The sequence below is a fragment of the Setaria viridis genome, chromosome 3 (assembly GCF_005286985.2).
Source record: "Setaria viridis chromosome 3, Setaria_viridis_v4.0, whole genome shotgun sequence".
NCBI classification, from domain to species: Eukaryota; Viridiplantae; Streptophyta; class Magnoliopsida; order Poales; family Poaceae; genus Setaria; species Setaria viridis.
In genome coordinates this window covers 37,763,463-37,835,551 of record NC_048265.2, presented here as the reverse complement: position 1 = coordinate 37,835,551, position 72,089 = coordinate 37,763,463, and the positions used below count along the sequence as shown (strand labels likewise).

Genomic DNA, 72,089 nt, shown 5'->3' with positions numbered 1-72,089 from the left:
GTACAAAAGGCCTGACCCCCTCAGCTTGCGCTGATTCGAGGCACTTCAGTATAGAGTAGTAGATCTGTAGATATGTTGCGGGCTCAAGGCCCCTGCTGCTTGCTAGGCCTGAGGCGGCCAGTTTCTTTTTTTTTTGAACAGGAGGGGCAAGCTCCTATTGGTTATATATTAATAAAAATAGGAAAATGTACAAAGAGAAAAGGAAGAAAAGAAATTACAACAAAGATAGCCAGATATCTATACTAGGGTGGTATTTCTTCTTTGCTCCATGGATAACCATAGGAAATTCTTTCTTGAAAATGTCTTTGCATCTCTGAACTGTAGGCATCTGGTTGTCGAAGATGAGATTATTTCTGGATGTCCATATGTATACTCCACGTCATAATAACCATTACCTTCATAAAGAAATACTGGTAGAGAACTCGGTATTAGTCCCAGTTGGTAGGGTGCAAATCTCCTAAAAATCCATCCGGGATAAACCAATCGAGACAAAAGAGAGGTCTTTTGTCCCGGGTCACTCAACCGGGACTAAAGACCACATTTTATCCCGGTTGGTATTACCAACCAATACCAACCGGGATAAAACGGGTCACCACTCCAGGTGCTGCAAAAAAAACTATAAGAAATCCTGGGAGGCCCCCCACACGCGCACGTCGCATGTCACAAGTCACACGATTTTTCATGCGAAATATGCGCGTGCGCGCTGCGTGGGATTCGAACCCACGACCTCCAGCCTCGCGCGTAGCTTCCTTACCATCCCACCTACACAGCACATCTAACTATATAGGGGATGCAATCCTTTTGTATTAACTCGTGGGGGACCCTTTTATCCCGGTTGGAAACACCAACCGGGATAAAAGACCCCCTTTTATCCCGGTTGGTATTACAAATCGGGATAAAAGGGTTCGAGGGATTTAGTCCCCTTTCAGCCACCCCGTTGGGGACCCTTTTATCCCGGTTTGAAACACCAACCGGGATAAAAGAAAGACCCCCTTTTATCCCGGTTGGTATTACAAGCCGGGATAAAAGGCCCTCGACCCTTTTATCCCGGTTGGTGCCCGATTGGTAACACCAACCGGGATAAAAGGTCCCGGTTGGTGAGCGCCCCGCCAGTGACCAAGCTTTAGTCCTGGTTAGTGAACCTTTTATCCCGGATCAACTTTAAACCTGAATAAAATGGGGCGCATGGAAGGTGAGTTCTGGCCTTTCAATTTTCCCTTTGAGAGAATGCACGTTATCATACTCTGAGAGACTGTCAAAGAAATGTAAGCTCCCAACATAGTTTGCAAAGGGGAAACATAAGAAGAGATGGAGAATGGTTTCGAGACTATTGTCATTGCAGAGCACACAATTGTTAATTTGAAGTTCCATATTCTTTCTTTGTAAAATATCTCTTGTGTTGAGCCTATCTTTGAGCAAAAGTCAGAAGAAAACCTTGTGTTTCGTCTGGCAGCAGCTATTCCATAACTATTTATATGCTGGATGGATGTTTGAGTGCCCCTTCATTATTCTGTAAGCTTTGTTTGAACTATAAATATTTGATCCCCAGATGTATGTCAAAGAAGCATGGTTTTCCTGCTGTTGAAGAGCATCAATATTATTCTGCATTCTAAGAATTGCTCATGTGCCTCCATAGATGAGGGTAGATGAAATAGTGAGTGTAGTTCTTCAGTGGCAACTGCTTTCATTAGGTTGATGCTCTTGTATTTTGTGAAAGAGAACAACTCTGGAAAACTGATACTAGGCACTAGGCCACACCACAGATCATTCCACAAATATACTGATCTCCCATTTTGAGGGATAGGATGGCCATACCTTTGTAGAGGTGTAACATTTTGAGGATATCTCTCCACTAGAATGAGTCTTTCTTAACTGAACTTGGGAGCTTATCATTAGTGTAGTAATTATCCTATACAAGGTGGACCCATGGCAGGTCTGCATGATTGAAGAATTTATGAAGATTTTTCATTAGGAGGGCATCATTCTGCATCTTAATATCTAGAACCCCTAGGCCTCCTTCTTCCTTGGGCAAACACACCATTTCCAATGCAGCTTTTGGAGGCTTTAATTTTAGCATTTAAATTAGAGCCTCTCCATAGAAGATGCTTTCTATACTTATCAATTTATTTATGACAGTTGCATGTACTTTCATGGTACACATGATGAAAGTTGGGAGAGAGGTTAAAACTGAGTTGACTAAGATAAGCTTACCACCTTGAGAGAGGAGATTTGAGGTCACCAGCATTCTACTCTCACATTTCTTCACAAGAAGAATAAAGCCTTTTATAGATGGTTTTGTGACCCAGGGGCATGCCCAAATTTGTAAATGGTAGGGAACCAATTGCACAATTCAAAAAGTGGATACTTAAAGTGACAGTTTGTCTTTAGGTGTGTTTATTGGCACTATCACTGACATTGTAATTTACTTTGAGACCTGAGGATGAGGCAAAGTTGTTCAGTAGATCCTTGAGGGAAGATAGTTGAGATTCATCACTTTCCAAGATGATGAGGGTATCATCAGCATATTCAAATTTTGGAAAATCTGATCCAGCACCCATTGGTATGGGTTAATTCATAATTCTATCATTTTTAGCCCTGTTTCTTACTTTTTGAAGGATGTCTGTAGCAAGAACACAAAAGTAGTGGTGATAGAGGATCACCTTGTCGAACCCCTCTTCTGCAATGGAAAAATTTTCCATGCACATCATTTAATAAGATGGAAGATGTTCCTAAATTGAAAATCATTTGCACCCAATGCAACCACTTCTGGCCAAAACCCTTATGTTTCATAATCTAGAGCATGAATTGATGTTCCACCTTGTCGAAAGCATTTTCAAAGTCAAGCTTTAGAATGACTAGCTCTTTACTAATGGCATAAGTGTAAGTACTCAAGTGACCAAGCTAGACAATCCTGAATTATTCTATATTTGAGGACCCCTGCTTTAGATGAATGAGCTCCATAATCTTGGTCTGGAGTCTATTTTCTCGGAGTTTATTGATAATTTTAAGAGAACATTTGAGCAGAGAAATGGTTCTGTAGTCAGAAACTGAGGAAGGATTATCTTTCTTTAGGATTAAAGTAACATGAGAACCATTTATACCTAGAATGCACATATTTTAAAACACCTTTATGGAAGCTGTCAATGAGAGCATAGAAGTCATTTCAGCTGATGGTCCAACATTTTTAAAAATATTTGTATTAAAGCCATCTGGACCAGGGGATTTGTCTGATGGTAAATTCTTAATAACATTACCAATTTCATGTTTGGAAAAAGGTTCTAGAATTCTAGGGTATATCATGATGAGCTTTTAGAAAGTCAGCCAAATTGTGATTAGTATAATTGAATTCAGATCTTCCCAATCTATCCTTGAACGCCTTCCACAGAATTGTTGCTTTGCTATTATGATCAAAAATATTGGTTGCCATTTGAGTCTGTGAGAGATGTGATGGCATTCTTTCTGGATTTTATAGTGGCATTTGGATAGAAAAACTTAGTATTCCCATCTCCATATTTCACATATTTGAATGTTCCTCTTTGTTTCCTATAACTCTTCTGTTGCTTTAGCAAAGATACGAGGAGCTGGTTCAAAGATCCTCTGAAGTTCCATTCATGCAAGGCAAGTAGGTCCATGTGCTCTTCCAGTAAATCCAGGAATTCAATTAAAGGCTTGATGTTGGAGATGGAGTCAACAAGACTTGAAATATTTGACCTCCAAGCATTTAGAACTCTTCTAAGATTCTTTAGTTTTGCGGTGATGATCTTAGCTATATCAATTTGCTGCACTAGCAAGATCCAAATATGTTGAACGACTGATTAAAGTGTTCATGTTCCATCCTGTAATTTTCAAACATGAAAATCTTTGCTTTAATTAGGTAAGTCAGTACTGGTAGATACAATGCATGGTACATAATCAGTAGTTTCCATTGTTAAGGAGTGAGCTAAGGTCATGTGATAGTATTTTTTCCAGCACACAGATGTGAAGAACCAATCTAATCTTTCTAGAAGAGGTGAATCTTGCTTGTTGGACCATGCAAACTACTTGCCCTTTAAAGGGATTTCCACCATTCCTAGCGCACTTATGGTCTCATTAAAGAGTAAAATGTTTTTCATATTTTCTCCTGGTTTGTTTCTATCTTCAATTTGCCTGATCATATAGAAGTCTCCCATTCAATGAGCTACTTCTAAATCAACCATCAAATTCTCAAAAATAATGAAGTATGAACCAATCCATAAGCATATTTTTATTTGAATAATGAAGTTCCACAAGTTTTGGTGCATATCTGTTGCAGGAGACAGGAGAATGAACTATAGACCAGAACTGCGGACTATGGCTAGGTAGGCTAAACTCATAGGGTCGGCTGACCCAAACTATGTGTCCCCCTGTAGTCCAGCTTCACACATGCACGAGGAAACACACCCAAGACCAATCCCAAGCATTGGACAAACATCGGTATGATCCTGAGGACAAGGTGTACCTCCCTTGGATCCATGATCCCACAAGATAAAGGAAGTTTTCCCCATAGAGGAATCCAGGATGTCCACAAGACAAGGCGGTGCAACGAACGGCTTCGGGCACAAGGGGTAGGGTCAGCCGAACCATCCCTTGGCTACCACAAAGCACAACTGCCCATTTGCATGCAAGCAATCGACATCTAGGAGCCATCCTCGTGCATTGATCAAGCGAAGGTGGTGGATCCTAGGGTCGGCCTACCTCCCCAGTTCGGCCGACCTGGGACCCACACCCAACCGACCTCGGTTCGCTCCTACAAGTACCCCTCTGCCCTCCAAGACTTATAAATAGGACCATTTCGTGCCAGAACAGGACACACACCAAGAAGGTGCTCTCCACTCCCATTTGCCACTTAGTATAGTAAGATAGTTTAGTTGGGAGTTAGAGTCAAGTCAAGCTTCGCCTTGGGGTTTCGGAGTAGTCTTCGGAGGTTCTAGTATAAGCTCTTGTATCTTTTCCTTTATCCTTTTATAAGACTTGAGTTATCAATATAAGTTCAATATTTCATTGAGTCAATTCATATTCAGCATCTACTTTATTCTAGTTGCAATATTTCTACTTTAGACTATTGTGGGTTGGCTTAGGCTCTAGTTTATTTATCTTTAGAATCTTTCTTAGCGGGTTCACGTCTGAGTCCAATTGTTGTGATTGGACAAGGAGTTTCCTTCCTTAGATTCTTGAAGGATATCTCGGTGACTAGTTGTAGGTGCGGTACCTAGAACTTGTCTCTGACTTGATTTGTACCCGGTTCAATGGAATAGTTTTGGTAGTCAGAAGGTGGTGATAGCCATGTTCGGCCTACATAGTCCACCATGTTAGTTCTGGCCTGTCGGATTTAGTGGTAGGCACGATCATCCTCCTTCCCATCCCTTTCCTAGGTGGTGTGTCTTAGCCGCCAGAAGCTAAGGAGAATAAGGATAAGGATTCTTTAGCCGATGCTATATCTAGTGTAGTTTCTATTAGAAGTTGATCCGGCCGATGGATAGTTCACATTAGGAACTAGTCTCATCTTGTCTTATTGTCCTCCCAACTAGCTAGTCCGCTTGTTTTCTTTCATTTATCTTGGATCTCCTCTGTGTCACAATTATCACTTCTATCTATCGTTACCCTCACTGGGTTGTAGTCCATTAAGTTGTGGTAACGTTCCAAGGATTTATTTACCGATCGTCTATATATGCCAATAGTGCTTCCCCATGAAAATATAAATACGAGATTCTGGAATACTCCCAGGTGAAATGCTACAACGGTTATTCTATGTGCTTGCAGAACTAATCTCGAATTAATCTTTAGGCTATAAGAAATACCAACACCAATCAATATTGTTTGGCTTTGAGATCCTCTTGAACCAGTCAATAAAATGAACTCTACCTTCATCATAACATGGAGCATGGATATTAGAAAGGATCCAGTAGTCACGAGAATGAAGTGATGTGAATTCTACTGATTGAGCATATTCATTTTCAGACATTAGTTCCCCGTCAAATTTGTTTCCATTCCAGATAATAGCTGAACCACCGGATGCACCCTCACAAGGGAGAAAAACAAATATATTTATATATCTTGGGCAGAATTGCTTAATATATAGCCATTATATCAAAGAAGGCCGCGCCCTTCTTGTTTCTAGCTGACAGACTATATCACAACTCGCTTCAACGATTTTATCCCTGATGGAGTCCATTTCTTATCAGAGTTGCTCGCCCGTACATTCCGAGAGAGCACTTTCCATGATCGAAAAGAATAGGAATTATTCATCTATGAACGAACAATGATTAACCAAAGTTACCTCCACATTTCCAGAACGTGGGCCGGGGTAATATAAACCAGTAAAAAAGCGAGACACAGAGTATGTAGGCCTTTCAAAGGAACATAAAGTTGAGTAACTATCTGCTTATAAAGCATTGACAATAAACAGAGACACACTAGTAACACAGCCAACATTGTTTTTGTTTCCGTAAGTAACAAAAGAGGGAAATGGAATAGCAGCAGAGATCATTTATCATCCTCTGGTTGTTCTGGCATCTTGGCCTTCTTTTCTTTGGCTGCCTTCTTAGATTTTGAGGTGGCCCCTAGGCACACCTTGCCATGGGCGGCGCGCAGGCTCACATGGAAATGACCAGTTTCCTAGATACAGGCTGGGCTCACAGGGATCACTGTTGTATACGCACTCTTGTTAATAAGGAAAATTGGTTCTATAGCACCAAAAGAAAAGAAGGTCGTTTTCAGAAAATACCATCAAAAGACTTCCGTCACATGAAATACCACTGAAAGAATGGACGTTACTTGAAAATAGCATTCTGTCACAGTTTGGAGCTAACGGTGTGAAACTTTTGGAAGTCCTCAGTTTCTTCCTACGCTGAGCTCTGGCAGACTGTCTTCTCACCTTCTTCTTCCCCAAGCTCCAAAGGTGGCGGATCTGTGTAGGATGGAGTCCGGCGGCGTAGATCAGCAGAGCCCTGGTCAGGGGCGGATCCCGGCCGGTGCGGTGGGCCCGAGGAGGCGGCTGATCTGACTGAGCTGCGCGCACTACGGGAAACCTTAAATTTGCCGAGTGTTTTGTTTTTGCCGAGTGTTTTTTTTCGGACACTCGGCAAACAAGCTCTTTGCCGAGTGCCAAGCCAAAAACACTCGGCAAAAAAAAAACACTCGGCAAATCGGGGCTTTGCCGAGTGTCAAATAAAAAACACTCGGCAAAGCCCCCTCTTTGCCGAGTGTCAAAAAAAACACTCAGCAAAGAGGGGGGTTTGCCGAGTGTCAAAAAAAACACTCGGCAAAGAGGAGGGTTTGCCTAGTGTTTTTTTTGACACTCGGCAAAAAAATATTTTTTTTTCTCTTTCCACCATTAAATTTTTTCTACTCCCCACATACAACATGTGGTACTCCATGTTAAAATTTGGTATATTTTTGAATTTATTTGCTATATTTATTTAATTAATTGCATTTCAAGGGAATTTTTAGTATAAGTCAAATTTGAACTGCAAGTGATTCAAATTATGGAATAAAATGAGTAGAAAAATGATATTCATGTTATTTGGACCAATTTGAGACCTGACCCATGAAATAAAAAGAAATTTCGAACATCTTGTTCAGGAAACACGATCATGAACGTGTGGCAGTAGTATTTTTAAATTGTAAAAAAACAATCAAAGTCTGAAAATTATGAGATTTGCCATGATGTGATGATATAATACGTGGAGGCTGTGCAAAAAAATTGAGAAGGTTTTGCACATTTCATCATGTACGATGATTACAAACCGAAGCATCTCAGAAGAAGAATAGTAACTTTGAGAAGGATTGCATAAGATTTGAAGTCAAAATGACGGTCCAGTTTTGATTTGACTACAAAACTTTTTGTGCAGTCAATAGAGAATATATATTATTTCATGTAAATTTTTGATAATTTTTTGAAACTGTTAGATATTTTTAAATTTTTTTTAAAATAGCTTTGCCGAGTGTCCTAGGCTAGACACTCGGCAAAGAACCCTTCACCGAGTGTCACCCTAGACACTCGGCGACTTAATTCCCCGGCCCAAGGACTAAGTCCCGGCCGCACCTTAAGTCCCGGCCGCACCCACTCGTCCTCCCACCCTCCCACCTCTTCCTCTGATGCTCCCGCCGCCGCCCGCCGCCCAGCGGCCCCCGCCGCCGCCGCCAGCGCCGCCCGGCGCCCCTCGCCGCCCGGCGTCCAGCGCCCCCGACCCCGCCGTCCCAGGCCCCGCCGCCCGGCGCCCCCGGCCCCGGATCCGCCGCCGCCCAGCCCCTCCACCGGATGTGCTTCATGGCGTGGCGGCGGGAAGCAGTGGCTGGCGACGGTGTGGATGGTGGTGGCGGCGGCGGCGGCGGCGTAGCAGGTGGCGGCGGCGGCGGAGCAGGTGGCGGCAGCGGCGGCGGCGGAGCAGGATGACACTGGTTTGGAACATGTTTTTTTTTATTTTTTTCAATAATTGTTCGCCGAGTGTTTTGTGGGCACTCGGCAAAGTCTTTGCCGAGTGCCCGACACAAAACACTCGGCGAACCAGTGTTTGCCGTCAAGTTTTTTGCCGTGTGTCGTTTGCCGAGTGTTACACTCGGCAAACGTTTCGCCGAGGGTTTTCTGGCCTTCGCCGAGTGCCCCAGGCAGCGAGTGCCCCAGGCACTCGGCGAACTGTCTGTTTCCCGTAGTGGCGGTGGCGCACCATGCCAATGTCCTGGAGCTCGAAAGCTTGACGCGAACTGCGGCACCGCCGCACCGCAGAGCTCGGCGCGGGCCGCAGCATATAGCTTGTGCAGTCTCCTCCTGCTGCTTGGGCTTGGCATCCCGTAAGGAGCTCGCCGTGCAAGCCCACCCAAGCCCGTGCCGCTGGCCGCTGCAACAGACGCGATGCCCAGGACGACAAACCGCGGGCCGTAAGCACGGTGCCAACGAACGAGAACGGAGAACCTCGCCGATCGATAGGCCATGGAGGTAAAATTCCGTGAATCCATGATGAAATTCTGAAGCAAAAGAGTTAACTGTTCTGTTCTATACTAAATTCAATCAATTACATAGCCATGGATCGGACATTGGAGCGCCTTGTAATGCATTGTTACCAATCAAGCAGGATGTGCGTGGCGAGGCCTGTGCTGGCACCGAAAGCAGGCAGCAGTAGGACATGCGACTCTGGCTGCTGGGGCCTCAGCCTTCACGATGATGCGGCAGCAGTCTCTGCCTGGAAGTTTCGGCTCCACCAGCAGGCGGCGCTACGGCCGAAGCACGGGCATGGCGGCCTGGCCAGCGCTCGATGCAGCGTGTGCGGAAGCCCTGGCCGCAGGCCGGCATGACGCGCATGGCGTCCCCGTTCATGAACTCCGCCGGGAATAGGCCGTGGCTCGCGTGGGTCACAATTGGAGCTGGGCGGCGGCGCGTGGTGCGGACGCTGAAGGTGTGGTGCGCGTCGTGTTCTTTCTCCAGCCGGACATGTTCTCCACGGAGTCTGCGGCGTTAACAGCAAACATGACGGAATGCTACTTTCAGATAACGGTTGTTTTTTCCGATGGTATTTTACGTGACGAAGATCTTTTCTAATTTTCCCTTGTTAATATGGGCTCACATGGCATGGCTCAAATTGATATTTTCATGCATGTATTATTAGAGCTCACTCTTTGTCCAGCCGTGATATCTCACGACAAGTATGCAAGTCCAGATTTACTATACGTGGCCGATGAGTCGACGATCTTCCCCGCCCGGTAGCCGCCACAGCGGGTCGAGTACCACCGCGTTCGCCGCGCGCACTATCTCCGTTGGAGATGCATAGCCGTCCCTCTCCATGTAAAACAGGTGAACCACCTTGCTCATGTTCCAGAACAGCCTCCTGCATGACTGGGGCACCAAACCCCCCTCCTCTCCGACCTCCAGCCTCAGGAGCTCCATCCTAGATGCCTTGATGACGCTCCTGACCTCCCTCTTCGCCGCCTCGATGTTGCCGCCACCACGGTAAGGATCACCGGCCAGTAGCAGGATGTTGTTGACCTTCCCTTCCTCCTCCCTCTCGTACAACCGGAGGTCATTCACGAGGCGACCGCAGGGGCTCATATGCCCGAATAGCTCTCCGTACTCCCTGAACGCTGCCTCCGGCGGCTCCGGTCCGATGAGGTAGGCCGACACTGCGACTTTCGGGCCCAGCATGAATGACGGTAGCGCCACCGACATGTACTCCTCCATGGACGGCGGGTACCCAGTTATCCTCCACTCCGCCTCCATCATCGATCATTGCCCTCGCCACCTTCGACCACTGCAATGCAAGGATCCATGCGGCGACAACATTAGCAGTTCACTGTCACTGGGGATAGCACAGTTTGATCAACAAAAGACTTACGAGCTCGGCGATGTTGTGGATTGTAACACCATAATTTTTATAATTTGCACATTAAAAAAATTAATTAGAATTTCTTTATAATTTGTTTGAGTTCGTTTATGGTTTTAAGGTTTCTTTGTGAATTTATTAGGCATGAATATCTTTTTCTAAAATTAACTTAATGAACCATAGGTTTATGTGTGTTGCATTCATGCTGGTTGCATTTCTTATTCCTTGAGTGTGAAAAAGTTTAAAAATACATTCAGACAATGATTAGGTTCCTCTGAGAATTTTCCCAATTTTTTTGAAATTTATTCTCTTTTTCCTAAAGCTTAATCCAATTTTTGGATGGTTCTACAAGTCTTTCTAGGAGCTCCAAGTATTTTATTTGGATTCGTTTCCCAAATCATCTTCAGGATTTTTTCTGAATTTTTTGGAGTTTTGGAGTATTTTTCGTGATTTAATTACGATTTCAGGATTTTTTGGATTTTTTTTCAAATCTGCAATTAATTCCCAAAATTAGAAAAAGGAGGAAAATGAATCCGGACTCCAACCCAGCCTATAAATACTTTCCGGTGATCTTCTTGACATCCTCTTTCCAATGTCGCAAACCGCACCTCGTTTCAACGACCCTAGCTCCCGCAGCTCGACGCCGAACATACGGATCTGTTAAACTCCGGTGAGTTTTCCGGCAAATCGTCGGTGAGAAAATCCGGCAAAACCGTCAGTCCTCAGCTGAAGGTGAGCACACCAACACGTTCATCTTGTTGTCCTTGATACGTTTTGCCACTCCGGTGCAAGTTTGGAGGTTCTCCTCGGCGTTTCCCCTTTCTCTCTCTTTATTGTTCCAATAAACCTCCACGGCCATGGTCGTGCCCATGCAGTGCTGCCGCCGGCCCGCCCACCGCCTTGTCGTGTTCAGCCGCCGCGTCCCGAACAGCCTCGCCACCACCTGAGCCGCCACCGAGTCGCCGCCACCCATGCCCCGTGCGGCCGCCGAGTGCACTAGCCACGTGAGTTGCCCCTGATGTAGCACTGGCCCGATCTTCCAAAAGGTAGCGATAAATTCGATTGGTGGAGACTCGACATTGATGATTCGGGCTTCTAATCAAACACGATTCGAATCCCTGCAACCGCTACACCGCTACTCTATTAGTTATCAACCAAACACAACTTGATTGACCTCGCCGAGAAGGCTTTCCCTGCAAGCGAATCGAAGAACACCAGCAAGAAGGTATAAACACGCAATCTGAAATTGCAAATATGAATGAAGTAAAGAAGGGTTCAAGCTCTCAATTCGAAAGGACTAATCGATACAGTCAAGGAGGAGAACAAGAACAGGGGTCCTGGATCACTGTAAAAAGGACTTGTCGCCATAGTTACAACGAATCAATCTCAGTTTCTCAAAGGAAAACTAGAACTAAACAAAACCCGAGATTCTAAGGCGGCGACTATTGAGTTTATATCAAAAGGGGTGAACTAGGGTTGGGGGCAACCAGGGAGGGGGTGCCCACAATTTAGGCTTAAGGCCCGACACGATACAAGGTCAAGTTGGCCCAAAACTGGTGACGTAGCAACTTATCGTGGTCACACAAAATGATCCACAAACCTTCTGGAGCTAGGACTAGAACCAAAAGAACGGTGTCATCGTCCCCATTCCAACGCATCAAAGAACGCCTCATTTCGATGTCGTATGAAGGAGATATGACCAAAACAGTACAGAGGTGTCGGCTGAATCCGAAACAAACGCGACGACCAAGTTGGTGACGACCTGTAACTTGAGGAAGACCATAACTCGTGTGTGTCCAGCATCCTCATCAGCCCTGACCCGGTCACCGCCATCGCCTATGCTGACTGATTGGAATTGGTCGGCCGGGATGCATCTAGAGGGGAGAAAGAAGATGTGTTTTGCAGTTTAGCCCTCGAAGAAATAGGAAATCCTGATACAAAAGTTTGAGTCTTGCTATTTTTGCGAAAAGACCCTCACAAAAGTTAGATTCTCGCGATCCAGTCCGTATTCAAGCTTTTGCGCGTTAGCCCTTAAGTTGTATAAAATTAGGTTTAAGTCCTCAGTTTCTCTCAATTAAGCCCCTGGAAGCTTCTAATCCTCGCCGGCATGTCCCTAGAGCTTCCTAAAGCCATATCTTTTGCGTTTTAACTCCATTTTGAGTGATTCTTTCACTCACGCATTCGTCTTAACGTGTAAATTAGTTTGGTACCGCTTTTCAGTATTGTTTATGATGATTGGTGTACTGTTTTAATTTAATTCATTTATTTGCTTGTATGTGCATGCTCTGGATGTTTGCTTTGAATGATTGTCACGAGTAGAATGAACACACTTCGAGGACATTCAAGAGTAAGGAGATGGAGACATTCTAAGCAGCAGCGGTACTGTGGATAAAGGCAAGTTGTGTCCTTGATCACATTCTATCTTATACAACATCTATACATGAAACATATGCTATGCACGCTTGAGTCTTAATTTGATGGGTCCTAATTAAGGATTTACCTAGTTTCCATATTATCCCTTGTCAACCTGGGTTTTACTTTATGCTTGGATAGCTATGCTAGTTGCTATACTTGATTTATGGTAGGAAGTAATGAACAACAATGAACTTGATTTATTTCTGTTATGCATCTTTGTTAATTACAACCAGTCACATGTCTTGATTGGAACATGGAGTGACCACCTAGGAAAACAGTACAACCATAAGACCAACGGGCTCTGGTCTTGGCTTACTAATTAGAGACTCTAGTTTGTGGTGGTCTTACCGAAAGGGCAAGAGCGGGTCTTGTGATGGGGTATAGCTCGGCTCCTTTGAGTGGTATTCTCTTTGCAGATACTCACCAGGGGAGGGTTATGCACACACAACTGTCAAAACCTTAGAAGACTACTACCTACTAGGGAATCTTTGTAAAGGCTTCATAGCGTCCCTATGCAGTCACACCTTGGTAGTGTGATAAGTGCCTACTTTTGCACAGCATGGTTGGCTCTAAAGCTCTCTTGAACTTTTACGCAACTTATGGTGAATGTGTACAACCTCTGCAGAGTGTAAAACTGATATATCAGCCATGCTCACGGCCAAAAGCGGTCTGAACCCTCGCATGATAATTGAACTTGAAGAATAATTAACATGTGTTTTATTTATGTTTCACTTATGTTCGTAATATATCCTTGCTCTTATGCTTAATTGGGTTGTATAAACTTACATTCTAGTAAGTAATTTGCTATTAAAACTTGATCAACTTTAAAAGTGCTTAAATGCAGTAAACCAGTCAGCTATTCCTTGACTTGGCCTTACAATACACATTCCCCATACTTGCTGAGTACCAACCATAAGTGTACTCACACTGCTATATTTGTTGTTCAGTACAAGACAAATCTGTTAAAGACGTACTTTGAAGATTTACTATGCATACGTTTCCCCCAGTCAACTGCCTGTGGAGTTGTTAGAGATACCACTGCTTATACTAGAGATTTTTATCTCATTTCTGGTTATGTAATTTATGTAACTCTCTCTTTACGTTATAACACTATTTTTGATATTTACTGAAGTCATCGTATATATGAAACTTGATCCTAACACATATACGATATTTTGCTTTTAAAATTGGGTGTGACATGGATGACACTGCAATTCTGCACCGCCGCGGCCAGGGCTCCGATCTCGTTGCTCGTGTGGTAGATGGCGCTGAAAATAATATCTACGCACTCCGAGCAGAAGGTAGCTTCTTCGTGTGCATCCCACCTGCAACAAAATGTATATATATTAGAGCAGGAGCAGCGTATAGTCTGTTCCCTGGAGCACTAGTAGAGAATTGACTTTCCATGCGCCCCCTTTTGTCCCGGTTTAAAGTTGGCCCGGGACAAAAGGTTCACCAACCAGGACTAAAACTCGGTCACTGGTGGGAGTTTCACCAACCGGGACCTTTTATCCCGGTTGCAAAGGCTAGTGGGAAAAAAAGACTCTGAGAGGCCTTTTATCCCGGGATAAAAGACCCCCCTTTTATCCCAGTTGGTAACACCAACCGGGATAAAAGGGTCAAGAGCCTTTTATCCCGGTTTGTAATACCAACCGGGATAAAAGGGAGTCATTTATCCCGGTTGGTGTTTCAAACCGGGATAAAAGGGTCCCCAACGAGGTGACTGGAAGGTGACTGGAAGAGGATTAAATCCTCGTACCCTTTTATCCCGGTTTGTAATACCAACCGGGATAAAAGGGGGTCTTTTATCCCGGTTGGTGTTTCCAACCGGGATAAAAGGGTCCCCCACGAGTTAATACAAAAGGATAGCATCCCCTACATACTCAGATGTGGTGTGTAGGTGGGATGGCAAGGAAGCTACGCGTGAGGCTGGAGGTTGTGGGTTCGAATCCCTCGAACCGCGCACGCGCATATTTCGTGTGAAAAATCGCGTGACTTGTAACTTGCGACTTGCGCGTGTAGGGGGGCCTCCTGGGAGCTCGGGATTTTTTTTTTGCAGCACCGGCCGTGGTGACCCGTTTTATAAAAGGGGGTCTTTTGTCCCGGTTGAGTGACCCGGGATAAAAGACCCCCCTTTTGTCCCGGTTGGTTTATCCCGGATGGATTTTCGGGATATTTGCACCCTACCAACCGGGAGTAAAGCCCAATTCTCTACTAGTGGAGGCAGAGGAAGCCACGTTAGCTTCTTACCATGTGCCAATGGTGGTCCCACTTGAATTGAAAAACTACTACTCTATATCAACAACTATGGAAGCACAGCCCTTTCCTGACAGCATGCTGTCCTTTTTTACCAGAGCACCGGGTGCTCAACTTGGCTCCAGGTGCTACCGGAGCACCCATGAAATTTTTTCCTCCAGCGTATGGCATTGCATCTCCCTACCTTTCTCTTTCCTGCTAGCAGTATCCAAAACATACGCTGGAGCTGCTCTTATGTATCGATCGATGATGGCCATTATTGTCATGAGGCAATGATGATGGAACAGTGGAATTAGTCAATTGCACATGTGCAGGCCAGCACTTACATGTCAACAGAAGACTTACGAGCTCGGCGATGTGGTGGATGACACTGCGGTTCTGCACCGTCGCGGCCATGGCTCCGATCTCGTTGCTCGTCTGGTAGATGGCGCGGAAAAGAATCTCCACGCGCGCTCCGAGCAGAAGCTGGGCTAAGTTTTTTCCTGTGTAATTTGTTTATACTAGTCGTTAACCTGTGCGATGCACGGGCTATGTTAAACATTGTACTAATACTTTTCACAATTTGCAACTATATCGGAACTCAAGTTGGAAAACAACAACGGTGACAACGGGATTTTACTGAATTATGGCCTGGTCCTGGCAGCACCTTATTGTTAACCTGATATTTGGATCGTACACTCTCTATCTTCAGGATAATACATTAATTGTATCTCTAGATTCATGTCTCTGGCTCAATCAGCATGGGTATCCTTCACACACATGAGCACCCAAGCACATGCACAACTTGATCCGGTGCTTTTGCACCGCAGACAACTCATTTGATGCAATACTATTATCTTTAGTGTATTACACTATTTCTCCATTATGATGCTATGGTTTCAAAAAGAAATATCACTATGTAAGTCAACCTTTATAGGAAACGCATTCTTATAGGAGACACATGTTAACTCACATAGGAGACGTGTTTTTTCTGCGTCTCCAAATTTACGTCTCTGATGTGAGGTCATAGGAGACGTTTTCCACGTCTCCGATGAGGGGAGTCATAGTAGATGCGCTTTTGCCAACCCGCGTCTCCTATGATGAATTAAAACAACAACAAAAAAGAAAAAGAGGACAGAATATACCTTACATACATCACAAATACACAAATGTTCTATACACTTGCATTACAGTAGTGCTCATGTACAACAAAAGATAGTACTAGTTTGCATAATTTACATCCTAATTCTCTCATGTGTCAGCTAACTAAACCTTGACTTTTCACTTTGAGAGTGAACTAATAAGCTGAAAACAGTAGTAGGCATGGAAACATCACAAAGCTTAAGAAGAAACAAGTAGTTAACTATGCATTCTTGGGCTTCAGGTAATTTTGCATACACAAGTTACTGACAATGTATGTACTCATACAAACAAGAATATTTCTAAGTTAGCAAGAAGAATCAAATTGCTTTACGTTTACCTGTCTTTTACCCTTATCTGCTACATAGTAACCTCTTCTCTTCAGAGCATTTCTCCAGTACTCTCTCCTTCAAACATCATTTCTCCAGTACTCTCTCATCTGCACACTAGAGCAATCAGGAAGTGCATCAAGATTGGATACTCCTGAATATGATGCTGAACTGTATCGACAGGAACAGATGGCCATAACATATATGGTTCACTCAGTTCATTACATTTCAAGATAAATCGAATTTGCGGTTCTCAATTTGCTGAACACTTTCTACTAGAATAGAACCATGAGGACAATCGAATGCCGAATCTGCCAAAGAAGAATCTAACATTACAGAAGCTAGTGCACACTTCAGATTTGCTAGAATGCATCGACCCGATCAGAAAACAGAATGAGACCGCTATAGTAGTAGTACAGATAGGCAAAAAAATTAAAACAGCACGAGATGTCAGAAATATGATGCAATGTACTGCCAGGAAACAATAATGTTAATGGATCATAGCCAAATATGCATTATCTATCTATACCTTCTGATTATCCCAATGAAATCACATCTGTCTCAATTTTTCAAATGATACGTCATGAAGAAGTCAGAGACTTCAATAGAAGGCACTAACCTTGGTCCTTGTACTTCTCATAGAGCTGGACAAGCTCGGTGAAGTTGGTTAATCCACTATAACGAGTGTCACACCCGGTTTTAAAATAAAACCAAATGCTACCTATATGTATGCCAGCATCTAGTTTCGTACATATAGTGACATCATAATTGAATAACAGTAACGATATTATATAAAGAAAAAGAGTTTATCAGAGATATACGCTTAATCCTGAAAACGAAGGCTTCAAACTTCACAGGCAATCGGCCGGAGGTTGCGTACGTCTAGAACTCAGCATCATCTTCACAACAACTTCATAGCAGCTTGTTCTTCTGAGCAACGTTGATTATAGCAAGGGTGAGCACATGTAGTACTCAACAAGCGTGGAAAAATATGAATGCAAGACTTAAACAAGGAAAGACTTACTAGTTTACTACGATAAGCAATTTCAGTTGGTCAATTTTATTAGCACCTCATTACTAAGGTATATACCAACCCATATTAACATAAACACAACCCATATTAACATAAACATAAGTCATAAGCATATGGCAGAAACATAATCATAACATAAAACCATGATTTAAGTCTATCTTCAAGTTCAATTATCATGTGAGGGTCTAGACCCCTCTTAACTGTGAGCATGGCTGATATGTCACTTTTACACCCTGCAAAGGTTGTACATCTTTACCCACAAGTCACGTAAAAGTTCATAAGAACTTTAAACTCAACCATGTTGTGCGTGTGTGACTGTATAAGGACGCTATGAGATCTTTACAAAGATTCCTTAGTAAGGATAGCTCGCTAAGGTTTCATGATCAGCGCAATGCATAAACCTCTCTCAAACTGCGAAGCTACTATAGAGCAGATCAGTTTGAGGGCCGAGCTATACACCAACTACTGTCTCTCTCTTTTGCCCCTTCTGGTAAAGCTACCACAAACTAGAGTTTCTAATTAATTAGTCAAGATCAGATCCCATTAGTTCTTGTGGTTGCAATGTTTTCCTAGGTGGTCGCTCCATGTTCCAATTAAGCATGGTAATCTTGTATTAATTTTAGGTATAATATAAATAAAATAAGTTTAATCATTATTGTTCATTAGAACCACCATAACCCAAATATAGCAGCTAAGCATAGCTACCTAACAGAAAGGTAAACCTTGGTTGACAAGAAATGATCATAAAAAGTAGGCAAGTTTTAATAGGACCCATCAATATTAAATGCAAAGTAACACAAAAGTGATTAAAGATAGTTATTAGGACAAATGCACAAGAACACACTTGCCTTCCTTGAAGTAGTGTTGCTGCTCAGAAAATCTTCATCTTCATTCTTTTGAAAACTCTCAAACTGTGATCGTTCTACTCGTGGCAACCATCCAAGTCAAACACATCTAGAGGAGATATACAATCGAACAAATAAATTAAATTAAAAACAATATACCAATCATCACTACAGCAGAAGGAAAACACTCTAGGAAACATACAATCAAACAAATAAATTAAATTAAATAGTACACCAATCATCACTATAGAAGAAGGAAAACACTCTAAATTATTCTACACGCTGCTACCATCTCGTGAGCGCAATAATCGCTGAAACAGAACTAGGATGAGAGAGATATGAACTTTGAAGGTGGCTACATTGGACTGTGCACGATGTGAAAGCATTTGCATGGCAGCACTCCGTAGCATGCATGTAGATAACGAGGACCTTGCTGGTGGTGCTTTCGTACCTATAGTGGCATGCATGGCTGATGGCTGGTTGGACGATTTAAGAATGAACTCTTGTAAAGGACACGGTTATTTCTCAAGCATGATGCAATAAATAGCGAAAGAGAAAATTAATAGTAGGAGTAATGATGTGAGCAGGGATTGTGTTGGCTGAAACAAAATATAATTCTCGGGATCGAGGACGGTCAAGAACAAAAGATTTATAAAGCTCGAATACACTTACACTGGAGAGGAAATACATAAACTATCCTAATTATTTCATTAAAAGAAAAGTCCTAATCATCCCTCCATACATATGATCTCACCACGATGTCATCCTTTGCATGGCAGATGGCTTCTTTGCTTCTGTACATACGTGGCTTCCTTTCCAGTGCTACATCTTGTTGCTCGGGCCTCCATGCATGGTCTGTGCTTTGCAGCAGATGGCTAGCAACGGCTGCAAAGAGACAAGAGGTGGCTTCAGCTGAGTCAGCATGGAACAACAGGGCACGGTCGTAGGCAGCACGAGTTGCAGGTAGCATGGATTCGAAAGAAAAGATGGACGGAGGTGAAGGTAGCTGATGATAAGCACAAAGCTTCTGATCCTAACATGCGTGTAGGTGAAGCGAGAGAGAGATCGAGAGCTGAAATATTGCTCAAAATATGATGGAAGCATGACATCACCGGAGTACATATAGAGAATAAAATAATATGGACAAGGAACTATACATGCAGGAGCCGCAAATCCCTCCATCGTTGGTCGTCGGTGATTCCTGGTGTCTCGCCGCCGGCAGCTTTGTGCATTTGACCGGTGGTGGTGCTCTGGCTTTGGCATGCACCAGTGGCTCGCGCGCGTGGCACTGGACAGCGGTGGGTGGCGGCCTCATGGCACGCAACAGCACGGGTTGCAGGCGGCAGCGGTGCGGGTGGCAGGACACGGTGAGTGGCAAAACAGAGAGGAAACAGGCCAGACACGGATCTCATCATGGGGGCTTCGCATGGGTGGTGATGGCGCTCCCATGGCAGGGAAGCGATGACGGAGTCGTGCGGACAGCGTCGAGAGTTCGGGACGACCTCGCCGCGACGTCCTTCTCCAGCGGTACATCGATGATGGTAAACATGGACGTTGAGCTCGATGACGGCGACCTTGTGGGATGGCCTTCGTGACAAGCTTCTTCCAGCGGCTGTAGCGGCAGCTTGGAGTTCGGGCGTCAGGGGCTGAGGATTTGGGTGCTAGAGTTTGTCACGGCGACGGCGGCGGGCAGCTAGGGGAGCTATTGAGGTAGGGCACAGGTTATTGCCGTTGCAAAATTGGGTAAAAGGAGAGCATGATGTGGCTGGACAATCCATCGTGTTGGGCCGGCCTAGACGTGCTCAACTCCAATCGAAGCTGCGGGCTGTGTTGGAGTCCGTGTCGACTGCGAGGATGACCTTCGTCTTGTGGAGGAGGCAAGCTGATTGCAAGCAGGCCTGGCCTGGCCTGGACGTGAGCGCTCAGGTTCCCGTGCAGTTACAGGAGCTCGTTACGGCCCAGCTTGGACTTGTTTGCAAAAGATTTGGAAAAACCTAGGGGTTTTCTCAGGAAGACGCAAGATTAACAAGTTCCTTGAGGTCCTATCTGCAAAAAGCTCGGTGAAGCTTGGTCATGGCAACGGCGGCTCGGGCGGTTCAAAGATAGTTTGGAACCCAATGAACCCAAATAAAATATTTGGAGCTCGTGAAAAGGATTATAGAACCTTACAAAAATTGAATTTAGCTCTAGAAAAATGAGAATAAACTCCAAAAAAATTTGAAAAAATTCTCAAAAGAACCTAATCAACATATAAACGCATTTTAAAACTTTTGCACTCAAGAAACACCAAGATGCATGAGTATAAATGCAACACACATAACAACTTTATTTAATTTTGAAAAACAACCGATTATTTTTGCTATACAAAATTTCCTATCAAGAAAAATAAATGTTGGGAAAATTTTAAAATTATGAGAAAATTCTTGTTTAATTATTATTTCTAATCACATCTTGAGATCCATAATTTCAGGGTGCGAGTAAACACAGGCAGCTATTATTTTACAAAATACATCAAGCATAAGTAATTACAAGCACACCAACAACCATACTAAAATAGAGATGCTCAACACACAAAGGAACAAGCACACTGATCCAAGCAAAAGAAAATATTTCCTGTCACACAGTAAATGGAGTGAGACTATATGGGATTACCTCACTTATCCGGAGCTCAGGCCTTGATACATCAGCAACAATTCCCACCTGTGTAAGATGTCAAAATTGTCCATACAGAAAGTAGAAAGCATGTGGAGCTTTCAATCCTAGTGCACTTCAGCAGATTAAAATTGGATCCAGTGCTGGATCTGCTATCTTATGATAGTTATCTGGTGCAAAGTTTTTTTATTAAGTGTGTATTTCAACTAAGAGATTGCAGTATCCAAAAATGTTGAGTAACAATTGATAGTAGAAGTCATAGCTAACAATGTGGTACAGTCATAGACAGGAGAAATCAGGATCTCAAAACCGAAAATAATTAGTGATGATATGACATGTACTCCAAAATAATAGTTAGCAAAATAAAGGACAATAGCTGCAGCCTGCAGGTCTGTCCTGGAAAAATAAAGGAAGCAAAATTGAAGCAGATAATGGTTTGATAGGTTAGGGGTCACATGTACTCCAACACAAGCAATACAAGCATCACATGTACATACATGCCGGCCGGGGTGAAACACCACCGTGCAACTTCAGACAACTTAAAACTAGCATTTCGACCTAACATTGCGCATTGCAGGGACCTCATCATCAACTCCAAGTGTTGGAGGATAAGTGACAAGCACTAAGCAACAAGCATGATAAATTCTGGGTCCAATCCGATCGATGCAATCCTATCCTAGACATGCAGCAACCAACGAGCTATCTAGCTAGATTGTTTAATTTTTGCCAAAGCACTATATATGCCTTACCAGGTTTGTTTGGTTTTGGATTCTTGCCATTCATCACAAACTGCATCTACGACTTTGAAGTGAGGCATGTGAATGATAGATGCAGCCGCTTCTACAAAAGCCCAAGCAAGGAGCAGAGATTGTTGAAATAATGGGCCTAGCCTATAGTAATTTCAGAATTTCAAATAAATCTCAAAGGCCCATGTGGGCAAGAGGTAGAGTAGTGGTCTTTAGTCCCACATTGCTAGTGGAGGTGAGAGATGACCAACTTAAATATGGAAGTTGTCTCCACTCCTCCAAGCTATGTGTGTGGGGAGAGAAGGAGAGCTCCACACGTGCATGCTTGCTCGTCACGCCTCGCCTCGCCTCGCCAGGCGGGGCGAGGCGACGGGAGCGGTCGTGCGGCACCTGCGTGAATGGTCCGCCGAAATCCGGCCCCTCTCCTTGCGGGGGCACGGTTAAGTCAGCGAGATATATGGAATCCTAACCGGTTTAGATCACGATCACGACGTGAGAATCGTGGGCTCTTCTATATATGCGACCTACCAGCCTCTACCAAAAATAGATCTATTCGAGCTAGGGTTTTTGCCTCCTCTCACTGCTGCGCCACCACCGTAGTCTACTCCATCCCGATTGTCGGCATGCACCGGCGATTGGGAGAGCAGGTCTCTGGAACCGTCGTCTTCAGCGATCCTGCACCGGGAGAGGGCGAATAAGGTCTTTTGGGAAGCGCTCTGCGCGACTGCTCGATCGCTTCCTCCGCTTCGTCAAGTTCTTCGTCGACTCCTTCACCACGGCTCATCTACCTCTTCGTCACTCGGGCGTCACTAGCCGTCGCGAACAACATCAGGCTGCTAATCGTCGTCACCTGCTGTACCCGGTAGTCGTCCAGGAGCCAGTCTTCATCAAGAAAGAAACGTACGATCTCTTATCTCAAATTATGTCTTCCATACTAGCTATTATGATCTGTTGCAGTCTGATAACACTGGATAGTATGGTAGAATGTGTGATTCTATTTGCAATGATAGACTTGTCTAGATCTTGCATAGACATGTCTAGTTTAATCTGCTATCTGTTCATCGTCTTCATGATTTATTTCTGGATTAAATTAAAACTAAAAGTGCTTATATATCCAACAATCCAAAAAACCTTATTGTAGGCACTTTAGTTTTATGGCTGGATTTCTTGATGCAATGAGGCTAGCACCGTTTGCTGGCGTGCACTTCAAGAGGTGGCAGGTGAAAGCCACGCTGTGGTTTACTGCCATGAAGGTGTTCTGGGTGTCCAATAGCAAGCCGGAAGGGGTTCTCTCTCCTGAAAAGGAGAAAGAATATTCGGAAGCCAACACAATCTTCTTGGGCGCTGTGATTGGTGCACTTGCAGAACATCTGAAGGATGTGTACCTTCATCACACGGTCGCAAAGGAGTTGTGGGATGATCTGACTGCCAACTACGGTGGCTCAGATACTGGCACTGAACTGTACATCATTGAGCAGTATCATGACTACAAGATGGTTGACGGAAAATCTGTAGTCGCTCAGGCTCATGAATTACAGTGCATGGTGAAGGAACTCGATCTGCTAAAGATTTTCGTGTCCGACAAGTTTGTGGCTGGGGGCATTATTGCCAAGTTACCTCCATCTTGGAGGGATTTTGCCACTTCTCTCAAACACAAGAGGACAGAAATTTCTGTTTCAGACTTGATTGCGTCTCTTGATGTTGAGGAGAAAGCTCGGGCTAAAGATGGATGATCTAAAGCTGTTGAAGGTCAGACCAGTGCCAATATGGTACACCAATCACATCACAATGGCAATGGTGGCAAGGGCAAGGGCAAGAACAATAAGCCTAAGCAGTCCACTACCTTCAAGAAGAAGAAGAACAAGGAGAACGAGGGATGCTTCGTGTGCGGTTCTACTGACCATTGGGCAAAGAAGTGCCCAAACCGCAAAGGAAGAAAACCTCCACAGCAGAAGTCTGTGAGCATGGTGACCAGCGCTGGAGACGGAAATAGTGGGTATGGTAATTTACCTTCTGTTTTTTCAGTGTTTTAGTCTACTAATACTTGGTGGCTTGATACTGGTGCTAATGTTCATGTGTGTACTGATCCCTCCTTGTTTTCATCTTACCAGGTCTCTCAGGATTCCTCCGTCCTAATGGGGAATGGGTCACATGCTTCTGTTCATGGTGTTGGTACGGTAGATCTGAAGTTTACTTCGGGAAAGATCGTGCAACTGAAGAACATGCTGCATGTCCCTTCTATCAGGAAGAATCTAGTTAGTGGCTCCCTTTTATGTAGGGATGGTTTTAAGGTAGTGCTTGAGTCTAATAAAATTGTCATGTCTAAGAGTGGACAATTTATTGGTAAAGGCTATCAGTACGGAGGCTTGTTTCGCTTTTCCCTTTCAGATTATTGCAATAAATCTGTGAACTATATTTGTGATGGTATTAATGAGAGTGATGCTAGTGTTTGGCATTCACGTTTATGTCATCTGAATTTTGGTTCTAAGTCTCGACTTTCCAGCCTGTGTTTAATTCCGAATTTTTCCATTGTCAAAGGTTCTAAGTGCCATAGTTGTGTGCAATCTAAGCAACCTCAAAAACCTCACAAGGTGGCCGAGGAGAGACACTTGGCACCACTTGAACTAATTCATTCTGATATATGCAAGATGAATGATGTGTTGACCAAAGGTGGAAAAAGATATTTCATGACTTTGATAGATGATGTGTCTAGATATTGCTATGTATATTTATTGAAAATGAAAGATGAGGCTCTTAACTACTTTAAAATCTATAAGGCTGAAGTTGAGAATCAACTTGAGAAAAAGATCAAGAGAATTAGGTCTGATCATGGTGGCAAGTATTTCTCTAATGATTTCGACTTGTTCTGTGAAGAATATGATATTATACATGAGAGGACGCCTCCCTATTCGCCCCCATCAAACGGGGTTGCCGAAAGAAAGAATCGCACTTTGACTGACTTGGTGAATGCCATATTAGACACCAGTGGATTATCTAAGGCATGGTGGGGGGAGGTTGTATTGACTTCATGTCATGTCCTGAATAAAGTACCCATGAAGAATAAACTCCCTATGAAGAATGGATTGGAAGAAAACCATCACTTTCATACTTACGCACTTGGGGTTGCTTGGCCAAAGTTAGTGTGCCAATCAACAAGAAACGTAAGTTGGAACCTAAAACTGTGGATTGTGTCTTTTTGGAATATGCTCATCATAGCATAGCCTATAGATTTTTAGTGGTTAAATCAGATGTGCCTGATGTTCATGTTAATACCTTGATGGAGTCTCGTGATGTTACTTTCTTTGAGAATATATTTCCTATGAAACAATTGCATAGTATGTCTAGACTATCTTCTGATATGATTGCTGAGACAACTCCTGAACCTATTGTGCTTCCTGATCATGCTGAACAAACACTTGAGCCAGTTCATGAGGAGGTTAACAGTGAAGCTCCTAAGAGGAGCAAGAGACAAAGAACTGCAAAGTCCTTTGGTGATGATTTCACTATCTATCTTGTAGACGATACTCCTAAGACTATTTCAGAGGCATTTGCATCTCCAGATGCAGATGATTGGAAAGAAGCTATCCATAGTGAGATGGACTCTATTCTTTCTAATGGAACTTGGGAGGTTGTTGATCGACCGTATGGTTGTAAACCTGTGGGTTGCAAGTGGGTGTTCAAAAAGAAGCTTAGGTCTGATGGTACTATTGATAAGTACAAGGCTCGACTTGTGGCTAAGGGTTATACCCAGAAAGAAGGCGAAGATTTCTTCGACACTTACTCACCTGTTGCGAGATTGACCAGTATTCGAGTATTACTTTCCCTTGCTGCCTCACATGGTCTTCTCGTCCATCAGATGGATGTTAAGACAGCTTTACTTAATGGAGAGTTGGATGAGGAAATTTATATGAATCAGCCTGATGGGTTTGTAATAAAGGGTCAAGAGAACAAGGTGTGTAAATTGCTGAAATCTTTGTATGGCCTGAAACAAGCACCTAAGCAGTGGCATGAGAAATTTGATACTACACTCATATCAGCAGGCTTTTTTGTCAATGAGTCTGATAGATGTGTGTACTACTACCATGGTGGGGGTGAGGGAGTTATATTGTGCTTGTATGTCGATGACATACTAATCTTTGGTACAAATCTTGACGTGATTAAAGAGGTCAAGTCATTTCTGTGCTAAAATTTCGACATGAAAGATCTGGGAGAGGCTGATGTAATTCTGAATATCAAGTTGATCAAAGGAGATAATGGGATTACTCTCACGCAATCTCATTATGTGGAAAAGGTCTTGAGCCGGTTTGGCTTCAAGGACAATAAGCCTTCTCCCACACCTTATGATCCGAGCTTGATACTTCAGAAAAACAAGAGAATTGGTAGAGACCAATTAAGATACTCTCAGATTATTGGATCACTTATGTATTTAGCCAGTGCTACTAGGCCTGACATCTCATATGTTGTTTGCAAACTGAGCTGGTTTACCTCTAATCCAGGAGATGATCATTGGCGTGCGCTTGAGCGAGTCATGCGTTATTTAGTTGGTACTATGGATTACGGAATTCACTACTCCGGGTATCCTGCAGTACTAGAAGGCTATAGTGATTCAAATTGGATATCTGATGCTGATGAACTGTATGCCACAAGTGGATACGTCTTCACTCTTGGTGGTGGTGCTGTTTCATGGAGGTCATCCAAACAGACTATCTTAACGAGGTCTACCATGGAAGCAGAACTTGCAGCATTAGATACAGCCACAGTTGAGGCTAATTGGCTACGTGAACTCTTGATGGACTTGCCTCTTGTCGAGAAACCTATGCCGGCAATACTTATGAATTGTGACAATCAAACGGTGATAGTCAAAGTGAACAATTCTAAGGACAATATGAAGTTATCAAGACACGTTAAGAGACGTCTGAAATCTGTCAGGAAAATGAGAAACTCTGGAGTAATATCAGTGGATTACATCTCAACTGATAAGAACTTGGCAGATCAGTTCACTAAGGGGCTGTCATGTAATGTGATAGATAGTGCATCAAAGGAGAGATGGGTATGAGACCCATATGAGCTACACCATGGTGGTAACCCAACCTATGTGATAGGAGATCCTGTGAAGTAGGATCTGGGAAGAACAAGCCATTGGATAGCATGAGAGTATCCTACTAACCCACTCGAGAAATGATGCAACACTCTCAAACCACTGCATGGTAAGCTGGCTACTGCCTTAATATATTTTGTTGGCTTTAATTAGCAAAGATGTTGCCCTGCAGAACATCTTGGAAAAATATACCTATATGAGCCCGACTGTTGTAAGGTCGCAGTCTGTGAGACTTGGGTGATCTCTATTAAGCTCATGAAGAGACCAAGGGGTACAACCTATATACCCCACCCGCGGGGTAGGCTAGTCCCGAGTTTGAGTGAAATTTGTCCGCACAAAACTTGCAATTCAAGGCTTAGTCTATTGTTCAAGTTGTGGATGAATGTAGCTTGAAGCTCTAGGCGAGAGTTCAACTTAACAGTCCTCGCTGAAACACTAGTATACAAACAGCAGTGAGAAACAGGCAAAATCTCTGATGGGCATTTGAGATCTGGTGGGGGATTGTTGAAATAATGAGCCTGGCCCATAGTAATTTCAGAATTTCAAATAAATCTCAAAGGCCCATGTGGGCAAGAGGTGGAGTGGTGCAAGTCTTTAGTCCCACATTGCTAGTGGAGGGGAGGGATGACCAACTTAAATATAGAAGTTGTCTCCACTCCTCCAAGCTATGTGTGTGGGGAGAGAAGGAGAGCTCCACACGCGTGCGCTCGCTCGCCACACCTCGCCTCACCTCGTCGGGCCGGGCTGGGCCAGGCGGGGTGGGGCGAAGGGCGCGGGTGCGCGGCACCTGCATGAATGGTCCGCCAAAATTCGGCCCCTCGCCTTGCGAGGGCGCGGCTTCCTTTTGCCATTTTATTTTTTGGTTACTTGGTCTTTAAGTCAGCGAGATATATAGAATCCTAACCGGTTTAGATCACGATCGCGACGTGAGAATCGTGGGCTGTCCTATATATGCAACCTACCGGTCTACCAAAAATAGATCTATTCGAGCTAGGGTTTTTGCCTCCTCTCGCTGCTGCACCGCCACCGTAGTCTACTCCATCCCGATTGTCGGCGTGAACCGGCGATTGGGAGAGCAGGTCTCCGCAACTGTCGTCTTCAGCGATCCTGCACCGGGAGAGGGCGAATAAGGTTTTTTGGGAAGCGATCTGCGCGACTGCTCGATTGCTTCCTCCACTTCATCAAGTTCTTCGTCGACTCCTTCACCACGGCTCGTCTACCTCTTCGTCACTCGGGCGTCACTAGCCATCGCGAACAACGTCAGGTTGCTGATCGTCGTCGCCTGTTGTACCCGGTAGTCGTCCAGGAGCCGGTCTTCATCAAAAAAGAAACGTACGATCTCTTATCTCAAATTATGTCTTCCATACTAGCTATTATGATCTGTTGCAGTCTGATAGCACTGGATAGTATGGTAGAATGTGTGATTCTATTTGCAATGATAGACTTGTCTAAATCTTGCGTAGACATGTCTAGTTTAATCTGTTATCTGTTCATCATCTTCATGATTGATTTTTGGATTAAATTAAAACTAAAAGTGCTTATATATCCAACAGAGATGATGGAGTGGAAGGTAGTACCAGGAGCTGAAGGCTGTGACGGTGCACGCGCGGCAGTTGTCGACAATAGCGCCGTCGAAGCCGCAGTTGACGTCAAGGTCGAGCAGCCGGCGCTGCTCCGCTTCCTCCACGTCCGGTCCATCGCCGACGAGCAGCGGACCCAGCTCCCTCGCCGCCACAGATGCTGAACCCTAGCGCCGCTGCCGCCGCCGCCGCCGCTGGATGGGGAACAACACGAGCAAAAGCGTTGGATCCTGCTACCAAACGCCAGGCCGAGAACCTCGTCGCGCCGTCACCGGGTGTGGAGCTGCTGCAGTGCTACCTCCACGCCGTCTCCTGCTGCTTGCGGTTCTGAGAAGAGAAACCATGAATGTGGAGGATTTTGGCGGGTGAGCTATGGGGAGTTTTTGGCTATGGGGAGGCGTCTCCTATAACTTATTAGAGACACGTTTTATTCCCGCATCTCCTATGATGGTGTCTTCTTCGACGGTTTCTTACGTAGTGTATCTGGCCTAAACACTTTGTTTAACATCATCGTTCCGACCGGCTGCACTATCTGTTTGATTGCACCGCTTGGTGATAAAAGAGCCGAATCTTCATCTTGGCAGCCTGCACTTTCTGATTGATAGTACCGCTTGGTGATCTTCTTGCTGATGCAAGCAAGTAAACATGTAAGTCAGCGGAAAGCATGCAACGAAGATAAACAGCAAAGGAATCTTGCGGATGCTGTGAGAAGAGGCTACAGCATATATGGAGTCGTCGCCGAAATTCATCTGCTACTATGAGCTCATCGATCGCCCAATTTTGATTGCGAGGACAATTCTCGATAGGTCAGCATCAAACTTGCAAGACTGCAAGCATTGGGTGTAGCAGCACGGTCACCGAAAGCTCGCCGATGAATTCTCTGATCATATCTCAAGCTTGTTGCCAGTACTGCCTGGACGGCGAGGGAGAAAACATTTTAATGTGTGTTTGGTATGATTTAATATCAAGATTCAACCTAATGACACACGTACGTAACTTGTGGAACGTTTCAGCATGAACTCTATCTCATAACGTCAAGGGAGATTGATGTTTCCTTTCTTTAAATTATCTTCTTGCATGTGCATGGAATCTGATTTGTGCCATGTGTTTACATACCTAATACATATCGATTAGTACCTGTTTTGAGGAACCATTAGGATACATGGAAGCATGCACGTCATATCATCTTAGTGTATTTACCCCTTTTTTTTGTTTATTACCTAAATTTTGGATGTCTCGTTTGGGCTTCTTGCCATATTTGAGAAACACATTGATGGTTTTAATCTAAACCGTATAAATAATGTTGGATGGTTAGCTCTTTAATCCTTTTATCCGATTAACGTGGGAATTTCTTGAGAGTATGTGATTACTATAGGTATTGATAGATTATAGCCAAGTAATCATGTAAAAATATTTTTATGTTTATCACGCTGTGATAAATGACTTAAGTTATCGATTACTATATATAATTTTCCATCAACATTCCTTGCATTCCCCTTTGCAACGTACCACGATGTGTTTTTTATATGTACTTAGTAAAAAAACATTAGCTCTAAAACGTATGGCATGGATATCGATATAATCATTGCTTTGTGCATTCATGTATACATGCACGGATGGCATGGTGACATGCATTGGGTCATTTCTAAAAGCATATACATGAGTATTTTTATCCGTCAGTGCTCCTGCAAACTTTAGACGATAGCGTCTCCCGTGAACTGGTAAAGAGTTCATTTTCCTTACGAATTAATTGCGAGGATAATTACAAGACCCCACTTTAGTATTGATTCACTGCTTGTACGCGTCCTTGTCCATATGTAACTTTGAGAGAAACTTATGACTAATTGGAGAAGGTAGCGAAATGAACCTCCTAATAAAATGACTCGACGAAAAAGGTGTCGTAAGTCTGGCTGAGGAATACAAAGGAAATGTAAGTCTTGCTCGAATGGTCTTGCGCGGATCTAAGGACTCGACGAAAAGGTGGCATAAGTCTGGTTGAGGAATATAAAGGAAATGTAAGTCTTCCTCGGGTTGTCCGCTCATGATGATAGACGACTAGTGGCGGATCTCAGGACTCGACGAAAAGATATCGTAAGTCTGGTTGAGGAATACAAAGGAAATGTAAGTCTTCCTCGGGTCGTCCGCTCATCCGCCGTCTGCCAGTCCACGGGGCCATGAGCTTACCTCTGTTTAATTTGTTGGGTAAGCTCGACTGGAAAGAGTAAACATACCCGTCAAAATCGCTGTTGTTTTGGCCCAAAACGTAGAGGCCCGATAGCTGGCCCATTGCTCCAACAGGTATCCTGCAGTGCACCCCCAATCGGCCAATCCCAACGCTGAACCGCTCGTGCAATCCCTAGCTCGCGGCTTGACGAAGGCAACGGCAGGGGGCGGAGGCGCACAACGAGCGGCGCTGCGGCGGGGCCACGGGGCATGGGGCGGCCGGCGGCCTGCCGACCGGCACGGGAGCGTCGAGCCGCTGACGCGTGCGCGGGGTGCTCTGTGCGCGTCTGCGTGGCCCGGTGGCTGTGCGGCTGAGCCATCGAGGGGCTGGCGGCTGGCCGGGGACTGAGCTAGGGAGCTCTGTCTCCCATCCGAAAGAGCCAATTGGCAACCTATGCAATACACAAAGAGCAAAACAGCCCAGCAATAATCCGCAAAGAGCCCAGCAGGTTGGTTAATGTGATTTTTGTTATAAGCATCTCTTCACTACGTAAGTGATTGTAAAAATCATGCGTTTCTACGGTATGATGACCATTTTGGGCTTATGATGTTCAGCCCCCCTAAAATCCTATCCTAGATCCGCCACTGCAGACGACAGTGTCAGTGATCGATCTGTCTGAGAGAGAACGACTGATCAGAGTGAAGCACCAGCCCCTGGCAAAAGAAATGGGAATGCGCGCGGAGCGGTAACGACTGGGGAGGAAACGCTGCTGGCGGCGGAGCCTCGCGTCCATGTAGAGTGATGTGTGCTCTCTCGGGCGGGAAATGATCGCAAGGCCCGCCGCCGCCGGCTGAACGGATCCGATGACCGGTGGTGATAAGGGCCTCTCTATACATACACAGGAGATTAAATTTGGGCTGATTAGCTACGAGCTAACACGGATTGCTCTTGTTAGATGGGCTCACATGGAATGAACAGTTTCTCTGATAATGGGCTCCCACGGATCACCCTTGTATACACACTCAAGTTAATTAGTACCACACAAGCACCAAAACTTCCAAAACTATGTTTCAAAAGTTGAGAAACGAGGACGTGCCCCGAGAATCGATCCTCATCTTCCCGGCAGCCGCCGCAGCGGGTCGAGCACCACCGCGTTCGCCGCGCGCATCATCTCCTTGGGAGACGCATAGCCGTCTCCCTCCATGTAAAACAGGTGAACAACCTTGCTCATGTTCCAGAACAGCCTCCTGCACGGCCGTGGCACCGCGCCCCCATCCTCTCCAACCACCAGCCTCAGGAGCTCCCTCCTGGATGCCTCGATGGCGCTCCTCACCTCCCTCTTCGACGCCTCGAGGTCGCCGCCGCTGCGAGGAGGATCGGCGGCCAGCAGCAGGACGCTGTTGACCTTCCCCTGCGCCGCCTCCCTCTCGTACGACCGGAGGTCGTTCACGAGGCGTCCGCACACGCTCATGTGCCGGAACAGCTCGCCGTACTCCGGGCACCGCACCGCGGCCTCCGGCAGCTCCGTCCCGACGAGGTAGGCAGACACGGGGACGATCGGGCCCAGCACGAACGACGGCAGCGCCACCGCCATGTACTCCTCCATGGACGGGACGTGCCCGGTCATCCTCCACTCCGCCTCCGCCATCATCGCCGTCGCCGCCTCCGCCCACTGCAAGGATCCATGCGACAACGCCATCGTCAGCTCCATCGATCCTTGATCAATCTCTCTGGGGACAGCAGAGCATGACCAGTAGACTTACAAGCTCGGTGATGTGGCCGATGACGCTTCGGTTGTGCACCACCGCGGCCTGCGCTCCGACCTGGTTGCTCGTGTCGTAGATGGCGCGGAAAACGATCTCCACGCGCTCGGAGCAGAAGCCAGCTTCTTCGTGTGCGTCCCACCTGCAACAAAATGTCATATATATATGTACCGGTTGATGGCCATTATTGTCATAAGAGCAAGGCCAGCGATAGTCTTTCAAAAAAAATTAGAAGCTGGACATGTCATCCGGATGCTAGCTGAAACAAAATGCTTCAGGGTACAAGCTAAAGCAAAAGTAACTTTTTATCTTATAAACAATTATGTCCGGCAGCCTTTTCCATCTATGTATGTAGTAGCCAAGTAGTAATGATGAGTGAAAAAATACTACTTATCGAAGCACCAGGTGCAAGCATCACAGCTAAGGTGGAGTACCCTACCCTCCAGCATTTGGCACTTAGAAAAAGTGGTACTAATGCCTTGGAGCACCCCCTATAACTTACGCTGGAGCTACTCTAAGGCAATGATGATGGATCAGTGGAATTAGTCAACTGCATTTGTGCAGGCCAGCACTTACATGTCGATCAAGGTGACGAGGTTCTCGAGCTCCTCCTTGGATCCCACGGTGTCGAAGAGGTCGTCCATGGCAGTCGTCAGCACGCACATCTTGCTCCATGCCATGCGAGCCTCGGATAGCCCGGCAGCGAACATGGTGGAAGCAGCGGAGAAGAGGGTGTGCAGCGGCATTATTCGTGCGAACTCGAGCTCGTCCAGCCTCACCTCTTTCACCCAGCTGTTAATTAAAACGTTAAATGAGCTACTGTTTTGAAACAACAGAAGGTAAATAAGCTATGTTAATTATGAACCTCTGGAGGTGCTGAAGCTCTTGTTGGTACAAAGCCTGGGAGGAATGGAACTCATCGGCAGCTAGAGCTACAATTTCTTCATCTGCGTGATAAGCACTGATGATCCGATGGATCGAATGGTAAGAATTCTCATCAGTACTAGGGTTTAAAATTTTGGCTGAAATTTCGGTCTTTTCGATGGTAACCGAAATCACTGTTTGCTCGAAATTTCGTTCTCTTCGTTGAAATATTCACTTTTTAGTCAAATTTTGGTCGAAATTTTGCGAAATTTGATGTTTTTGCTGAGGACCGAAAAAATTCGAAAAACAAAATCCTAATCCCTGATCAGTACTGAAGCCGAAATGTCTAAGTTCTCTATCGAGACAAGGACCTCACCGGTATGCTGATTTTAGCATCTGGAAGCCCCCTGCCTTGAAATGTTCAATGTTCCACCTGTGTTCCAGCCGGTCTAGGGTGGCGTAGAAGGGGAATTTCAGCACATGTTCTACCTGGGATTAAAGTATTATTACTATGTCAAATGCACTGTAAATTGAACGCTGATGGTATCCTGAGTTCCTGACACGACAGATTAAGTAGCAACTAGCAAGTACCTCTGCAGGGTCTACAGATCTTGATATCCTGTTGGAACATTGTTGCTGCTTCAGAAGTTCAGCTGACCAAGAACCGATGTTTTCAAGGATCGCCTCGTCCTCCATGATCTGAACCTGTGAAGCTTTGTACAATTCCAGCAACGCTTCGGTATCATTCAGATGCCCTTGTACTGATTCATGGAAACTAGATTCTTCGCTGAACTGGGCCAACCATTCTGCACAAGACTTTCAGGCAATGCTCAGACAGTTACCAAAGACAAAGAAAAAGACATGAATCATTGAATTTAGTATTCCTTGCTTACCGGATGCAATATCATATCCGTGCAAACGAAGGAGGCGGAACGCCATTGCGCATGTCGTCATGTCCAGCATTATCTCCTCATCATTGGCCAGCCAGGAGCTGCAAATTTTAATTGATTGCAGTTAAGATACAACAAGTAGCAAACAAAAGCATAGCAGGTTTTATCATAACTAATTTAATTTGTACCTGTATATCATCTCAAGTATGTTGTTTATTTCACTGGAAAAGCTCGGAGAGATTCCCATCTTTTCCAAGGTGTCCACCACGCGAAGCTGGGAGTACATGTTCCGTGGATAAACAGTAGGTACTGCAAATCACCATTGTCGCATGTTAGAAATCTCTGTATCCTTTAGCCCGCGTCGCCTGCAGTACTGATCATCTAGTTGAGTCACTGACGTGTGGGCCTGGGCCCACACATCAGTGACTCAGCAGCAGAGAGCAGTACTGCAGAGGATCTGCTCCCTATCCTTTTGACATTCCTTCTTGGTGACGTTTTGCATGGTACCTGAGCTGCCGAACTTGCTGATGAGGGAATCCAAGTAGTCCAGCGCTCTCCCGTTATGGTTGTGGATCGCAGCTGCCGCCGTTGTTGCCGGTGAGTTGAAGAAGGACCCGTTCTTCCTCTGGTACGCCCTCGCCTGATCCCAGTCTAGCAAGCTACCCAAACCTTCTGCTACATAGGCCATGAAAGCTTTACTTCCAGAACCCATGCTGTTGAGTTGACGAACGCAAAGTTAATGTGAGGCGGTTCAATGACAGAGATACAAGAGCAATGAGAATTCTGAATAAACGTAATCAGTGGATGATGTGGATACAAGATATAGTCCACGAGAAACAAAAAACACATGCAACACGGTGATACAAACCTTTTTAGCTCCGTGTCACGCAGTCGGAGGATGCTGTCAATGTCACCAGGGGCCAGAGGGATCTCCAGCCCCATACCGAGGCCGCGCGCTAGCATGCCGGGGAAGATGACGTTGAACCCTGCCGGCGTGTCGCACTTGTCGTTCGTCACAAAGGACGAGTTGTGCCCGATGAAACGGAGGCCTGCAACGGCGCATCTTAGGCACGAGACACCGAACATCGCCGACGGCGAGCAATGGATTCCACATCAATAGCCATGAAACGAACCTTTCCCGACGTGCTCATCGCCGACGCCAAACGTCCTGAGAGCGAGCACGCACGCCAGCGTCGACGAGAGCACGTCCTTGCCAAGCGAGGGCTCGCTGGAGTCGCCGGCCGGCCCCCACGACCCGTCGGCGCGCTGGTTCCGAAGGATCCAGTCCACGCACCGCGGGAAGCGCGGCGCTTGCGGTGACCCCGGCGCCGGCACCATGGCGGTCCATGCCGTGTCGTAGGACGATGGCGATGGCTCGCCGGCGTTGAGGAGCTCCTTCCTGATCCTGTCTTCCAGTTCCAGTAGCTTCTCCCTTCCTGCTACGCCGTCGCTGTCGCCGCTACGCGCGGCAAGTACGGCCCGATGCATTCGTGATCGCTGGAACAGCTGAGTGTTGCGGCCAAGAACATTGGAGGATTGGTGCCCATGGAGGAGGGGCCGATGAGGTGAGGCGTGCCTCAAGGACGCCATGGCGACAGCTTTAGGTGCCAACAAGTTTAGACGCTTAGGGATGTAAAGGTATTGGCACTGCCAATAAACGGATCATGGTAGGTTTTATATACAAACAAAGAATGGAAAAAAACTGACAGTTTGTCACTCATGCTGTACCTTTGATTTGCCTGACTAGTACGTCCAGCAGTAAGGTCCTGTGGTGTTGGATAGAAGGTCACATCGGATGTTCGGACGCTAATTAGAAGAATTAAATATAAGCTAAGGGGGTGTTTGGATACCAGGGGCTAAAATTTAGCCCTGTCACATCGGATGTTCGGATGCTAATTAGAAGGACTAAACATGAACTAATTATAAAACTAATTGCAAAACCCCTAGGTTAATTCGCGAGACAAATCTATTAAGCCTAATTAATCCATCATTAGCAAATCGTTACTGTAGCACCACATTGTCAAATCATGGACTAATTAGGCTTAATAGATTCGTCTCACGAATTAGACTCCATCTATGTAATTAATTTTATAATTAGACTATGTTTAATACTCCTAATTAGTATCTAAACATCCGATGTGACAGGGCTAAACTTTAGCCCCCTGGAGCCAAACACCCCCTAATTACAAAACTAATTGCACAGATGAAGTCTAATTCACGAGACGAATATATTAAAGGTAATTAATCCATCATTAGCAAATGGTTACTGTAGCATCATATTGTCAAATCATTGACTAATTAGGCTTAATAGATTCGAATTGACTAATTAGGCTTAATAGATTCGTCTCGCGAATTAGACTCCATCTGTGTAATTAATTTTATAATTAGATTATATTTAATACTCCTAATTAGTATCAAATATCCGATGTGAGTTTAGTTGAGGTATCCAAACACCCCTCAGTAAGCATGTGGTCTGTAGTTCTGTACAACTAACCGGATAAAACAAGGTCACATCACGTGTAATCTTGAAGTCTTCTCAGACATACATGTGCGTCGCCGTGCAGTAGGGTTGGCTGCGCGAATTCATCAATTGCTTAATAGTATCCGTTGCTGAGCGTGCGTTGAAGTCTCAGCACTCAGCAGCGTCTGTTGATGTGTCAATCAATGTGCACGGAATGTGGCGTGTCGTGTGGACCGGGCAAAGCGTAGCGTCGTCGTCGACTGATGTATCCAGGAGTCAAAATATCGAATCTATGGAATTTCCAGGGTCGTTTTGACTGTGACTGGGGAGAGAGCTCTTCTTCTTCTGGTCCCACACAGTTATTTCTGTTTCTTTAAGCTGTGATGAAGTGGTTAGTCAAAACTTGAGGGTATGATCTTGACCGGGCGTGCTTGGTCGTTGGTCACGGCAGGGGCCTAATGTAGCTGTCATCAGAAAAAGAAGAAGAATGCGTGCGTACACATTGACACACCGCGTTGCTAACATTTTGGACAAGTCGTGATGCCATTAACAGGAGACCACTAACATATACCTATATAACTGTCCGTGGTGTGAAAACTGCCCAATTTGATCTCGAATTAAGTGAATTGACGGTCATGCCAAAAGGATGAGAGTCAGCACTTGTCGTACATATATCTATGGGTCCACCAGAAGGTTTGGACAGTTCTAGACACGGGACTGTACACCGAGACGTGTCAGATTATGGAGACTACGGTGCAGGACGGCATAGTCTATATGGAGGACAAGAACTAGTCGAGAATTAGAAAACTACTCGTAGTAATTAGAGTAGGACTCTCTAGTCGAATCCGACTAGTATTCTTATAAACAACCGTCATGTAACCCTGCCCCCGGCAATATAAGGCGAGGCAAGGACCCCCTCCAAACAAGTTCAATCAATACAATACAACCAACACACAGGATGTAGGGTATTACGCGACATAAGCGGTCCGAACCTGTCTAAATCGTGTGTTCGAGTTTACCTTCGAGTTCCTGATCTCGGCGAGCTCCACGCATAAAACACTACCTCGAGTACCCCCTCGGTAGGTTGCCGAGTCTAAACACCGACAGCTAGGGCGCTAGGTAGGGGATCTCGCTGAGGATCCACTGGTGAACTCGATGGCTCAAGTCATCACAAGTCCGCCGTTGCGTTCAAAGCTGGCGCGACATTCATCTTTGGCTCCTGGGTTTGCATCGCGGACGGCGCTGGAAACTTCCACCGCTACATTGAGCCAGCGCTGGAGGAGAAGCAGTACAACATCAACCTTCATTGCCAATATTTGGAGGATTTCGTCGAAAAATTCAATTCCGAGGCTCGGGGGACGAGTCCGAGTACAACTTGACTTCTCCCGCTAGTCAGATCGGTTCCCATGAGCCGGCACTTAAGCCATCATGCGAATCGGTCTACAATATAAGTCGATTCCCGTTCGGACTTGGAACCTCGGAAACTATCTACCAAGCCACCCTATCCAAATCGTAATCCAACTCGGATTTGATCGAGGACCTCGATTACTACTCGGATCCGGACAAGGAGACTCCCTTATCAGGATTGCAGCAGGGTCTGGTAATCACATCAACTCCGCAGGGTAGATTCGTCTACTTGCCCGGCATGAAGCCACCTGCTCTCACCAAGGATGACAAGTCACACCTTGTAGCCTACGTTGACACTCCCCCGTATCAGGAGGGTACCCCTCTATCACCTATCTACGAAGAAGATGGCTCCACAGAGGTCATCATATCAAGTTCGGGTAGTTATTCTCTGGAACGGGAACTCCTCGCCATCGTTACTCCACAAGGAGGAGGATGAAGATCAGCGAGATAGAAATCCACGTCATGAACGTCACCCAGATGACATCTCGCCGGATGAGCTCACTGCTAATGTAGAAGGAGAAGAAACTGAATCTCAAAGGAATCAACGGCGAGCAAGAAACGCCACAAGGGCAGAGCATCGCCGCCGCCTTGCATCTGACCTACCCATCATGAACCTGGATCATGCATTTGAAGCAGTTCAATCGCGTCACCACCATCACATCCATTGACCTGATTACTCGGGCCATGCCACAAACTAAGCACACCAGGCAACTAGCTCAGCTAGCGAAGCATGCGTACGAACAACTCGATCAGCAGAGTCCAATACACTCGGTTTGACACACCTCATCTCAGCGTGGCAGCAGCCTTAGGGCAAGTCGAAATGAGGTTGCCAGACTAAGTCGAAACGAGGCCCCCAAATTTGAGGGCCCCAGACCAAGCCAGAACAGGGCAAAGATTAGTCGAGGGGGGGGGGGACCCTCGGGAGGCCATAGTCACCGTGGGCCCCATCCAGAGCTAGAACGCCTAGTATATGACCTCTGTCACAATATCAACAATAGCCGCGACGCCCGTACAATCATTGAAGGGCGCTGCCGTGAGCGCGATTAAGAAGTCGAGTACTTGTGAGAGGATTCTGATGAGTTCACCACCTTCTCAAAATGAGTACGAAAGATGGTTCTACCCGACAAGTTTAAACCTTCGGGTATCACCAAGTACAATGGCAAGCAAGACCCACTCCAATGGCTGTGGTGCTATTCGTTGTCAGTACAGGCAATGGGAGAAAACGACAACACCAAAGTCAATTACTTCCCCATCTGTATGGAGGCAGGGCCACTCACATGGCTTGAGTCTCTAGAAAAGAACTCCATCGACACGTGGAGTCATCTCAAGGCAGCATTCACGAACAACTTCGTAGGGGCAATGCAGCATCCCGGCAACAAGGTTGACTTGTCTCAAGTCAAGCAACAACAAGGCGAGACCCTGCGTAGTTATCTATGCCGTTTCTTTGACAAAAAGGCCACTATCATGGACATCACGGAGCGGGACGCCATAGATTGCTTCTAGAACGGTCTCTATAACCGTCGGATGTTCCAAGATTTTGGCAGGAGACGCCTAGAAGATATCAAATCTCTCAAGATCATGATACAAGCCTGGGCGGATGAAGAAGATAAAGAGATCAAATGGTTCAAGTCTAGTCGTAACCGAGGCTAGAACAACAACAACTAGAGTAATGGCCAACACAGCGAAAAGAACCGTAATGATTGATCTAATAATGACAACCGAGGCAACTACTTTGATAGTCAAAATTGTAAGAGGAAGCCAGACAATACTGTCGTGGCGATGTCCCAGTCTTCCAAGAAAGCTAGTGGGAATCAAGAAAGGACTCCATTGAAAGAGCTCTTGAAAAAGCAGTGCCCATGGCACCCATAGTCTAAACACTTTGCAATAGACTGCTACAGTTTTTGCAGAGTCATGAAAGATTTGCTGGAACCTTCTAGAGCAAAGGACAAGAGCAATGCCAAAGAAGACAAAGACTACGGCGATAACGGCAAATTTCAGAACCCGTCCAACACTGTCAACGTCATCTTCGGTGGCACACCGAGCACTGCTACAAAGCGGTACCAAAAATTAACCCTCCAGGAAATTATGTCCATTGACCTGCAATGCCTACTTTCGTCAAGTGGTCTGAGGTGCCAATCATCTTCTCCAGGAAGGATCAGTGGACTAGTTTCTCCGACCCAGGATGTTATCCTCTCGTCCTGGACCTAGTAGTCGCAGGCTCTCGACTCACAAAAGTACTCATTGACGGAGGTAGTGGTTTCAACGTACTCTTCACCAAGACTTTGAGGAAGATGGGCTTAGACATTACAAATATGCTTACCTCGATGAACTCTCCATTCTACGGGATTGTCCCAGGCAACGTGGTTGTACCCCTTGGACATGTGGTTTTGCTAGTTACCTTTGGGACCAAAGAGCTACTGGACAGAGTACATCTAGTTCGAGGTAGCTGATTTCAAAACTTCATATCACGCTATCCTCCGAAGACCGGCATTGGCCAAATTCATGGCCATCCCGCATTATGTGTACTTAGTAATCAAAATGCCGAGACCCAAGGGAGTACTCTCCCTGCACGGAGACTTGAAGAGATTACGATTGCGACACAGAAGCCATGGAGCTGGCTGTGACTACTCAAGTGCCAAATTTGATGATGCAAGTCTTCGCTGCCTCCAAGAAACTTTCCCCAACAAAACTCGAGATTCTAGAGAAGAAGTCGGGGGCAACCAAGGTCAATCCGGCAAGTGAAGTTGATATCAAAGCCATTGACCTTGAGACTGGTGGTAGCTCCAAGATAGCCCTGATTGGCTTAGGGCTGGACCCCAAATAGGAAGACACGCTCGTCAGCTTTCTCCGGACCAACCGAGACATCTTCACATGGAAGCCATCAGATATGTCGGGGGTGCCCAGGGAGTTGATCGAGCACTCACTAAATGTGGATCGCAAAGTTACACTAAAACAACAACGACTAGGTCGATTCACCCAAGATAGAAGAGAAGCAATGAAAAAAGAGTTAGCCAAACTACTCGCGGCTGGCTTCATAAAAGAAGTCTATCATCCAAAGTGGCTGGCCAATCCCTTCTTGGTGCGGAAGAAAAATAACAACAAGTGGAGGATGTGTGCCGACTACACGGACCTCAACAAGCATTGTCCGAAGAACCCCGTTAGGCTCCCTAGGATTGATCAAGTCATCGACTCGATGGCTGGATATGCTCTACTCTATTTTCTTAATTGCTACTCTGGGTATCACCAGATAGTTCTCAAGGAAGAATACCAGATCAAGACCATGTTTATCACCCCGTATGGAGCTTTCTGCTATACTACAATATCCTTCGGGTTGAAGAACGCAGGTGCCACATATCAACGAGCCATCCAGGAGTGCTTCAAGAAACAACTACACCGCAACATAGAAGCGTACGTGGATGACGTGTCGTAAAGACCATAAATCCTGACGATTTGATTGCGGATTTGGAAGAAACTTTCACAAGCTTGTGAGAGTTCCGGTGGAAGCTAAACCCAACTAAGTGCATGTTCGGTGTACCCTCCGGAAAACCACTCGGGTTCATCATCAGTCACCGAGGGACTGAAGCTAACCCCGAGAAGATCGCCGCCATCACCAATTTGCATGCTCCATCGTACATCAAGGACATCTAGAAGCTAACTAGATGCATGGCAGCTCTCAACAGATTCATCTCAAAGCTTGGAGAACGGGGACTATCCTTTTTCAAACTATTCAAGTGACAAGATAAATTCTAGTGGACCGAGGAGGCGGATCAAGCCCTTCAATAGTTGAAGGACTTCTTATCAAAGCCACCGATCCTTACAGTGCCTACTCCTAATGAAGACTTGCTACTCTATATCACCACGACCACTAACGTCATCAGCACGACAATCGTGGTCGAAAGACCAGAATCAGGCCATGTATACAAAGTACAGAGGCCTGTCTACTTCATTAGCGAGGTGTTGTCAGATTCCAAATCCAAGTACCTGCCAGTTCGGAAGCTGCTATATGCTATACTACTCACCTCGTGGAAGCTATGGCACTACTTCCAGGAACACAATATCTCTATCGTCAGAGATTTCCCCTTGGGAGAAATCCTCCACAATCAATATGCGACAGGAAGAATCTCCAAGTGGGCCATAGAACTTAGAGCCTTATCCCTGGAATTCAAATCAAGGACCGCCATCAAGTCACAAGCACTAGTCGATGTCATGGCAGAGTGGCGGGAAAATCAAGTACAAATGCTGGCAGAGCGTCCAGAGCATCGGGTCATGTACTTTGATGGATCACTCAAGCTCGAGGGTACCGACGCAGGAGTACTCTTAACCTCTCCCAAGGGCGAACAACTCAAACATGTTCTGCAAATCTTCTGGGAGGTGTCCAACAATGAAGCTGAATACGAAGCGCTTCTACACGGGCTCTACCTAGCAGTCTCACTGGGAATCAAGTGGTTGTTGGTCTACGGTGACTCACTGGTGGTCATCAATTAAGTCAACGACAAGTAGAATCACCACAAGGACAACATGGATGCATACAGCCTAGAAGTACGCAAGCTAGAGAACAAGTTCTCCGGTTTAGAGTTCCATCAAGTAGCTCGTGATAACAATGTGGCCGCATACGTCTTATCCAAGCTTGGATCTACTCGTGCTCAAGGTCCAGTTCACAAGCCATGCATAATGGAGCCAGCACCATCAAAGACCACCGATTGAGGCCACGATGCACCAGACCGGTAGGTTATGATGATCGATGTAGATTGGAGAACCCCTTCATCGACTACATCAAGAAGCACGAGTTATCTCCAGAGAAGACAGAAGCAGAGCAAGTCTCACGGTGTGATAAAAATTACATTCTAGTCGGAGACAAGGTCTACAGACGAGGCACATCTTCAGGAGTACTCATGAAGTGTGTCTCACGGTAAGATGGTAAGGACATACTTAAAGAAATCCACAAAGGCATCTACGGCAACCACACATCTTCAAGAACGATCGTAGGGAAGGGTTTCAGAGCAGGATTCTATTTGCCTACAGCTCTCACTGACGCCGAAGAACTAGTCCACCGATGCCAAGGGTGCCAATTCTTCACCAAGCAACAACACGCCCCTGCCTACAAGTTGATAACCATACCACCCTCTTGGCCCCTTGCATGCTAGGGGCTAGACATGATCAGCCCTCTGCCTATGGCACCTGAGGGTTTCAACCAAGTACTCGTGGTGATCGACAAGTTCACCAAGTTGATCGAGGTGAAGCCGGTAACTTGTCCCAAGGCAGACAGAGTACTCAACTTTCTCGATGAAATCGTCCATCGCTACGGCTTCCCCAATCGCATCATCATAGACCTAGGCTCAAATTTCAACAATCATGAGTTCTGGGAGTACAGTGAGAACAGTGGAATCGACATCCGGTACGTCTCTGTCGCTCATCCACGGGCCAATGGCTAGGTTGAGCGTGCCAACGGGATGCTACTGGAGGCTCTGAAGAAAAGATTACACGATATTGGAAACACCAAAGGAAGCAAGTGGCTCAAATAGCTACCCAATGTCCTCTGGGGGCTTCGCACCTAGCCATGCACGCCTTCAGGGTACTCACCCTACTTCTTGATCTACAGATAAGAAAGTTGTCCTTGCGCCGAAGTCACGTGCTCCAGTAGTCGAGCAGTACGAGGATGGTGCGGTAGAAGAAACAAGGCGTCTAGACTTAGACAGCCTCGAAGAAGCTTGATGTGCAGCACTCGTCCAGTCAGCAAGATACCTTGAAGGAATTTGCCGCTATCATGATCGCAACATCAAAGAACGTTCATTTAACACAGGCGACATGGTTCTCAAGCGTATTCAAGACACCAAGGGGCTGCACAAGCTGAATTCACCATGGGAGGGTCCTTTCAACGTCTCCAAGGTTACTAGACCTGGGTCGTACAGGATCCAAACTCTCTCTAGCAAAGAAGTTTACAACTCATGGAACATTGAGCACTTGTGTTGATTCTATCGATAGTTTACATATTCATGTAAATTGGCCATCGGCCTCAGTTGTATTATTACAATTTAATAAAGCAGAGTTATTTTTTATCATAAAACGACTAGTCTCTACCTGATTGCGGCTTGTAAAAGTAAGTTCGCAGAGTTGTTCAGATCCCCGAGTACTATCACCCAACTCGCGGCTTGTATTCACAAGTCTGCACAAAGAGATTTTCGAGTTATTTAACTCGTTGGACAAAAAATATCCTCATGCGGCTTGTAATAACAAGTGAGCACACATGCTTTTTGAGTTATTCAACTCATCAGACAAGTAGCGACTTGCAAAAAGCAAGCCTGCACACTCAAAAAGTGAGCTAGTCAGCTCCTTGGATAATTTTGTCCATCGATGACTTCACAAAAGAAGCCGTTAGCAAATTTGGGAGTTATCTATACTACCCAAGTTCTCATCTAGACAAGTTTGTCTAATCGCAGCTTGTCATAACAAGTCTGTAGTTCCAGGTCTTTGGAGCACAACGCCCGAACAACCCAGAGAGGTTGCAAAGGTAGGCTCCAGTTAACGAAGTCCTAAAGAGTCTACTCGCCTAAAGAGTCTGCCAACTTGCGACGGCTGCCACGAACTCATCCAGACTTCTTTTTGGATGTTCAAGAACTCCTTGGAATCCTTATGAAGTCTATTTTCATATGGATCTAGACCCATATCCATATCTTTTCTGAGGCAGTTGCAATGATTAAATTACTATCGAGAGATTTTTCTGTTAAAGGTGTTGCGTCGCCTTATTTTGGCCTGATGGGCCTTGTATCAAGTCGGGTCCAATATGGACATGTACTAGGGTTGGAGGATGACACCAGGACCCCCTAGTCATCCTGCTAGGTATTAATAAGGATTAGAGCCACCACAAACAGATTGGGTTTTGTTGAAAGTTTAGCCATTGCTACTTCCTCGTAGACGCGTGTGTCGATTAGACCATCCGTTCTACTCGATTCAGAACCCCAACTTTGTGAGTTGAGATTGGTTTTTGTCTTCATATTTGCAATTGAGTTGCTTGTTCTACTTGTTCTTGCTTGTTCCTCGATTGCTTGCAGGAATTATCCTAGTGGTTTGGTTGATCGTGCTCCACAAGATCGCGACGACCATTAGAGGTGGTGTATCGGTTGCTAAGGTGCAGCATCCTTGGATGGTTGTAGTCGGGCCGTGAATGTCACCTCCATCCCCAAATTAAGTTATCCACCTTCTCTTATTGAAAGATCAGGAATCAACCCTAGTGAGTTCACATCAGTTGGTAATCAGAGCAAGATTGATCGGTGAGAGACTTCCAATCCTTCATTGTTTTAATTTTCCTATAGTCCAGAAAAGCCAAAAAAATAGTAGATTAGTTTACCTGCAATCCTATAAACCTTTTGAACCTTTGCTAGCACTTCTTAGTTAGGGCTTGTTGAGTTTTTGGTTGCTTCTGTTGTGCCGAGTCGCTGGTCTTAGTGCCTATTCCTTTAAAGTTTTGAGTTCTATCATGTTTTGGTCACCACGAGATCCACCATCACCACATACATCTTTGCTATGTTTTTGCCATGACATATCCATATGATGTCAGATTTGGGAGTTTAAATACAATTTGAAAAGTTGAAGTTGTCTTCTTTCCAATAGATCTGGCCTTGCAGCAAAATTTGTTCTGAGCGCTCCACAATCTTCCAAAGATTTCCATATCTGTTGTATTAACAAGAGTTGTTAAATCTAAATTCAAAGGGGTTATGTGCAATAGCCTTATTGTTTGGGTTGTCATAGTACCACACAAAAGATTGAGGCTCCTGCGAAAAAAACAAAAAGAAAGAAGAAGAAGAAAAAGAAAAAAAGACAAGAGAAGAAGAAGAAAGAAGGGGCTGAATCTGTGAATATGTTGTTTCTCTTCGTACTGTGCTAGTTGCTCTTTTTCAGTGACTACCTTTGTGCCTAGGCTCACGCCTCTAGCATGATTTAGCCTAGGAACAGCACAATACCATCGTTGAATGATTACTCAGCTTGCTTTGGTGACTAATGTGGTGCTATTATTTTCCCTTGCTTAAGCCCACCTACAGCTCCACATATTTGACTATAGCTTTACAAGTTTTTGTTGCTGCGGCACCGATACACTTCGCTTCACAATTGCAGACTTGTTGGTTCCCGTCACCTCCTGTTTGGCTTTGTAAGAACTTGTATGGGCTTGTTTTAAAAAGGTTAAGTTTAAGAGAATTACAACCGACACATCCTAATAGTTGATAGGAGGATACATATTATTCTTGTGTTTCTTATTTTCTACTAATCATGGCAGGTGATATGGAGATTTTTGAGCTTTTGAAAGTAGACCCTCATATTCAGGATGTCATCAACACTTGCCATTATATGATGGTAAGTTTGATCCTAAAGCTTACATTGATTGGGAGGTAAAAGTAGATAATGAATTTTATGAGCATGACCTGTTTGAGAAACAAAAGATTTATATTTCCTCTAATGTTTTGACTGAATATGCTTCGTTAGAATGGAAACACATTTGTTGGCACAACAAAGTTCTAAAATCTTGGGAAGACTTCAATTTTCTTTTTGGAGATGCATTCATTCCTGCATATTATGCTGATTATTTGTTTGCAAAATTAGACAACTTGAAGCAAGGTAGTAGGACTCTGAAAGAATACATCCATGATTTTAAAATTTGTATCATGTATGGTGGATTAGATGAATGCATGGAAGATGTTATGAGTAGGTTCATGAAAGGGTTCAATTTTGAAATTTGAACCTTGTTAATTAGCAATTCTTATAGCCATATTGGTCAATTGTTTTGTCTTGCTCTCAAGGCTGAAAAGGAGATTCTAGTATCTGTGAATACTTGCAAGAATGATGTGACCCATTATGTCCAAAATTTGTCCACTCTGCATGCTAATGAAGAGCAACTAAAACTGAAACCCGCTGCTGATTTACCTTTGTCACAAGATGAATTACTTACTGTTCCTTGTGATAAAGAGGACTTGTGTGCTGATGATTCTTCTACTCCTATGCCAGAAGTAGCGAATAAGTGTGATACTTTTTGTTTGGAACCATAAAAATGTGCTGAAGTAAACATTTTCGTCCTATTACTTGTGCACAAGATGAACTGAATTTGCTATCCTCTTTAAATTCTTTGAGTTATATTAAATTTGGTATTTTGTGTAATCTAAATTGTCTACAAAAGAAACTTAAATTTGATTCTGGTTTGCCAAGTTTTAATCATTGTTCGCTTTATGCAATTGGCAAATATGACAGCAAAGGAGAATATTTGGTGCATAAAGTTTATATTTGCGCTAATTTGAAATATCCTCTTGGGCTACAATACCATAATCAAATAGGGGGCTGCACTAACACTAATAATGTCTTCTAAAGTTTTCCTAGATTTTCCCAAATTCAACAAGGTAAGCCCAAAGAAGGGGAGCATTACTGGTTGTGGCCGTGCAACATAGCCGTCGCTCCGTGCTCCAACATCAAGGCAAGCACCTTTGAATGCTATTGGAGCAAGCCAAGGACGACTTGCAGCCAAGAAGGGGAGAATGATGAGGAAATCACCTGCTCGAATACAACCACATTGGCAAATTTTGATTCAAAGGTGAAACAATTCTTTATCACGATTGTATTTGATACATTTGATGAATTGATGTTGCACCATAATTTGTGTTCATTGTCATTTTCAGAAATACATACGTGGATCAAAAAGAGTATTAAACACACATGGAAGGCATGGAGGACCAAAGAAGTTGATTGGGGCCAAGTCTAAGTATTCCCCATGTCCTCCATCAGGACGCCACATTACTTTTGGCCCAAGGAAAGAAAGAGATCAAATCCAATAGGTTTTAGGGCTGGATTCGGACTACAACACTGTGCTAACTTGTGACGGCCGCCACGACCTCATCTGACCTCGTAAGGCTTGTAAAGAACAACACATCAATCAACAAAACAAATCTACTTTTCCTCGCACTTTACTTTCAAGTCCGCGACTTCGCCAAACCCTTTTCTTTTCATGAGTTCGTACAAGTTGGTAGGGCTGCATCAACACGACCTCCGACCAATTTGTAAGTTTCGCTTATCGAGTAATATCTAAGCTTTAACTTCGGGCGCATCGCTGTTGTTTCATTTAGATTTATTCACCAGTTATTGATGTTAACTAGTCTTATATGTTTTACCTGTTGTTTTGGTTTTATCACCAGTTATCCAGCTTGAGATACGAATTGTCGGCCATCATTATTTTTGTCTATTATCACATAGCTGATTAGATCTGTTTCAAGTGTTGCATTTGTAGCATTGTTTAGGTTGCTCTAGCGACTTCTTTTACAATCGCTACGTGATTATCGACTATTTTATAGTCGGTCATCTCTACAGTAATTCAGCCGAATCGCTGATACTTCCTTAAAGCAGATCAGAACTTTAGCCGATCGAAACCTTAGAATTTAATACTTTTCTTTCCTTATCAATCAACAGGTCAGATTGACTGGCACGCCGCGCGAACCACACCAGGGCGATAACCCGAACAGGTTCTAAGCAGATTCTCCTGGGTCGTGTGTCCGACGCCGAGAGCTATCGGTCGATTTTCAGTGTCAACAATAGGTTCTAAAAATGCAATAAGATAACCCACATGCATCCCATAGCTATACATAGTAACAAATTCATTTACAAGATTAAAATCACTGGTTGAGCAACAATTATGAAATCAATCACACTGACACAGGATCAAAAAAATAATCATGAGAGTTGGATTCACCTCAAAATCTATTTTCATTAATGCGGCATAAAATAAACAATATGAACTTTTATTAAACACATTAAATCATAAAAGGATTGTAAATCAACCAGAGAAACATAAAAATCATTTTTCCTAGATTCTATATAGAAAACATAGGCTAAAGAAGTTGCTTCAAAATTTTATCATTTTCTACTAATTATAATGCAAATAACAATATTAATATAGCAAACAAGCATTATACGTAAAACAACATGAAAACCATAGATTCCACTAATAAAACTTGCAGATCTGGAGCATAAATGATAAAAGGAAGCTAAAATAATTGGTTTCACAATTTTTGGATCATCGCATGATTTATAAAGCATTTAACAAGTTTAGAACAAAATAAATCATAGCACCGGATATACAACACGGACACACACGTAATCATTCTTGAAATAAACTAGACATCAACAGGAACATAACAAAACAAGTTTCATATTTTTAATATTTTTCTACATATTTCTATGCATTTCCAAACTTTACAGCCATTTAAATTTAGGAAACAAAAGAAAACCAAGGTCATTTTGCACCTAAACCCTCAGATCTATTGAACTCTTACACTTAGGTCCCTGAAACCTTCCCCGTACCCCCTCTCCTTCTCTCTTCTTCCCACATAACACCCTCGCACACACAATGGCACGCACTTGCCACGGTGCATGGCTGGCCGTGGCCCTACCCAACGCTGGGGGGGGGGGGGGGCGGCGGGGCCATGCCCCAAGGTGGTAGAGCTCACCAACGATGGCCCAGTAGTGAGGAGGAGGCGGCACATTGGAGGTCTAAGAGCGGCGGCGACGGAACGGCGGACGGAGGCGGCCGGTGAGCGCCCTGCACGATGGAGGAGGAGGAAAGGTGAGGGGTAAAACGGATGCGCGACATCGCGAGGGAGCTCCAGTGGCAAGGAATCGACCGGAGACTCACCGCCAATGGCGAATTGGGCCAGCAAAGCGGCGGCAGCGCTTGGAGGTGGCGGCGGCAATGGTGGCGGAGGGGGTAGGGTTTGGGGGAGTGCTGGCGCCGGGCTTATAAAGGAGGAGTGGGGCGAGGGCACGGGTGGCATTTTGCGTGTGGCGGAGCCGCAGTGGCCAGTCCAGCCATGGCAACACGGCAGACGCCGATGGCGCTGCCCAACGGGCGGGCGCACTGGCGCGGGAGAGGAGGAAGGAGGTGCTGACGCGTGAGCCCGACCGATTTCAAACCGTTCAACTTTCACCAGTCAAACAACCCATCTAAAGGCACCCAAAAGGCACCTAAAAATACTCATTTGAAAGATAAAATCACAAAGAACAAAATGCCATAAGCATTACCTCAAGAACTACTCAGGTTTGCACGCAATTGACAAAAGAAAACAACTAAAACTGAAACTTAAAAGGAATTTTTAACATAGGAAAACATCACTGAAAAATTAAGCAAAAATACTGCAAAATCATCACATTGCACCTAGTATTTAAATAAAATAACAGGAGGCACAGTTTCATAGCAGAAGTTTGATTTGCTTCACAAGTTTGAATTTCAACAATAAACAACAATTTCAAGAATTTAATGAATGCTTATGCAGTGATGCTCCATTATGCACAAATGATGCGCATGTTAACATGTTAAACTTGTTTTTAACTTTTGGGTCGTGACACGTTGGTTTTTCTATTTCGGGCTACCAGGGTTCGTCAGCATCTTGCAGCTCTATAACAGGGTTCATCAGCTCTTTGCAGCTCTCTAAGCAGAAACCAAGAACTTTCTAACCTTCGTGTGTGCAAACTGCGCATCGCAACAAGGGATGCTAAATTGTTTTTTTTCATGAAAAAAGGAATTGTCTATCTCCTCGTAGGAGAATTTCTCCGTTGGAGCCCAACATGATTAATCCAAACTTATTTTGGCGTTGACACTGCATCTCCTTGACCAGTTCGGCTAAAACTTGCAACAGTTCATTTTAATTTTTCCTACATCTACAAGTCATTTTGAAGAAAAAAATCCATATCCTAGGTTACTTTGCAAAAGATCCTTTGGATTATGAATAATTGGAACTAACATAAAACGAGAAGGAAAGGTGCATAAGCATGTATATATTTCTTCTCTAGTAATTAAAACAATTTGAGTCGTGATTGTATTAGACAGTTTATCAGGTTCTGTGATGCCCGCCTGCTGAGCATGTCCCAACCCTCTATGTCATCTAGTTTCAATAGAATTTAATATGGTCTAATGTGGCAACAAAAGTTAGTGAGGGGAGAGGAGAAAAAAAAAGGAAGATACCATTTCTCATGCACGAAAGAATGTCAGCTCGGACTCCAACGAGCAAAGATGAAACAAGCAAACAGGCAACGGAGCGATAGGTTTCTTCCCCGAGCACCAGGCCCGGTCCGCGCTCAGGTCACCTCACCTCACTGCCGGTGCAAACACGTTTCCCTCCTCCGCGAGCGTCTCCCCACCGCCATCCCCGCCTCCTAGGCCTCGTCGCTGACGGATCTGGTGCCAGAGGGTGGGAAGAGAAGAAGGGTCGTTGGCCGCCAATGCCATCAAGCGCGCTCACTCAACACTGTTGTCTGTCCCTCCATGGTGGCCTGCGTGCAGCCTGGTGGCCGTCACAAACTCACAGGGGTGAGAAGGGAATTGGAGAGGGGATAGCAGGAATTTCGGATGGAGAAGGGGAAGACCACGACAGAGTCCATGACAGAGACAATACTGTAGTATTTCCAATAGGTTCAAAATGTTGAGAGGTTCAAAAGCCAACTATTACACAGATGAATGGGGATTATATACTTCCACCGTCATAGCTCATAGCCTTTATGGGCTCAAAGCTAAGCAGAGTGGGCCGAAAGCCCATGAATCCTTCAGTTCTCCCCCTGCTTCAGTCTTCCTAGCATGGCGCTGCTGGAGCGCCAATCCTAGATGGCTTCCGGTAGTTCATTAGTTATATGGTTTCATTACTTAAAATTAATACAAAACAATTCCATCCCTTCGATGCATCCGTCCTCCCCAACCCTAGCTTCATGCATGCCACCGCGGATGCGCCCGCCGGCACCTCGTGGCTGCTACCCCTGCCGGCATCGGAGAAGAGGAAACAATGGGTAAAAAAAAATTGTTGATGTAGGTTTAGAAAAATGTTGAATATGTTTTATTAAGATGTTGAAATATGTGTTCCAAAATGTTCAATGTATGTTTTATAAAATGTTAAATCAAGTATTTTGCAAATGCTGATATGATTTTAAACAAATGTTGAATCTAATATGCTAAAATGTTGAATCTGATACAAAATGTTGAATCTTCTAATTTGGGCCTAATGGGTTTTAAAGCCATGTTGCTTATCCAGCACATGGAATGGAGATGCCGCTGCCTCTTGACCGCCTTCCTGGTCATGAGCGTTGCCCATCGACTTGCCACCACGCAGAGCACGCCGCGCAGCCACCGCCTGCACCTGTGCTTTAGCATGCCACCTAGGAGCGTTCTACCTAGATGCTACAGCGCCCTGCAGCGCCCTCATCCCCACTGGCGAGTGCACTTGTTAAAGGGCTCTACTCGTTGTCCCCGTCATCGAACTTCTTCCACTGGCGAGCATCAGCTGGATGTCCAAACTTTCTGTCACCCTTCCTGCGCTTATCTGAATCCCACCATCGCATCAGTTCAACATCCTTTGGGTTTGAGAAGAAATGCCTAAGGCGATCGGCAACAGGGAGGTACCATATAACCAAGGCAAGAATTCTACTTTGCTTCTCAAAAATGCCTAAAGAAGTGCCTTCTAGCTCAACAGTGGTAACATAATTCCTTGCACCCTTCCTCCTCCTTTTATTCCCATTGGTTGGACCTTACTTGTCGTTATCACAATAACCGACGTTGTTTTTTACCAGCTTGCAGAACATACAGGACATTTGTCCATCTTTTGAAAGTATTCCTACGGTACAAGATGCAATGGTTTGGACATGCATGAATTCTTTTCACACCCATTGTGAATGGACTGACGAGCTTCTTTGCTCGATATGAGTTGGCGGGCACTCTATTTGGCTTTGGAAGCAACCAAGCCAAGATACGTAGTAGATCGTTAAAACTACCATCGGACCAGCCATGCTTAGCCTCTAGAATCAACAATTCAAGTATGAAATGAAGCACGGTCTAGTGTTTCGGATATCCCTTTGAACACTCGTACACATTTCCAAGGTGTCACCCGCTCCTGAAAATAGCCCCTAGTTCCAAGGGCGGGTCGCCCCGTGGCCTACCCTACAACCTTTTCACCCACCTATAGAAAAAAATGGGACGCTTCTGCAAATCTTTTTTTATAATGCTACTTGTTCGATGTTTTGGTCTTGCGTTGTCGAAATTTGGAGTAATTAAACATCTTACATAAAATGTATATGCACCTATCGACCTTCCTTGAATCCTATGCTTGCAGCCTGGACAACGCGCAACATTTGCTCATACGGTAAGTAAATCATAAGACTGTTTTATTCTCGCACTTGTTTGAATTCAGCATTGCTCATGTTAACTACTTGTTCTGTTTTCATCTACATCAAACTCGTCCCTGCCCTATATACTCAAGGTGAGATATCCAGAGGGATTGGTTCATCAAATGCAATAATTGCCAGCAGGGTGATCAAAGCCTATTTCTATCCAGCTCGTATAAAGAAAGAACGAAAAAGCCACGCGCGATACCTCACAAGGAAAAAGAGCATGCATGCCCAGGTTTACTATGCACGGCGGCCGGCGGTAGCCGCAGTGGGTCGAGCACGATGGCCTTCCCAGCGTGCATGAGCTCCGTGGGCGAGGTGTATCCATCTAGCCACCAGCCTCAGTAGCTCCCTCCTGCATGCCTCGACGGCGGCCTCCACCGCCCTCCTCGCCACCTCGACGGAGCCACCATGGCGTGGATCATCGGCCAGCAGCAGGACACTGTTGACCTTCCCCTCCGCTTTCTCCCTACCGTACGTCGTGAGGTCGTTTCGGAGGCGGCCGCACATGCTGGCATGTCGCAGCAGCTTGCCATGTTAGGAGCATGCCTAGGATCTCTAGATGCATATCTAGTCGGGATCACAATCAACATAAGGTTCTTGGGGTTTCTGGTGTGTACCGAGAGCGAGAGAGAGAGAGAGATAGGAATACCTTCACCCCTAGGGGTGGTAGCAGCAGAGCTGCTGGCCATCTCACGTTCGCGTGGGGAAGTCTGCGCAAGGCATCGACGCGCAGTGCCGTGTTGAGTCGCCGGCGAGGTGGTGGTGGTGCTTCCCGCCGCTACTGCGCAAGACCTAAATCGGTAGGTGTGTCGGTGGGGCGGCTGGCTGCGGTGAACCTCGTGAGCCGAGCCATGGCCCCCACCCTATTTATATAGCGCAACACGATAGGGGCCCACCACCCAATGCTAGGGTGGGCGCCCCCGATCAGGGTGCGGATCAGGGTCCCGATGGGCCTCTGAGCCCATTGGGGAGGAGATCAAACTAACATTCTCCCCCTTGATCTCATCATTTACTTTTAACTTCACACTTTTCGCTTTTATTCGTTTCATCATAGATTAATGTGTAGAGCATGCCTCATCGTCATAGCTCAATCGCCGATAGAATCAACAGCTACAACACACCTCTCTATTTTGAAACAATTCTGTTTCTTTTGGGCCTTTTACAATCCAGGAATCATAGGCTTTCCCTTAAACCCATGTCGGCTAAGTGTTCTCTGAATACATTTGGTGGTAAGCCTTTCGTGAGCGGATCCGCAAGCATATCTTTTATTCTTATATGCTCGAGACTTATAGTGCGATCCTGGATTTTGTCTTTCACAACATAAAACTTTATCTCAATGGTTTTGGAAGCATTGCTTGATTTGTTGTTGTGAGCATAGAATACTGCTGGCTCATTATCGTAGTATATCTTTAGTGGTCTATGAATACAGTCAACCACTCTCAATTCGGGTATAAATTTCTTTAACCACATCGCCTGCCCCATGGCATCATGACATGCTATGAATTCTGCATGCATTGTTGATGATGCAGTTACTTTCTATTTTGAGCTTCTCCACGAGATAGCTCCTCCTGTGAGAGTGAACACGTAACCAGACGTGGACTTTCTATCATCTTTGTCTCCCGCAAAATCTGCATCTGAAAACCCTTTTATCTCTAGGGAATCAGATCTCTTATATGTAAGCATGAGTTCTTTTGTGCCTTGTGCGTAACGCAATGCTTTCTTTACCATCTTCTAGTATTCTACACCTGGATTACTTTGATATCTACCAAGAACCCCGGTGACAAAAGCTAAGTCAGGGCGAGTGCATACTTGAGCATACTGTAAGCTTCCGACAGCTGAAGCATATGGAACCGCTTTCATTTGATCAATCTCGTACTGGTTCCTGGGACATTGAAAATTCCCAAAACTGTCGCCCTTGACTATGGGAGCAGGTGTGGCCTTACTCGTATGCATATTATACTTTTTTAGAATCTTTTCTAAATATGCCGGCACCACAATATGAGGAACTGTAGCAGGTGCTTGCACCACGACCTCAGGAACTATCGGTGTGGGAACAACAAGTAGTGAGAAGAATGGTTCCTGAATCATCGGATTAGGTGCACACACCTGCTTCTCCTCAAGATCAATATCTCGACCCACCATGCTCCCCCTCATCATTTCATCCTCTAAGAAAATGGCGTGCCTCGTTTCTACAAACTTTGTATATCTGTCTAGACAGTAGAAATGAAAACCTTTTGATTTTTCCGGATAGCCAATGAAGTGGCAGCTTACTGTTTTGGGATCTAGCTTCCCAATGTTTGAGTTAAATACTTTGGCCTCAGCTGGGCTCCCCCACACACGCAGGTGGTTTAGTGAGGGTACTCTTCCTGTCCATAGTTCATACGGTGTTTTGGGCACCGACTTACTTGGCACTCTATTTAGAATGTGAATGGCGGTTTTCAACGCCTCCATCCACAGTCCCAATGGTAAGGTGGAATAACTCATCATGCTGCGCACCATATCCATCAGTTTACGGTTATGCCTTTCAGCTACTCCATTTTGCTGAGGCTCGCCCGGCATCGATTACTGGGCTACTATGCCATTTTCATGCAAGAACCTTGCAAAAGGTCCAGGAACTTAACCAAATGGGGTATGTTGACCATAGTACTCCCCCCCACGGTCAGATCTTACTATTTTAATTCTTTTGTTATGCTGATTTTCAACTTCAGCTTTAAATATCTTAAATTTATCCGGCGCTTCTGATCTTTCTTTAATTGGATAAATATAACTATAACGGGAGTAATCATCTGTGAATGTTATGAACGAGTCATAGCCATCCACACTTTTCACAGGAAATGGTCCACAAATATCAGTGTGGATTATCTCTAAAACTCCTATGCTACGTTTAGCGCCCTTTTTAATTTGCTTTACAAACTTTCCTTTAATGCAATCTACGCATTGTTCTAAGTCTGAGAACTCTAATTGAGGAAGAATTTCATTCTTAACTAGTCTTTCTATTCTCCCCCTCGAAATATGGCATAAACGACAGTGCCATAATTTCGATGATGTTTCATGAGTTCTCTTTCTTTTCTTTGTTTCTTGCTCTGATGAGGATACATTCATATGCGCATCACACATAGAATTTACTTTTTCATGCAGCGATAGTAAATACAACTCATTGTGAAGGATGGCAACACCAACACATGCATTATCAAACCAAATGGCACACTTTCCATTTCCAAAATAACATTCATATCCATCATGGTCCATTCGTGAAATGCTAATCAAGTTTCTGTGTAACGAAGGAACATAAAGTACATCTATAAATACAAGCATGAAACCATCAACTAGCTCTAGAGAGACATCGCCAACAGCTTCAACATCTGCTTGGACTCCATTTGCGACTTCAACGCATCTTTCGCTTCTTTGTGTAGTCCTCGTTGAACGGAATCCCTATAAAGAATTTGCAACATGAACAGTTGCACCTGAGTCAATCCACCAAGTAGATTTCGAATACTGTGTATACAAGGATTCATTTACAAAGGAGATAGTGTTCTCACCTCCTTTTGCCATTATCGACTTTAACCAGTCGGGGCATTCTTTCTTGTAATGCCCCTTTTTCTTGCAGTGGAGACACTGATCTTTGTCTACTGTGAGAGGCTTTTGGTGATGCTGCTGCATGGGAGCCTTTCCTCGTGCCTTGAAAGAGGAGTTAGCATTCTTTTTCCTGTTGTCCTTCACATAGTGCAATGAACCACCATATGAGGATCTAATTCTATCCTCTTCCTGCACGCACATGGCTATCATTTTTTCCATGTCCCACTGTTCTAGCTGCATGTTATAGTTGACAACAAAGGTGTCAAACTCTTTTGGCAGGGAAGCGAAAACCAAATGAATAATGTGCCCAGGCTTGAGCTCAAGATCCATTGGCTTCAACTGTGATGCCAAGTTATACATCCTCAAGATGTGATCTCTTATGCCAGTACCTCCTCCAGTGTACCTCTCTGTGGTCAGCTGCTTGAACACCTGGGTAGCATATATCTTTGAGGAACCAGTGAACTGATTCCTTATCTTCTCTAGGTACTCTGCGACGGAGTCACACTCTGTGATCGAGCCCAAAATTGCAGGCTCAATCGTATTCTTTACCAAAGCCATACATTTCTTGTTGGCAGTGGTCCACTGTTTGTTTTTAAGGGTATATGCCAACTCTAGTGGAGCATAATCCCTTTCCTTTTGCTACCATGCAGCATCATCATCACCTTCAGCCCTCACTGGCTTCTCTGGAGCTTTTGGCTGCGGTGTAGTCACCACCCAGTCAACTTCTCCAGAAAACGAAGGAGAAATCAATCTTCTTCCTCCACTCTACATGGTTATTTCCTTTCAGAATGGGTATCTCTTTGAGACAAGCCATTAAGTTGAATGCTCCTAAAATTTGCAATTCAAGGTGAGATCATAACAACAATTGCATGATTTATTTCCAACGTTGGTCAAAAAATGAAACATACAACTGTTTATGCAATTTAAAACTATATCACTGTTGGGAAGAAATAGAAATAAAAACATCAAAACTTTTTAAATCATGATACAGTTATTAATAACGTTGGTCAGAAAATAACAGCACCATAATCTAACTTTTGAAGAAGGAATTAACTTTATCATGCTCTCATAAATTTAATTGTCTCGTTGGTTCAAATTAAATTTAAACAGAGCAATAAATTAAACTTTTGCAGCGGAAACTGTGAAATAAATCTATTTTCAGAAGCAAAACCACTGTATAAATTTTATTAATCTCTAATACAAATTATCCCGTTGGTTCAAATTAGATTAGAGACCAAAACTATGCAAAAAACATCAATTAAATGCTTCTAGAAATAGAAAAAACTAATTGTCAAGCGTTACTGTGCAAAGCTCTATTTTCGGCCCAGCAGCGAAAATGGCCCACAGCCCGTTCCCGCGCTCGGCCCGCTCGTGCGACGCGGCCGGTCGTGAGCGTGGCCTACTCTCCTTTGGCCCAGCAGCCGCGGTCCGCTCGGCCCATCACAGCCTTGAGGCCCGGCCGGCTCTGCTCGTTCACTCGCAGGCCGCAGCCTGGGCCTGGGCCGCCGAAGCGGCCTGCTCTTCTTATCCGCCTGGGCCACATCTAGCCCGGACAATCTCGTCCGTCTGTCAAATCCAACGGTCCAGCGGCACTTTCGGCGGATCAAAACTAGCGGAACGGCCGGCTCCCCCACAACCCTAGGGCCATTCTGTTTTCTCCCTCGCGAGCTCCCGCCGTGGCGGTGGCGGCGGGGCTGTCTCTCCCGCGCCCGGCGATGGCCAATGGCGGCGGTTGAGGGATGGCCCCGCCGGCGCACGGCCGCGGCAGCCCCCCCTTCTCTTTCTTGCTTTCTTGCCTCCCCCCTTTCTCCCTCTGAGCCTCCCGAAGATTCGAGATCCAGAGGGCCATGGCAACAACGGAGGAGGGCCGGTGCCACCGCGGATCCCCTTGCCGGCGCACGTGTCCACCGGAGGTTGGGCGCGCCGCCGTCGAGCGGTTCTGTGGTGGTGCTTTTGTGCCCCCCGAGCCCCGAGCGGATGCTCCGGTGGCTCGGGTGGAGCTTTTCCCCGGCGAGCTCGTGGCTCGGCCAGCCTTTGCCGCTCGCCGTCGGTGGACGTGCGGTGGTGAGGACGGCGGTAGGTAAGCCGCTCCGCGTCCCTCTTTACTTTAGATCTAGGGTTAGGGTTAGGGTTTTACTTTTCTTTTCTGATTCTTGTTCGATCTACTTCTTTTTCCCGATCTAGAAAAGCTTCTAGTGAGGTGTCTAATACCATTGTTAGGAGCATGCCTAGGATCTCTAGATGCATATCTAGTCGGGATCACAATCAACATAAGGTTCTTGGGGTTTCTGGTGTGTACCGAGAGCGAGAGAGAGAGAGAGAGAGATAGGAATACCTTCACCCCTATGGGTGGTAGCAGCAGAGCTGCTGGCCATCTCATGTTCGCGTGGGGAAGTCTGCGCAAGGTAGCGACGCGCACTGCCGTGTCGAGTCGCCGGCAAGGTGGCGGTGGTACTTCCCGCCGCTACTGCGCAAGACCTCATGAGCCGAGCCGTGGCCCCCACCCTGTTTATATAGCGCAGCGCGACAGGGGCCCACCACCCAATGCTAGGGTGGGCGCCCCCGATCAGGGCGCGGATTAGGGTCCCGATGGGCCTTTGGGCCAATTGGGGAGGAGATCAATCTAACATGCCATACTCGTGACCCCTGAGGATTTTTTTATTTTAATTTTTTTTTAAAAAATATTTTAAAATTAACCCCCAACTAAAATTGCACGAGGTGACCCTTTTGCCCACGCCAGCGCGCATGGTGCGGCACGTAGCCTCTGCCGTGCCACATGCACTAGCGCGGCAGAGGGCGCCACGCAGGCGCGGCGTGGCAGGTGAGCTAGCGTGGCACTGACGTGAGCATGCCCTTGCCGTGCCAGCCCGCCTGGCATAACAACGTTGTGTAGCACTCCCGCGCCGGCTTCCTCCTCCCTCCCTCCCTCCCTCCCTCCTTTCTTCTTCCTCCAGTAACCCCGAGCCTGACCTTTGCACACGCCGCCGGCCGCCTCCACCCCCAAATCCACCCAAAATTCGACGATTTCGGGGGGGGGGGGGGGAAGAGTGGGAATTGGTCACCGCTTCATGTGGAAGGTATCCCCCAACTTTTTCTCTTGGTTTAGCGTTCTATTTGGTAGATCGGAGGATATTTAGGTGACCTAGGGTTAGGTTGTTGATATGAAATTTTGATGAAATGTAATGTTATTATGTGTTAGATGATGCTTAGTTCATACGGACTAGATTCTCTACCCGCGATATTGACGTGTAGATGTAGTTGCATGCTTCGATTTAGGTAGATATTAATGCAATTGTGTTGTGTACATAGCATGGGTAGGTTTTTTTTCAATATGTCCAATTGATATGTCCAATATGTTTAGTTTGTAATATAGTTGCTATAGTTTTTATGGTGAAGTGTTTGTATTTTATAGATGGATTTTTTAATTTGTATGTTTGATGGTGGGATTGTGAAAGTTGGTATGCAATTGTGTAGTGTACATGACATGGGTATGTTTTTTTTGCAATATGTCCAATTAATTGTCCAATATGTTTATTTCGTAATATAGTTGCTATAGTTTATATTGTAAAGTGTTTGTATTTTGTAGATGGAGTGTTTGTATTTTGTCGAATTGATGTATATAGTTCGTATGGTAAAGTAGATGGATTACGTGTCTAAAGTTTATTTGTGTATTAATTTACGGGCACTTGATGTGTAGGTGAGATGACGTCATGCGCTTGTGAATACAAGCGGCGTCGGTGGTACGTGCGTTACGTGGACGAGCCCAATGCGGATGCTCCCGTACCTCCTGCCCTTCTGGTACCTCTTTGTAGATGTGGCATGCAAGCTAAGGTGAAACAATCAAGGCATCTAAAGACAGCCAGAAGAGCCTTCTATGTGTGCAAGTGGACTTTTGATCCAATGCCTATTGCGCCTTGTGATTTCTTCAGTGGATAGATGGACCCAACAAATATGATCCTAGGATCTGCCTATTCCCATACCATAGCACAGAGCTTAAACCATACCATCAGTTTAAGTATTGGGTTCCTCCTCTACCAAACCCACCTAGAATCACCGAGGAGGAGAAGCAGGAGGCTGCTTGTAGGCCTGTGAGGGATCCTCCCATGTGCAAGTGTGGAGTTGCTACTAAGCTTATGCGTCCTAACCTAGGGGTTCCACCTAAGTTCACTCCATTCTTTCGATGCTCGCTAAAGACTCATGTAAGTTTATTAGGAGAATATTAGTATGATGTGTAGCAAGCAGTGATAGGTTTATTGATTTATGCTCACTTTTAATCTTGTCACCAGTTTTATGTAGGATGGGTGGCCGCTATGTGATTTCAATGACTATATCTACAGACCAAAGGCGATGTGGCCAACGGAGGAGCAAGTACGGGAGTTCGAGAGTGGAAAGGTACCATGACCATGTGTGTCCTCTCCTAGTCATAGATGCAAGTGTGGTATATTGGCAACAAAAGGTGTGGTGCCTTCTGAGCTTGGATATGGTTCGTTCTGTGGCAATGCACATGGCGAGGACTGTGTGAGTAACTACTCATCTCTTTTGTGGTATTGAGCTTAGATCTTGTTTCAAATTTGTAAGAATATGAAAATCTTGTTGCATGAGGGAAGGACATGTGATTGGGAAGACTTTTCTGGTTGTTGTGATTTATTGTTAAAGTTGGGTATTACATTGGAACCATGGAAATCAAGACAAACACAAGAACTGATAGAAAAGATTAGGAAGGAGTATGATGTGCCTATACCTGACAGCGACTTGCTTTGGGGGAAAATATACCAAGACATGGTTCGAGAGACTAGAGTGAAGCCTAAAGGATTTTATGCAAAGGAAAATATTATTAAGTATTGGAGGCAGAACAGAACCAAGTATCCATGACCTCTAACTGAAGATGAGAAGAGATAAAATAGGAGGAAGTTGCAGGAGGAGAGGGAGTTGGAGAAACAAAGGTTGAGGGAGGAGAGAGATCGCATAGGTTTTGTGGTTGATCCAAATGCAAAATACCCTAAGGGTTTATGGGAAGAATATTTGCAGCAGGTTAGGGCAAGGAAGAGAAGGATTGAAATAGAAGAGTTACAAGAAAAGGTGGAAGAGGTGCAAATGGAGGCGATGAAGGCACTTGTTTTTGATTTACCTGTTGGTAAGGTTAATGTGGATAAAAAATGGAAGTGAGTTGTTATTGCAAGGGATGATGATAATAATAAGTAACTATGTGAAGGTGACTTCGACTAGATGAATGTGTTGATTAAGTTGGTTCATGTTTCTCTTTAGTTGTGAAAACTATGTTCATTTGTGAGAGAACTATGTTTATAGTGAGAACTACGATTATTTGTTGAGAAACATGTAATATGTTATTTGCATTGAGTGTGCGTGCATGGTCATGGTCAATGTTTGCATTTTGGTAGTACGTTATTTGCATATACTATTACATGGGATATTTCATTCCATAGCACAATTCATTAATGATTACTTACTTTGTTCATACACAGGGTAGAAAATTACTTACTATTGCTAGTACCACATTGTGTTGCAGTTACTTGGATAGTTTCATGATATTATTGGAAACCTGCAATTTAACAAGTGTGTGTGATTTAGCACTTGTGATCTCATACAGAAGGTACCCTTGCTTTGAGAAAAACAGAGTAACCACCAAGGCAATCCTTGTTTTCTTAATCAACGACCAACTTTAAAAATTTATAATTTAGATATAAGCAACTGAATTGTGTAAATTGAAGTGTATCCTCTAGTTTTTTCTTTGTTCACTTTTAGGTTTATTGTTTTCCTATAAGCACTTTGCAACAGTACCTATTGATTTCAAAGGCATATGTACAACAGCTTGAGAGCAGTAAGGTATAGACGTACGTACATCAGCTTGAGAGCAGTAAGGTATGGATGTGGAACTGTAGCGTTGCCACGCCACTCTACCTGGCGCGGTAGGGCTGAGCTTCCGCACAAAGCGTAATAAACTTTCAGTAGGTCAGAGGGCCACCGCGCCACTCTGGCTGGCACGGAAAGTGCTGCCGCGCCACTCTGCCTGGCGCAATAAACTTTCAGTAGGTCAGAGAGCCGTCGCGCCAGGTTGGTTGGCACGGCAAGCGTTGCCGCGCCACTCCAGCTGGCGCGGTAGGGCTGAGCTGCCACGAAAAGCGCAATAAACTTTCAGTAGGTCAAGGGCCGTAGCGCCACTCTTGCTGGCGTGGCAGGGCTCCGCTGCCACTATATATGATTTGATTGTTTGCTTCATCAAATTGTTCCCTCTCTTCCCTAGTTTGCCTAAGGCGACCAGCAGCAACATTAAGTGATATATTGACCTGCAAATGAGGAATATCTTTAGAAAAGACAATAGTATTTTGAGATATCCAAACCAAGGTCCTGTTATGGAAGTTAAAATCATTTACAGTGAATGTGAGATTTGCTTTGAAATTCTCTATCAGTAGAAAATCCTATGTTCCAATAGGGATTTCTATTTATTTGCCCTCTTTTGAAGTCCCAAAAGTGCATCGATACCTTCCACATCTATGTGTAAGCTAGCTAGCACTCTTACCTTCTCAGCAGCACTGAGTTCAAGTGAATGATACAAACCAGGAAGTACAAGTATGTCACCAAACAAACATAAACCATTACAAGAAACAAAACAGGAAATGTTTCACATACAGGGATATAAATCCAACTAAAATCCAGCTTAGTCTTTTACAAACTTGACAATTGCAATAGTCTCATACACACAGATAGCACAAATTGCAACATAGTCTTATAGTCTTGTACACCTAGTGGAACACACTTGAGACATGCAAACTTCATTGGCGTGGCCGCCGCTGAACCGGAGGGTTGAAAGGATCTCTCGGGTGACGCTCCCTCTTAGATGCATGGGCAGCACATTGCCGCTACCAACATCGGTGTGGTCCCGGGAATGATGCCGGTGGGGTATCCAGGTACGAACTGCAGGGTCCTACGAAAAAATTGAGAGGAAAGCATGAAGGTGCATGACTCTTTGGGAATTGAACTTAACAATCCAAAATAGAATTAGGGAAAATTGGTGAATCTACCTAGCTGGACTCTCCCTGCATCTGAGTCATAGGTGGAGCATCAAACATGCCGGACATCTCCAGTTCCTCACCATAGGTAGGGTTGTCATCCTCGGACTGGTTACCTTCAGAGTCCTCGCTTGCCTCAGGGGACGCATGTGCCTTGCCTTGTGACCTTCTGCTAGGACCTGCAGCAATGGATGGTGATGCAGTTCTTGGGGGGCTCGCTAAGGGAGTCCTAGAGGTTCCACCGCTACTGTGGTGGATAGGAGTACGTCGTGATCCTAAAGAAGTGCCCTCGCCATTGCGCCCGTGGTGCACATCTGTGGCCATCATGCAGTTCATCTTCATGGCCATACGCCTGCAGCTTCTTCGAACCCTCTGCAACATGTAAGTAGCATAAATTCACCATTATGATATTGAGAGGGTTACAAAGGTAGTACGGGCATCAATGCAAACTAGGTTGTTCTTGTACCTCTGCGAACTGACGAAGCACACCATCACCGGATCCGACCGCACGCTCCATGACCACGCCCACCTCGTTTGCAAGCCTTGCAAGCTACTGTCCCTATACGCATAGTTTTGATTTCATGATTTATCAATGTTTCGGTACTATGATTACATTCCTTTGGAAAGGAATTAGACAAACTAGAATCTTACCATGTAGTCATGGAGAGGTGCACGCTCAGGCTATGTCCCATAGCATGTCACCGTGTCGTACTCGTCAAGTATGTTATCGGACGAGTCGGACGTTGCATCCTCAATGGGCACATTGCTCGAAGATGGCTTCACATATTGGCGGCGCTACAAGACCTTTGCAAGTGAATGCATTTGAGATGAACACTAGAATCCAAACTAAGAAAGTTCATCAACTCTAGAAATAAAGGGCTGCTAAAGTGCTAAGTAACACAGATCTGATATAAACGACATTTTGAGTAGGAAATTGTGCTGATTGTACACAAGAAACTGGAATGGTGTTTTTCATTACCTTTTTCAGGTTAAAACTTAATGTCAGCTGAGAATTAGACATAGTAATATTTAGGGATAGACTTAGCATCAAGTCATAAGATTTTCAGGATGAGTAGTCATATTTTCAAAATCCAAGTTAATACGGGGCTTTGGCACACAAGAAAATAACAACTAGAGGAAGGAACGCATGTTAAGCACTATTGCGAGAAATTAGTAAGCATTGCTGAGAACAGTTTTGTGGCGGAATCACCTCGGATTAGCTTGATTAATCAGAGTTTAGTCGCCTAACATGCGACACCCTTGGTTAACTCAAGCCAACACGAAGCGCCGTCGGACTTCGTCCGATTTAACCACTTAAACAGGATCGAGTTCAGCAAAACTCACACAAGGTGAGCGGTTACAGAGAATACAACAAGTCCACAGATTTAAACAAATCTCACTTGATTAGTTCAACCATAAAAAATTTGCATCAGAGTTTTACAAGTTCAAAGAAGACGACAGAGAAAACACTAGCGGAAGACTTCGTCGGGGTCGGATGTCCGGGCGAGGCCAACCAGAACATCACTGAGTCCTCTCCTCGCCGTCCGAGGAGGGGTCCCACTCGACCGTCCAGCCTGGCGGGAGCTGGGGCGGCCAAGCGCCAACAAGGGAGGGGTCGGGAACTGCAACTTCACCTGAAAAACAGGAGCCACAACAAGGCTGAGCTACTAAGCTCAACAAGACTTAACCGGGGAGGAGCCAACTACTCTTCCAACTAGACATGCAAGGCTTCTTGGCTGAGGGGTTTGTTTTGCCAAAAGCACTAAGTAACCTATTTTCAAGTTTTAGCTCAGGTTCTAGATTTACTTACCAGTCTAGGTTGTGCAACCTATTCTAAGCAAACGTCGAGCCAATCAAGTGTGTAGATAAAAACAACAACATTGCCATTATCAGATTCCTCCTTTACTCAGGGTGACATAGCGATCAAGTAATCTCAAACTGTGAGAGGCAGACGAATCGATTCGAGTTCTTTAACCATGCATGGTGAACCTAGCCCCACGACATCCGCGCACCCGGAGGTCGCTTCCTGTGTCGGCCTTCCCCGTCAATCCCCTAACCCGTGTCGGGCCCATTTCCTTTGGTGCAAGGTTCCACAGACCCGGCCTCTGCCGTTCTGTGACCACGCTTTGCCACCACGTGCGACAACCAGCAGGGGAAACTCCATTCCAAGAACAATGGGGCGACCGCTCACGTCTAGGTTCATTCAGGTACTAGGCTTCCTCATCCCATACTAAGTATGAGGCTAGTACTTTCAAACACTTGATCACGAACACCACCACTGTCGGGCCTTAGCAAGTTTTCATAGACAGACGGGGCAACAACCATCCACCAAAGAGTTACCAAAACCCTGCCCCGTCCATCGTCCTTATAGTTATAACAGGAGAGTAAACATGCAACTCCTACAACTCGCGAGTGACAGGAGATCACTCGGCTTTTACCGTCTCCTAATTAAGCAATGCAGCTACTCGGTCCAACAGCTAGTGCTCAAATCAAGGGTTACTAAGTCATGTATCTAGGGTTCCACACAACTCCTAAACGTAAATGCACAAACATGCTATTCGGAAGGCATGTGCAAGTTTGGCAAAAACACGTAGGACTTTTATGCAACCGGGGCTTGCCTGCAAGCAAAGGAAAAGGAAGCTGCTCGACTTCTGGGGCGACTTCAGCTTCTGCGGGCAGGAACTCGGCTACAGCTTCTTCCTCGGGCACCGGGTGCAGCTCGTAGAAGCCGTTAGCGAGATGCAGCTCTACGCGAATGCAATGCCAGGGTTAGCTTAAACATTTGATTTGACAGCAACACTGGCTCTCCTGAGCCCAGAAACTTGCGACAAAGAGCAGGAGGTTGAGGTCGTTTGAGAGAGCTGAGGATGATCAACAGGTAAGGGTAGGAAAGGAACTAGTGGTCTGATCCTTGAACTAGAGGAGGTGATAACTGGGATCCTCAGACGTAGGCGCTGAAGGGTTCCCACGTTTTACACATACACCCTCGAGTTGAAGAAAAAGATCACAGCCAAGCCCTCGGGCGAGGCGGACAAGGGTCGGCGAACAGACAGGGTCGGACGAGACGGAACTGGGGTCGGGCGGATAGGAGGGGTCGGGCGAGGCGGACTTAGGGTCGGCACTCACCTTCTTCCTGAAAGGAAGGCTTGGGGTCGGGAAGAGGCAGACTTGGGCGCGGAACTAAGGCTTCGAACAGGGACTAAGATTGGCGATTCTCCGGTGGCAGCGCTTCTTGCGGATCACAAGAGAGTTCTACGCAGCAAAAAGGGAGCAAGCTGCGGGGTGACTTGGAGGAACCGAGAAGGAACTGGGGAAGAACTTTTCAAGAACTGGGTGGGTGGCGCTAGAAGCTTGAGCAGGGAGCTAGAGGAAGCTACGGGCAACAAAGACGGAGGGAACTCCGGCGACGGGGGCATTCCTTTTATAGCTGCTGGAGCAGAGGAACGGAAACGTCGCAGAGAGAGAGAAGAGGAGCGGCGCGAAGGCCGGGAAGAAGCAATGGAGTGCTCTGCCGTGGCGGCGATTGAGCAAACCGGGCGGTGCTGCAGAACTCCGGGGGTGACGCCAGCGATCATTGCGCTACTCCGTCAGGGCGGCGTAGGCGCGGGTAGACCGGTGGTTGAGATTTGGCGGAGAGCGGGCGTCGTCGTGCGGAAGAGGTGATAGAAGCGACCGGTTAAACGGCGCTGGGATCGAGGGTGCACAGGTGGGAGAACAAGCGAACGCGGCGCGGGGGAGAGCACGGAACAACAGATTGTCGGGCGGCTTCTGACAGAGCGGGGAAAAGGAACTGTCGCGGCCGCGGTCGGGGTTGGCGGTGGGGGAATCGTCGCGTAGCGACGACCGGGCGGCGCAACTGTTGCTGGAAGGGACGGAAAAGACGGGCGACATCGGTCTCCGGGGCCGGGATCTGGTATCGCGATGATGGGCGCGGGAGACGAGGGTCTGCAGAAAGGGGTGCAGAGGGCTTCCGCTGCCATTGGGGAAAAAGGGCGCGGGAACCCACTTGGTCGCTTGCCAGAGACAAAACTAAGCGGTGGCGTCGGAGAAGACGAGCCACGCGGCAGGAAAACTCTGAGGCGGCCATGCAACTCGAGTGCGGCTGACGCGGGGGATCTAGAAAAAGGATCTCACAGGTCCACCGGGGAAAAAGATCGGACGGGTGAGGAAGATCAGCAAGATCCGACGGAGGGCTGAACTCGCCAGGGTCGGGAACGGAACGAAGCGGTAGGGGTCGGATCTTAGGGGTCGGGACTGGCGGAAGAATGAGCACTTAGGTGCGGTCAACAGAACAACTGACTGAGGTTAAGGGCTGAGATCACACCTGACTGGGAAAGGTTAGGGGTCGGTCGCTACAGCCTACCCCTCTTAAAAAGAATCTCGTCCCGAGATTCAAGATCAAGGGTGTGCTGTTCTTACCTCCTTGATGGGATAGAAAACCTGGAAAACACTTGTTCAGATATTCTTCCGTCTCCCATGTTGCTTCATCTTCGGTGTGGTTTCTCCAGAGGATCTTGTACATCTTTATCACTTGGCGTCGGGTGTGCCTTTCCTTCTGGTCAAGAACTCGATCTGGGTACTCGGCGTAGGTCAAGTCAGGTTCTACTTGAAGCTGTTCTTGTTCTAGGATCTCTGCTGGAACTCGGACACATTTCTTCAACTGAGACACATGAAAAACATTATGTATGGCTGATAGCTCTTCAGGGAGTTGGATCCGGTATGCAACGGGTCCACATCTCTCCAAAATCTCATAAGGGCCAACATAGCGTGGAGCTAACTTGCCTTTCACTCGAAACCGTTGCACTCCTTTGGTCGGGGAGACTCGAAGGTACACATGATCACCAAGGTCGAACTATAGGGGTCTCCTCCTCTGGTCAGAGTAACTCTTCTGTCGTGATTGGGCAGCCTTGAGATTTGCCTGAATTACCTTCACTTGCTCCTTGGCTTCTGCCACTAAGTCAGGGCCATAAACTTGTCTCTCTCCTGGTTGGGACCAGTTCAAGGGTGTCCTGCATCTTCGGCCGTACAGGGCCTCAAACGGTTCCATCTTCAAACTGGCCTGATAGCTGTTATTGTAGAAGAACTCTGCTAAAGGCAGGCACTTGTCCCAGTTTTTGTCATAGTGGATGACACAAGCTCTTAACATGTCTTCGAGGATCTGATTTACTCTCTCGGTTTGGCCATCGGTTTGGGGATGATACGTTGAGCTCCGGATGAGCTTGGTGCCCATAGATGTTTGTAATTGCTCCCAAAAACGGGCCACAAACTGGACTCCTCGATCAGAGATGATGGTCTTGGGTACACCATGTAGAGAAACGATACGGTCGAGGTACAACTCTGCGTACTGCCTGACTGTGTAGGTGGTACGAACAGGAAAGAAATGTGTTGTCTTGGTCAGACGGTCCACTATAACCCAGATAGAATCATACCGTTGAGTTGTAAGGGGTAACCCAACTATGAAGTCCATGCTGATGTCTTCCCATTTCCAAGAGGGAATAGGTAGCGGCTGCAAGGTCCCTGCTACCTTCAAGTGACTGGCCTTGACACGTTGACAAGTGTCGCATTCTGAAACATAACGAGCTATCTCCGGTTTCATCCCACTCCACCAAAAGGTCTGACGGAGATCGTGGTACATCTTGTTGCTGCCAGGGTGGATGGAGAAATTGGAAAGATGAGCTTCATCTAGGATCTGCCTCCTCAACAAAGGGTCGGCGGGCACTACTAGTCGGTTTCCATAGTACAAACCTCCCGTTTGGTCCTGCCGGAAAAGCTTATATCCCTCGTCTTTTACCAAGACCTTACTGATGATCCGTTTTACTTCTTCATCCTTAGATTGTGCTGACCGAATCCGGTCCTCCAAAACTGAGTCAAGGATGATGTGAGCAAGGGTTCCAGGGGGAACAAGCTCTAGACTTAGTTTTCCCATCTCGTGACACAAAGTGTTGGAGAAGGCTGTTGACAACAAGCAGTTGTAACGGGGCTTGCGACTGAGGGCGTTGGCCACCACATTGGCCTTGCCAGAATGATAGTGTACTTCCAAGTCATAATCCTTTATCAACTCCAGCCATCTTCTCTGACGCATGTTGAGGTCGGCTTGCGTGAAGATGTACTTGAGGCTCTTGTGGTCGGTATAGATGTTGCAGTGAGCTCCCATTAAGTAGTGCCTCCATATCTTCAAGGCATGTATCACTGCTGCCAACTCAAGGTCATGGGTCGGGTAGTTCAACTCATGAGGTCGCAACGCACGTGAGGCATAGGCAATGACTCGGCTGTCTTGCATAAGAACACATCCGAGTCCCGTGCCAGAGGCGTCACAGTATACGTCATACGGCCTAGAGGGGTCGGGTTGAGCCAAAACTGGGGCGGTGGTTAACAAGTGCTTCAGGGTTTTGAAAGCTTCTTCGCACTTGGTGTCCCACACAAACTTGACCTCTTTCTTCAACAACTCGGTCATCGGCTTAGCTATCTTGGAGAAATCCGGTATAAAACACCGATAGTAACCTGCCAGTCCGAGGAAACTCCGGATCTGGTGTACCGAGACAGGAGACTTCCATTCCATGACCTCTTGCACCTTACTGGGATCCACGGCAATACCGTCCTTGGAGATAGTGTGTCCCAAAAACTTGACACTATCCAACCAAAACTCACACTTGGAGAACTTTGCATAAAGCTGGTGATCTCTCAGTCGTTGGAGAACTATATGGAGATGGTTGGCATGCTCTTCCTTGTCCCTTGAGTACACTAGGATATCATTAATGAACACCACTACAAACTTGTCCAGCTCGGGCATAAACACCGAGTTCATAAGGTACATGAAGTAAGCGGGTGCATTGGTGAGTCCAAAGGACATGACTAGGTACTCATACAGTCCATATCTGGTAGAGAAAGCTGTCTTGGGTATGTCACAAGGTCGAATCTTGATTTGATGATAACCAGAACGAAGATCGATCTTGGAGAACACTTTTGCTCCGGCTAACTGATCGAACAAGACATCAATGCGGGGCAGTGGGTACTTGTTCTTGACCGTTACCGAATTGAGGGGTCGGTAATCCACACACATCTGTAAACTGCCGTCTTTCTTCTTCACAAATAGGGCGGGGCAACCCCAAGATGACGTACTGGGTCGAATGAAACCCTTTTCCAACAAATCATGCAACTGGGTCTTCAACACTGCTAACTCAGCGGGTGGCATCCGATAGGGTCTCTTAGATATCGGGGCTGTGCCAGGAACCAACTCTATAGAAAACTCCACTTCTCTGTCAGGTGGCATGCCTGGCAAGTCTTCTGGAAACACATCTGGGTACTCACAGATGACAGGGAGGTCTTCTAAACAGGATCCCAAGAGAGGATAGGCACAAGGAGTCAAAGACTCAGGATGGGTCAAGGATAGGGTAGAACTGCCATGAGAGGGCGAGATGATGAAAAGAGATCGGGTTGAGGTATCTAAAACAACATGATGTCGGGCCATCCAATCCATGCCGAGGATGATGTCTAGGCCTTCGAGGTCAAGGATGATAAGGTTTTCCTTGAAGAGGGTGGGGCCTAGCTGGAGAGGTACAAGAATAACGACCTGATTTGACGTTATCCTTCCTCCAGGAGTGGCGATCACATAGGGTTCCTTAGTGTGACCTACACTTAGCCCGCATCTTTCCCTTGCCTTACTCCCGATAAAGCTATGGGAGGCTCCCGAATCAAACAACACCACAACAGCTTGATTTAAAACATGGAAAGTACCCGTCATTACTGACGCACCTTCGGGAAGTTCGGTCAAGCTGGTATAGTTGAGTCGGCCTTGTCGGACTTGCACCTTGGGCCTTCTTCCTCTGGCTACCAGGGGGTTCTGGCCTTGCTGCTGAGTCTTGTTCCCAGGGTAGTCCCTTGCAAAATGTCCCTCATTGCCGCAGGTAAAACATCTGTTACTGGCTGACGGACGAGGTGGCGTTGGCAAGGTCGGCCGGGGTACTTGCGGTTGGAAGCCTGGGGAACTAGGCATTGTTGCCGGCGGGGGTCGGGCGATCCATTTCCCTGACTGTTGGGGTCGGCCAGGGGCTTGTGGAGGGATCATCCGAAACCTTCGGGCTGGCGGGCTCGGAAGAGCCACAGAGGCTTTCCTCTTCTGGTCGGCCTTGAGAGCTTGCATGCAATCCTCCTAGGAGATGGCCAGATTGACCAACTCGTTATAGGTATCCACCCTGATGGGGTTCAGCCTTTCCCTGAGCTCCAAGCTCAGTCCTCGGCGGAATCTGTCCCGCTTCTTCTCATCGGTGTCCGCATGATATCCCGCATAACGGCATAGGTCATTGAACGCCTGGGCGTAGTGCAGCACATCCCGAGTTCCCTGGGTGAGGGCCAGAA

General features: G+C 45.7%; 1 protein-coding gene across 1 annotated transcript; it reads right to left on the bottom strand.

The window, feature by feature from the left end:
* Nucleotides 1-31,556: 31,556 nt before the first annotated feature.
* Nucleotides 31,557-35,828, bottom strand: LOC117850476 (dolabradiene synthase KSL4, chloroplastic). The gene is made up of 11 exons (XM_034732299.2): nt 35,219-35,828; nt 34,954-35,134; nt 34,593-34,798; nt 34,274-34,394; nt 34,089-34,186; nt 33,787-34,001; nt 33,572-33,684; nt 33,197-33,292; nt 32,908-33,123; nt 32,332-32,473; nt 31,557-32,240 (listed from the first exon to the last, which is right to left on the bottom strand). The coding sequence occupies exons 1-11, from the start codon at nt 35,673-35,675 to the stop codon at nt 31,680-31,682; spliced, it is 2,406 nt and encodes an 801-aa protein (XP_034588190.1). The 5' UTR covers nt 35,676-35,828; the 3' UTR covers nt 31,557-31,679.
* Nucleotides 35,829-72,089: the final 36,261 nt, after the last annotated feature.

Coding starts and splice junctions, on each gene's coding strand:
- LOC117850476 (XM_034732299.2), bottom strand. CDS start 35,675: ATGGCGTCCTTGAGGCACGCCTCACCTCATCGGCCCCTCCTCCATGGG. Junction 34,002..34,088: donor CGGATATGATATTGCATCCG/GTAAGCAAGGAA, acceptor AGTCTTGTGCAG/AATGGTTGGCCCAGTTCAGC. Junction 32,241..32,331: donor TCGGCCACATCACCGAGCTT/GTAAGTCTACTG, acceptor GGATCCTTGCAG/TGGGCGGAGGCGGCGACGGC.